Raw genomic sequence first — 72089 nt, 5'->3', positions numbered from 1 at the left:
GGTAATCCAATCCGCATGGTTATTAAATTAATTAACTCATTACGCGTGGTAAAGATGGACAAATTATGGGTGAAATTATGAAAAAAAATCCACGTGCTCGGCTGGGATTTGAACCCAGAACTCTTGTATGCTAGACGAGCGCTATACCAACTAAGCTACCGAGCACTTGGTGACCCAATAACTGAGTTGGTTACAAGTTTAGAATTCAAATCCCTACAGACCACGCGGACCCCTTTCATAACCCATATCTATCCATCTCATGTTCCTACACAAGCGGAAGGAGCGAGTTCGATTTATTTAGTGTTGTAGGTACGATAGGCAAACAGTTTCAGCGGCGCCAGACTGCCAGGGGGTTTCAGTTCTGACAATGGCAATATTCGATTGGAGGGCAATTTCAACGGGGATACCAACTATTGATTCATAAACAATGATCAAAATGTATGCAACAGTGAATACTGTTTTTATTGACATATTTTTACAAAAATATAGCATTGTTTTCAATTGTTGAAGTGCTCATTTCAAATCAATTAAATAAGTTGCAAACAACAATTTCCAAAAAATTGGCGTGTTTCGACGCTATAAGTGATATTCTATAAGCCAAGGAAAACTACGAGAAACGTCTTGTTACAATTGAAATACTGCAAAAGACATAATAATATAAAAAATACATAAATTTTTGTACAAAGGTCATAGTCAAATATATAGAGATTCATACAAGTAAAATTTGATGTTCATAACAAATATTCATAGATTTCATACGACACATTTATGGAATCTATACTGCCGTGAATCGCAAGTCAGTTACATCTCTAAAAAGTAGGCATTGGGAAAATGGCCTGTGAAGTTTACAAACTCGTTTTCCATACGAATATTCAAAACATTCCAAAAGATTCAAACATGCTTGAATCTAAATAAAACTTTCACAAATTGCTCTTCCCTCCAATACCTTTCCGAGAAAAATTTGAAGATGACCAAAATATGGTTCATTTTTGAGTTACACGATGCTGATATGCGGACTGATATGCAATTACTTTTCATTAAGGGACAATCAAACTGGGTGTTTTTTCCTTATTTTACGAAACAAAATGTGCTGTGTCGTTAGTGCAGCTGAAAGATCATAAGAAGATCTGTTGAGAACTGATATCAGCTTAATTTTGACCAAAATGCAGATGGGTCTGACTTGCGATTCACGGCAGTATACTACTTTACTGCAAAAATCATACTATCTTCTTCTTCTTTCTGGCGTTTACGTCCCCACTGGGACAGAGCCTGCTTCTCAGCTTAGTGTTCTTATGAGCACTTCCACAGTTATTAACTGAGAGCTTACAATGCCGATGACCATTTTTGCATGTGTATATCGTGTGGCAGGTACGAAGATACTCTATGCCCTGGGAGGTCGAGAAAATTTCCAACCCGAAAAGATCCTCGACCGATGGGATTCGAACCCACGACCCTCAGCTTGGTCATGCTGAATAGCTGCGCGTTTACCGCTATGGCTATCTGGGTCCCGAAAAAAAAAATCATACTATACCACAAGCTAATTCGTTCATAACGCCATCGTATGAACTTTATAATATTTTCTTCTGGTAAAAATTCATAACCATTTCGTATGGAAATCAATATATTTTTTTCCTCAGTGTATGTTTTTCCAAAACCATGTTATTGTGTAGGGATTGTTATAGAAATTTCTGAGTTATAGCATTTTGAGTGAGCCAATAATCGAGGGGTCAATTTTTGTCATATTTTTCTTACTGTCCTAAATAATGCAACGAAGCAAAAAAGTTCAAAGGTTTTGTCCGCCCAAAGCTAGAAACAGCGTCTGATTGTCGTATACTATGGTGAAAAACTTTCCACCTTCAAAAATCACACTTTATTGTTGAAAATTTTAGTTTGTTTGGTATCAGAGGATAGAGGAGTTCTTAGAGAACGTGTTTTTCATGATCACAATAAAATATCTTGCCAAGGTCATCGTTTTGAGGGCATTTGCGTCTTATAGGTTTGATATGCCTTTATTTTTTGTTAAAGTGGATTTAAAAAATAAATACGGAGGCCTATAACAGATTTTTGAGGATGATTTTTTTTCCTTCGGTTAGAGACAACTTATACCAATACTAGCTCATAGGTTTTGAGCAAAACTGGGCCGCTTATCACACTTATATGAAGGTTTAATCAAAGCTCTCCAAAATAAGCCGTTTTTTTCGAAAATATGTTTAAGTCTCTAATTACCCAGGTATGAACCAATTCTATTATTTAATTTGGGCGTATGCTGGAGACAAGGCCTGTGAAGGATCTCACGCCATCGTTGATGTTTCAGAAGCTTTCATCACAGGCCTCCGGTGCTGCATTTTCTGCACATCTTACTTCCGTCGGGACCATTGCAATTCCACAACTTATAGCCCTCCCCGAAACACTTGAAGCAAACTTCAGGAGGCTGTTGTATGCTCAGCCGGCAAACCGACCAGCCTACCTTAAGTATGCCCAAGTTCTTCCCTTTGTTGGCCTCTGCGACCGGCAGTCTGATCGTCGCCACTTGGGTGCCGCGGGTCCTTTCTAAGGTGAATGGCCTTACTGGCTACGTCGATGTTACACTGCTCTTTAAGGGCAGCCGAGACCTCCGCTGCATCGGTGACCTCATCTAGATTTTTACACTGGAGAGTCGCTTCAGCAGTAAGGGATCTTACATCAACCTCGTCGTCAAGTACTTCTTGTGCCAGTTGCTTATAGACTGCATCCTTTTCCTTGGCGTCCTTCTTTAAGATTAGGATCATTTCACCAATCCTAGTCCGCCTTATGCTACGCACATCTGCGCCCAATGGCGATAACTTCTCCCTGCTTCGCATCGCCTTCAGAACCTCGGCGTATTTCGCTTCCTCCGTTGTTATAACGAGGGCTTCGTCTAAATTCCTACGTTTCGCTGTTTTCGGTTTAGCGCTGTCTTTGGGCTCCGTTTTCAGTTTCCTCTGTATTTTTTTTTTCTTATTTTCAATTCGTATCCACGAATTGCTGTTGCCTTGCGCCCGTGGTTCCTGTGGATGCACTGCTTGGTTCGGGTTAACCCGTGGCTCCTTTTTCTTGGCTTTCTTGGCCTTAGGCTTCGTGTTGGCCTCTCATTTGTTGCCATGTCCTCTTGATCGCGGAGCTTGGCTCGTGCCAGCTTTTCCGCTCTGGAGGACGGCCGCCTAGGTCACTTTTACCTTAGCAGCCATGCGTTTTTTTTCGACGTATTCATCCTCGGAAGGTCCCCTCTCTTTCGCATAGCGTATCGAATAATATCATCAGATATATTCGCGTTGCCTGTGAAGGAAAACACTTCGGTCTGACACGACCTAGTGTATTTTTGGCCTTCTACCTTGCCAAGTTGTTCCTTAGCTTTCTCGTAGTCCTGCTTTGCAGCTAGGACTGATTGTCGCAATTTCAGTAGACTTGTTTTCAAGTCTTTGCTGATATTGCTTTTGCTCTTAACAAACCCGATGATGACATCAAGTTGCTCAGCAGCTACCTGCATTTTAGGGAGGTACTCCCTATTGCGATCCATGGTTACGATTAGTCCCGGGCCATCGGTCACCTCACATATTGCACTGGAGCGACCAGTGCCTGCCGTCGTCACAGTGTCTAGGCTTTTGCTCAAACTGTTCTCACTTAACCTTCGGTCTGACGCGCTGTTGTACAGTTGTGATTTAATAGTAATGTGATGTGTAAGGGATAATGGGGATGTCCCTTACACATCGAATCATTCGTTCCAGCATAAGATGGCAGGGTTTCATCACATGATCCACAGGATGCAGACTCTACCCCTCAGCGAAGACGGAAAGGCCAAGGATCTGGAATATATCTACGAGACGGCAAGGATCAACGGATACAAGGAAAGGACGATAAAAGCCATCATCGACAAAAAGGAAAGTCAGCAAATTCGGAGTGCTTTGACGACACTAACCCCTATCACCCAACCCATGAAGAGAGTCTCCATCCCATACGACGTACACATCAGCAAACAGCTCCACCCAAAGCTAAGGAATTTCGGAATCGATTTGGTGTTTTCCAGCAGATACAACCAACTTAGGACTTCGTTAGGCTTTACCAAGGATCCGGTAAACACACTAAACAAGGCTGGTGTTTACAAAATCAGCTGTTCCCACTGCAGCAAGGTCTACGTTGGTCAAACAAAGCGGTCTCTCGAGGTTAGATTCAAGGAACACTTAGCGGAAATAGGAAAAGCTCAGAAGACGATAGACAAGGGGATGACATACGATTTCAAATCTAAGGTGGCAGAACATATCTTTTCAAAAGGACATACAATTACGACGGCCGATATCAACATTTTGAGAAATGTTTCTTCTCTTCGGAAACTGGATGTAGCGGAGAGTCTAGAAATCAACTTGGTACCTACAAATCGTTCCCGTAATGTACCTTTCAGCATTTAAAGTTTCAACAAAAGAGGGATGGAATGTACCTAAAAGCTCATAAATTTTATAAAAAATGGGTAGGGAATTACGTTCATACCTAGTTATAATATATAATGTGTGTATATGATGGTTTTCTTCAAGTCGAGTCTAGTACACGACACTGAAGACGGAATATGCGTATCTGTCAAAGGACTCTAGTGGAATTAAATGGTATAGTATTCGTTTTTTATTTACTTATAGGTAAACGCGCAGTCGCATTGCATGCCATTTCATCATTTAAATGGGTTTATTCTACGAGCGGTAAACGCGCAGCTATTCAGCAAGACCAAGCTGAGGGTCGTGGGTTCGAATCCCACCAGTCGAGGATCTTTTCGGGTTGGAAATTTTCTCGACTTTGTTATCATAAATTAAGTCGCATGATTTTTAATATTTTTTTCTGGAAATATTTTTATTTTCCGTGTAATTTACGGAAAACCAGGTTTGAAATTATTTTAATAAGGTACCGCGGGGCTTGTGGGTAAATGGGGTAAGTGAAAACAATTGATATCTTCTTCTTCTTTTTGGCATTACGTCCCCACTGGGACAGAGCTTGCTTCTCAGCTTAGTGTTCTTATGAGCACTTCCACAGTTATTAACTGAGAGCTTACTATGCCAATGACCATGTTTGCATGTGTATATCGTGTGGCAGGTACGATGCCCTGGGAAGTCGAGAAAATTTCCAACCCGAAAAGATCTTCGACTGGTGGGATTCGAACCCACGACCCTCAGCTTGGTCTTGCTGAATAGCGGCGCGTTTACCGCTATGGCTATCTGGGCAATTGATATATTTTACTGAATACGTGAATAAACGTTTTAAACTCATGCGTAAATCTTTGAGGCTATTGAGAACATTACGATATGTAAGAGATTTCTGAAATTTTTCAGCCATTATTGCTCAATAGAGCGAAATATTGTTAACCTGTCAACTATAACTCCGTAACAAGTTGGCGGCGTGCAATCTTATTTTAATATTTTTAGTGGAAGAAAGTTGCGGAAAATTCTGTACCACTTCTAAGTTGTCCGCTCTGACAGTTTTAAACTGCAAAAAAAAAAATTAGAATTAATTCGACATATACCTAAAAATAACTAAATTGAAACACCGCCAATTTTTCAATCACGTGGGGCAAGTGTGAAAAGTTTCTCATTAGAGATTGAATTTGTGTTTTCTCTTTAGGTAGCTATAAGTATTCAAGGTTCGCAATTATCATAGAACAACAGGACGTGCTGACAATTCAAGAAACAATATATTCTAAGCGATAAATCTAATTGTCATGGTCAAATCATGGAACTTCTCTAAAAATAAGGTTGCCAAATATTACGATATCAATATGTTTACTTCGGAAGGAAGACGTTGTTTGAAAAGTTCCAATATAAGAGAACGCACGGAAATCTCGTGGAATGTCTATGTAAAGCTAGTACAAAAAATAAAAAATGGAGTATAGGTGTATCCACATATAAAATTTTCTAAATACTTTATTGAAGGATTCCGTTTGATTTCTCTTCAAGAGTTATCCTACGTCATATCTGATTTTCTTAAAAACAAATAACGAGCGGTGGAAATTCTACAGTGCAGAAATGCAATTGCTGTCCCATGATGTAAGAACTAACATTGGAAATGTTGCAGTTATAATCGTGCCTATTCTGCGCGGCGTGTGAGGTGACACGAGTCGAATGAGGTGACAATTGTCGACTCGCTCCCATTTGATTAACATTAGTCGTCTCACGTCACTCGCGGTGAGAGCGAGTCGTCTCGACTCACACGCCGCGCAGAATAAGCACGAATGTGGTCGAATCATTTCAACAAACATAACTGAACAGAAGAAAATTCAAGTAACAAGAAAAAAGTTTTCTTTGTTTATATGTTACTTATGTTATTGTTCATTGGGACGCCTTAGCAAATGTTAAAGGTAGTAGAAATCGTGAATGTAACTGTTAGTTTTTGGATTTATTGTTAGAAACGATAAACTTTTCACTTGCCCCACCTGTGGGGCAAGTGAAAAGTAAAGAGACGTTTTTCAAAAACTTTTTCTGTACTTTTTTGTTCAATTTTACATAAAAATGAATTTCAGTATACTGCTTATATTTGGTGGGAGTCAAGCTAATAAATATACACGACCTCATTTGTTTTAGTTTAAGGTCTCTAGAATTTGAAGAATCACAACTATGCGAAATCCATTACCCACTTGTCCCACGGTACCTTACCATCAAAAGCCTTTCTTCTGTAAATGATTGATAGCTTAGCTTAGCTTAGCTTAGACTGACTACACATATCAATGGTTGCTATTCCGTGATTGACCGAAGTCAGTGAAAATGCACAAAGAATCAACTAGAAGTTCGGCTGGGATTGGCCATAATCTTCTTCAGTGTGCATAATTCAGTGCCTCTATTTATACAGGGTCAATAACGGCGCCGGCCACGTCCTTGCAGTCAGGTGGGATTGGGGGAAGGACTGTTAGTGTGTAACCTTTGCTTTTTGGAGACCGTGTTTGCCTCTGCATCTCCACAAAGGTTACTGGGAGGGATGTTTGTTAATGAAGAGGATCGTTGGGTCATAGGATTCACTTTGATAAGCGATTAGACCATGATAAACAATTATTTGTGAGATATATACATGCTTATACGTAAATATAATATTTTCATTTGATATGAACAATTTCTATGTAGAGGAAAATTATGCCGACACTTGAGGTGACGAACCATTCAAAGTTTGTTGAACAAATACCTAAATGTAACATTCCTACAGCTGTCAGGACGAAAGCATGTGTTATTATATTTTACTCATTTGAAAAGAAACAAAAAACTCGATTGGTTGGGACATCATAGAACACTCTTATTCTTATGCCGATACTTACAGTGGCGAACCATCCAAAGTTTGTTGAATAAAGTGAACCTTTCGCAAGTCTACACTTGTAGTGTCGAACCATTCAAAGTTTTTTTAATTACAAAAATAAAGGTATATAAGAGGTGTTCTGAAAAAAAAAAAAATTAAACATAAATAAATCATGAATCAGAGTTTGTGTCGACACTCACAGTGACGAACCATCCATAGTTTGTTGAAAATATTTACATCCCACCATTGTAACGATTGAATGTGCAGTCATACATATTTTATAGATTAGAAATAGTAGCATGAAACGAGCTCACCAATTGATCCGTTATCCTTGACTGAGCAGCCACAATCCACTTTCGGCTTCACTCGTTTGCTCGGCTATAAAAAAAAAAAAAAATAGCGCGTGACCCAAAAAGAATAAAAAAAAAAACTGTTCGGGCTTTCTTGACGCACTGCCCAGGAGCAAGCGTCAAGGTCGAAGGATCAAACAGAACTCCCTTTCTTCTGTAAATGATTGATAGTAGAAAAATATAAAAGGTATGATTTTTTATATTACACCTTAAGTGAACCCTAGGCATTTGTAGGTTATATAAGAATACGATTTTTCAAACAATTTTCAAAAATACAAAAAAGTTTCAAAAGTCATAAAAAACTTTTCTTATATGCTTGTTATGAGTCAAGGTTTAAGCCAAAAATAAAATCATTTTGATTTCCGAGCTACGAAAAAATACACAAAATTCCAAACTGTACCCCGTCTAAAGGCGGGATTGGGTATTAGAGGGTTAAACAGTTAGGACTAGATGCTATTTTTGGCCTTGCAAAAATAAGTCGAAGACGTCAATTCGGATTTTCCCGATGCTATTTTGATACAGATGTTTCATCAAACAGATAAGTTCCAATATTACAGCAAATAATGCCAATATTCTGTTATTCCGAACTCATGTGTTCCTGAAATCATAAAAAAACACTTGGTTCAGTCTGTCTAAACACCGACCATATAAGGTTGAGATTGAGAAGCCTTACATAATGCATAATTTTACTATCAAACCTTCATGCCAAATATGTTGAATGCTTTCCCCATGCCTTAAAAGCAAAACCAGTTGAATAGCCATCATTTTATCGTTACACGTCAAAATCGTTGCAAGTAAAAGAGGATTAATGTTTGAATGCCCATGTCGGAATTACAAAAAAAAAAAAAAATACTGATTGAGCTAACTGGACAAATGTTTGAAGGATTTTTGTCCGGTTTCAAAAATGATATAACTTTGGCATTTACCAGGAAAATATGCAACTTTAAAAAAAAAAAAATCATGAAAATCAGGATATTTTTGATATTTTACTACTAAAACATACAAAATAGTTAAAAAATATGAGAACAATCGAATTTTCACCATGGCCATAACTAGTTACTAGTTCTCACTTCATTCAAATCATTCCCCAAGAATAAAAAAAATCTCTTTATTGAGGATGCTTTCGACACCTTGCGACACCTTGTTTTCAATGGGACTAGTGAGTGCACACAGTTTAGCGCTTTCAAACTGCAAATACAGTGAAACCTCCATGAGTCGATATTGAAGGGACCATCGACTCATGGAAATATCGAGTCATGGAACAGACATCATTTGGGAAGCCGTTTTGAGGGACCATCATAGTAATCATGAATTTTCGTTTTTAGTATGGTTCCATGAGTCGATATCGAGTCATGGAACATCGACTCATGGAGGTTTAACTGTACACAATTTTCATGGTAGGATCGTTTTTAAGACAGATCAGGAAATTAGGATCATCGTTCATAATAACAGATTCGAATTTCAATTCACATTTTGGTATTGTCATGCTCCTCGCTTTAACCATCAATAATTTCAAGCTAGATTTATGTACGGAACTTTAACTGAAAAAGGCTGCCCAGAAACATTTTCAAAATTTATTAAAGATTTTTGAATTGTGTAATTATGAAAAATGCAGCGTCCATTCATTATGTAACGCTAAAAATGACACCCTTCTCTTCGTCCGTAACTTTTTGTATGAGGAATTTCAATTTTTGTATGATCCGTAAAGCTTGAGCACACTCCTTCCCTCCCCCTAGAGTGTTACGTAATTTGTGGACGATGCAAAATGTATAGTGGATGGAAGTATTTCATCATTAATAAGTGATCTGTACGGTTATGGCTATTGATGAGATAAATTAATGTATTGAAAACGTCGAAATATTTGTAAAGGAAAAGGGTCTACTTTTTAATTTTTAATGATTTAATCCAAAATGTATTGATTGTACGGAAAATTACACATCATTATTATGTTTATCGTGTATATAATGAAATCATGCTTTGCTAAACCCATGAGCTAGCAAGAAGCATCTATGCGATCCATTGTTTATTTTACTTGAAAACAAACCGATCAAAACACATTAATCACAATAGTACCATTCCGTAGCAGTGATAACAACCATCACGTATTTGATCAGACTACCTATTAATTGAAACATTAAAAACTTTCCATAAGCTCAACTGCGTATTACTAGTATACGACTGCTATATGGTATTTATCGGCCATCAGATTCAACTGTCTCGCTCACACTACAGCGCAAAAGGACTCCAGCGCAGTTCAAAATACGTCGTTGGCTGCAGTTTCCCCCCAAGCAGACTCACATTTCGTCTCTATTCAGTTACGAGCGATCGAGCAAAACAGACTCGTCCCAAAAGTATTATCCCACGGATCAAGTGATAGGTGTATTAGCAAAAATAACCATACAATCACCAATACCATCCACTTTCGTTAAGCCACGCGTATCAGGTTCAAGTGGTGCAGTCTTTTGTGGGTGTGTTCCTCTGTGTTTTTTGCACATTTCGACCATTCACCATACAAATAAATCAGGTAGGTAAGCCGCTAACAGGTATCCAAGGCGTGTTGCCACAAATTAAGCCTTATTAGCAGACCGTTATCAGCACTGCCAAAAATGTGACCAAGCAAATAGCACCCCGGGGTGATAAGCGTGCACTGCTACTAACGACAATCCATCCTTTCTTGTTTCTAGCTCGAGCCCCTTCAGGTACCCAACCCAAGTACCCTAGTAGCAGATCCCAGACCAAAAGGAGTAGGTGATAAGCCGATTCATCAATCCGCCGCACCGCCCGTCGACCCTTTGGCTTCCATACGCTCCTTGTAATCGTTCAGAAGTGCGTCTTTGTGTCCCATCACACCAGTGCACAGTGTTTCAATTAATCGATTTCAGGATCAAAATAGAATTACTTATTGCTATTGCTTTTAGATATTTTATGACTTCGAAGAAGTTTCTTGATATAAAAAGGTGCTTCTTATGATATTATGAGTTTGATGATCTAAGGGTGATTATCAAACCCATGATGTAGCATAAAAAATATCATGCGGTTTCTCATCGTAATAGGCTGTTTTTCATCACGCCAATCTGTCATGAAACGGCCTACTTTCCTGCACTGAAGTATGCAGTGCGGGAATAGTCATTACGCAACTGAAACCAGTGCTGTAATGATTCATTACTATTTTGTGTTCCGTAATGAGTCATTACACAACAATTTTTACAACTTTGTTAAAGCTACATAACCTCTATCTTTTTTTTTGGAAAAATATTTCGGTGGATCGCTCATCAACCACATGATATCAAAAGAATAAAATATTTATATCAAACTAGTGGTCCCGACAAACTTTGTCTTGCCATAAAGTAGGCTGTTGAAAAATTACATACAATCTCCCAAACAATATGACGCATTATTTTTCTCCCGTTTTCACGACTATTCCGAAGACTTTCTTGAACTTTTTCTAAGCACGAGCACGTTGGAACCTTGGACAAATGCAACAGTGAAAGAATTGTTAAAATCCGTCGAACCATTCTCAAGCCATTTAGTGACATACAAACACCATTCCATTTTTATTTTTATAGCAGATAACTTCTTCGAAGACACCTACAATCCAAAAATCATAATTCAGTTTATCTATTTTAATCGCTAAATCGATGATTTAAAACACTGTGCCAATATTGCGAACTGGGCTCTATGGGAATACTCCAATATGACGTCCATATTTTTTCGAGATTTCTAGACCCCTTCCCCCCTTTGTCACGTTTTTTTCCAATACCAAATACATGCACCGTCACAAACCACCCCCACCCCACCAATTAAGAACGTCATTTTTGAATGTTCCCTATTGAGAGATTACCGAAATACAGTCAAGCTGCTATTGAAGGCGGCCCACCACTACAAGGAATCTTTTTGCGCACATTCTCGCCTTCTTGTAGACGTTGATGAGCCGGTGCCGGGGCGTCGTCAGGAGAACAATCCTTCCAGAAATAATAAAAAGTGACCCGTCCATCGGAGGACTATCAGTTACCGTTCAGCTCCCGGTGCGGTAAGGTTTGCGGTATTGTTGCTTACGTGCGTCGATCAGCGTGCTCTCGTTGTCGTGAGAAGAAGATCAGTGAACTTGAACTTGTTGTGTATTCAACGCCTGCGAACGCGCGTCCAATTTAATTTAGGTTTGTTTGATTTCGTGCCATCAGTGCTGAAAGATGATCAAGAGCGTGGAAAGGGCACAGATGCTGAAGCAGTTGAGCCGGCTTCTGCTGTCGGCCAAAGTTTCTGGTGGAGCCCCGCAGATGCACATGCCGGCAAGATGCAGAGTTGCGACCGTGCAAAAACGACTGTCGTCGTCGTTTGCCAATCCCACGGGTGAGTGTTGTTTTGCTTGATTTATTTTTAGAATGGACTTTGCGTTCCCTAATATGAGGAGAAAGTAGTTATTCAGGGAGCGAAAATGGACGAAAATTGGTCCATAACGGGAATTGATGTCACCTTCTTTGAATATGATCGTTAATTTAATGCGTTTTATCATTAGTTTGCTGATTGACCTTAATAAGCGAAAACAAACTCATTCTAAATATGTATTATGATGTATTGCTTGTTGTCTTATAAAACATAAGATGTAAGTTAAAACTTCTACTTCGAATTAATGCTTCCCGAGTTTACATCACTGAAACTACTACAGTCAACTCTCCCTTACTCGATATTGAAGGGACCATCGAGTTAGGGAGGTATCGAGTTATAGAACACAAAATCAGTGCAAATGCGATCCAAGGGACCATCGAGGTAGCCATGAAAATCAACTTTCACTATGGTTCTCTAACTCGATATCGAGATACGGAATATCGAGTAAGGGAGAGTTAACTGTAGAACCATAAAACGTGATAGTACGGGACCCTTAACATACTGAACGAAAAAAACATATTTTCTGTTGATCAGTTAAGCAGAACGAATGCAAAAGTAAAGAGCATTTGTATGACATTTAATTTTAGAGTTAGTTTCGTTGAAATCGAGAAAATTTGAGGCCTTACATTTATATATTAAAAACTTATGAGATTTTACCATTTTTAAAACGTTTTCAAACAATCTGTTCCACGATCAATATTTGATGAAGTTTTAAAGAGTTCGTCTCCTATCGTTGACAGCCTAGTTATAGCAAAACTTGAATTCGGGCTCAAAGCTCTTAGCGAAAAGCAAAATTGTTTTATTTCACCGATCGATCCGTGAAACTGAAAAATGTGATATTTTACGAATTTCCGGTGATTTCTTCTTCTGAATAGCGAGAACAAAATTAGACATGTGATGATTGAAATGAAAGCACTCAACAACGAAAGCTTTTTGGAATTTTAACTTTTTTTGACACTGATCGTTTATTGAACGGAATTCCACAAATCATTTATAAGTACAAAAATACCTAGTGTTTCATCTTGTTTTTGAAGTCTAGTATATCTAAATAAATATAGAAAAATATGAACCTAAGCGCGGTCACTTTTTTTTAAGCCAGTCACTTTTAAGTCTCTTTTTTTAAGCCATTTCAACTAAAGTCACTTTTTTCGTCAAAAAGTCACTTTTCTCAACTATTTTGAGCTAAATTTTCGAGAGAAAATTACGAATCGGCTTTCTTTCTATTTAGGCTAAGTTTTAATTTATTTTCCTGTCAGTTCAAAACTTTAGTTCATGGTTTGTGAAAAAAGTTTATTTTTCATAGAATTCCACGTAATTTTTAAGAGTATCTAAGTTATCATTAGTATGGAGTAAGTTCATTGTTGTAAAACTAAAGTTTGAAATGTTAAGTATTCTTTTTAAAATCTCTAAAAAACTCTTGTGGTGTATTATTAGATATTTGTCTTCTATTATCGAACACTACACATTAAAATATGTATCCAAATTATTCTCTTTGTCTTTGAAATTCGTCTTTTTTTAACCAAACCATATTATCTTTTTAAAATTTTACAAAATCAATTATATAGGTATTTAACACTAAAACACAAAACAAAGAATAATTATTTAATGTTCTATTTGGGATTAGAAACTTATCCATACTTCTTAGGATAGTCTTTATTTACAAACCAAACCTTTGAAAATGGCCGGATAGACCTTCGGTAGAGTATAAGCATTTTTCTTCCTCTGTTTTTCTTATGCATGTATGGAAAGTATATTATCAATTCTTTCTAGGAATAAATTTTGAAAGAACTTCTTTCGAAGCTGTTTGAGAATGGATTGATACATAATACAAAAATGCTTCTGAGAATTTATCGTTTTCATTGAATCGCTCATGAAATCATGCATGTTTTTTTCAAAGACATTTGGGGAGTCGGATCTTATTCTTGGTACTTTTGATTCACTTCGGCGGGAGGTTTTTAGAAAGCCACGCAGTTTATGTTTGACATGCGCGGTATTAAATTATTTTTAATTATATAGTTTATGACAATTCGACCAACTATAACCACCAATACCAAGTGAATCATGAACGTGTCTTAGTAATTTTTATTAAAATATCAGAAGCTTTGTGCTAATAACTTTTTTAAAAGCATAACCCAGATGAACGCCCTATCAAACCTATCGTCTTTATGCTAAATGTCATTTCGGCCAAACGTACCTCCCATCAAACTTGCTGATGGAAAATTTTAATTTCGCTCGGCGTTCGTAGGACGCATCTATGATACATTGGTCTTAAGAATCATATTCGGTCTTTTATCATCGTTTTTATTGAAATATTGATTGATGGCCAAATATTATATTTTCCGTAGTCTTGATCTAGTTACACAAAATAAAGCTAATAGAAAATATCCTCACGCGCATTTTATATTTGATCCAACTTCATCTATGCGCTTATATTTTTTCTAAACAAAATCTTAAATTATTATAGAATTATAGAATTATTAAGAAACAAGGCTGGGGAAAACCCTTGGTCCAATCATGAACAATATTACCAAAAGCATGGATATTGATATTCCTCGCCACGCCTATCTTTACCGTAACTTGGGATAGGGGATGGAAATGTTGATGTAGCACTTATTTAATGAAAGACCACCGACTCAGCGACACCCTAATAAGTACAACGGAGGTGGAGGTTGGGAGGGGTAAAAGGTCATAGGATTCGCCTGAAAAACTAGCGATGGACCCAGAGAATTTGTGGTTAAGTTTTAATTATTTAATCATTTGAATGCCGGCAATTAATGGAGGAAAATATATTTTAGTTTAGTTTGTTACATCAAAACCGTTCAATGTGATTTTCTGCTCAATAAATAGTAAAAAGCAGAACCGATCCCTTCGGGGTCCAAAAAAAAAAAAAGAAAAGAGTTTTACATTTAATGCAAAAAACGAAACCCGAACCGAAAACAAAAACAACCGATCGTAATGTATTAATCAAAGAAAAAAATAAGACATTAGCCAGAAAAAAACGACATAGGGAGTTCCACGACGTACAGACGAGCGAAACGCGTAAATTAAACAAATCGAAGGAAACGATGTGAATTATCGAGAAAAAAATGTCGAATGCAAAGTCAGCTATGTAACTACCGACAGACACTAAATTATAAACGAAATTATAAACGAAACATACCGCACTCCGGAATCGTAACAATGATTAATACCGAAAAACTTTCCATAACCGAAATGCAACGTTATTTCCTTTATAAAGGCACAAACTCACCAGATGCACCTGCAAGCCCCTAGAAAGTACGCCGTGTAGATCGAAACACCGGCCAAAAACTAGCACTCTAGAATTCACCTCGTAAAGCACTCTTTTCAAGGGCTCATCTAACTTCAATTAATTTTGCACAGAATATGAAAAACACACTTCAATTTTTTTTCCCTTTATTCTATTTCAATAATTTCACTTCAACTACAAAATCTAAAAAAAAAACTATCCGGGTGGCACTGCCGATCGAAACCCCGGCATAATCGTGGAAAAAAAATCTATCACGAAGAACGCTAAAAAACGTGACATGAGGTCAAAATACGTCCGTTCGCGGCGAAGCCTACTGCGCTCTTCTCTAAAAACAGAGAGAACATAGGAGCTTTATTTGCTTCGAATTTGTTCGCCATATTTGATTTTATCAAAAAACTGAATTTTCAAGGTGTTCGTAACCATCGATTTTAAAAACTTATTCATTATTGAAAAGCTGAACTAGTTTACACAAAAAATGTCGTTATATGTAGTTGCATTATTTCTAGGAGTATCGATCCTATTTTCACGCAGAATTCATCACCTGAGTTGAATTCGGATCGTCCAACGGATGTAGAATCAGAATCTAGTTGACTAAGGCATTGATAAATCCAGAGCATGTTGTTCTAGACTGATGTGCAACGGACTTGCAAAGACATATTGTTTTGTATATTGCGAATAGTTGATTTGTTTTTATTTGTTTGCTTTTAATTTGCTTATTTTTAGATTAGATTTGTCAAATTCTTTAGGATTTGCTCCAGTTCAAGCATCTTATAACACTTAAATGTAATTTACAATTCTACCTAAATATTCTGCTCTCTGTATTCCCCATCATTGAAGCTCTCAAGAATATTAATTGCTTCATTCTACTATTCGTTTTACGAAATTTGAATTATACATGCAAGCGCAGTGGTCACCTACAACTTCAGTGTGCTCTTCAGACCTTAAAACTACCAAATTTAATAAAAGTACACTTTTTGACTCATTATGAAGCTCTATGGATTAGCACAAAAGTGTATTGTAAGACTTGCATAAGTGTAGACTACAGTAGAATCAGTAAATTATTGTAGGTCCTGAATTCCATAATGATTTGGATGACATCCAATATCCGATCTCAAATAGTTGACATGTCTCTTAAGGCTTTGCAAATGCTGTAGGTAATTATGAAGAATAAGGCAAAAATTTCAGAATGCTTAGGAGACCTTAAAAGTAATCAAGGTTTATTTCATGGTTCTTGCTAAGTCATAACTTAACATTAATAATATTACCTTCACTCATTGAACTACAATAGAAGGATTCCATGTCAAATCGATCAGTCACAGAACTCGACCATCTTCGATTGGGATTAAATTTTGCACATGTTTTTGATATGGTAGAATAAGTGTTTTCTATAGAAAAATTGATCATTTTGACTCAAGTATAACTTTTGAAAATGACCTATAAATTTTTGCGTGCAACTTATTTGAAACATTCTAACTCCGAAACTGTTGATTTTAGAGAAAAATGTTCTATGAAGAAGTTGTAGTGAACCGTTTGGACTATAATAAAAAAATATACACTGAAAAAATATTTTATCTATTTTCATATAAAAATCAAAAATCAAACCTGAATTCCAAATTTCACAAAAACCCCATTTTAAATATTTTTTAAATTTTCACCATAGAATCTTGATAGTAAACGGATTTTTGGGACAAAGTTTCATGATAAAGAAATTTTTAATAAAAAAGTTTTTCTAAGAACAACTTTCGGTCGATTTTCAAAATTTTGATTTTATGTCAAAATAAATACATTCTGATGATACAATAAGAATCTTGAAATTATTCTGAACCATAATTTCTCTATAAGTAGCCATTTTCGAATTATATCGAGTTCAATGCAAAAAATACTATTTAAATATTAAAATAGGCCACTTTCATTAGTTATTTGCGATTCTCCATCAAGGAAAATGAGTAAGTGGAAAGCAATATTGTCTTTACTTTTGAAAACGTATTATTACACTCAAAATAATCCAAACGTCATTGTTACGTGAAAACATACGTGATTTTTTTCCATCGCACTTTTCACGTAGCTCCTACGCAAATCATAGGTAGCCCAGAATGAACGCATGAACTTTGGAAGTTCGTCCATTCCATCGTCGCTAAACGTAACAGCTACGTGGATTTTCCGGTAGCCTTTACGAAGCGTTTCAATAGGACCTGGATGGTTTTGCATTAAATTTAACTGGAATAAAGACCAACCTTATCTCTAATAGGCTTTGGAAGAAAACTAATTCCCAATTGGAAAATGAAAACAGACCTAAAAGATTGTGATATTTTTATATTCAATCTGAGCATTATGAATCCTGTTTCCCAAATGTTGTGAGTTTGTTCTGTCTTGTTGTAGCCTTCGCCTTCGCGTGCTATAATTGATAGAAGTTATAAATCAGGTATGAAATATGAAGTAATGCAGGGATTCTTCGATATTTAAAGCATATTTACCTTGAAATCAATCTATCACAGGGTTTAAAGTTCAGCAGCTTCTGAAGTTCCTCAAAAATCAAGCGGGCGCCATCTTAGGATTTGCGCTCAACACCGAATGTACGTACAACATGCAGATGTCAAAATGAACTTAGGCACCTACGTGATTTTCACGTAAGCGCGTTAGGTAACCTCAGTAACAATTACCGATTCACTATTTGATAGTTATGAATGGCTTAGTGATCTTTATCTTAGTCAGGTAAAGTGGAGGCAAAATGAATTTGGAATGATCTACGTGATTTTTCACGTAGCAATGACGTTTGGATTTTTTTGAGTGTATTGATGGAGAATCGCGAATAACTAATGAAAATGGCCTATTTTAATATTTGAATAATATTTTTTGCATTGAACTCGATATAATTCGAAAATGGCTACTTCTAGAGAAATTATTCGTATAACCATTATGGTTCAGAATAATTTAAAGATTCTTATTGTATCATCAAAACGTATTTATTTTGACAAAAAATAAAATTTTGAAAATCGGCCCAAATTTGTTTTTAGAAAAACTTTTTTATTAAAAATTATTTTATCATGAAACTATGGTGAAAATTTAAAAATGGGGTTTTTGTGTAATTTAAAATTTAAGCTTTATTTTTGAATTTTTGAAAGAAACATGAAGTATTTTTTTCTTGTATGCCAAACGGTTCACCACAACTTCTTCATATAACATTTCTCTCTAAAACCAACAGTTAAAATGATCGATTTTTCTATGGAAAACACTTATTGTATCATACCAAAAACATGTGCAAAATTTACTGCAAATCGAAGATGGTCGAGTTCTGTGACTGACCGATTTGACATGCAATTCGTCATTTTTGGGTTTCTTCACGATCAACGCCTTGAAGATTTTCTGGAAGTTTCACTACCGAGGTCCCTGGAGGAACATTTTGAGGAATTTATGGTTAAATATTTGGATGAATTTGTTATGATTCTTCTGTAAGAATTCTTGAAGGAATGTTGGTATTAAAAAAACTAGACTAGGAACCCTTCAAGCCCATTTTCGGTACTTTGCGAAGTCTCCATAGATTATGTGGATTGCTCGAGAACACGACCCTAGCTAAATAGAACAAATCTGGAAACCCGTAGCAAAGTGCCACAATTAAATACTCCGACCTAGTAACACTTTTTTTTCTTTTTTCTTTTTTCTGGCGTTATGTCCCCACTGGGACAGAGCCTGCTTCTCAGCTTAGTGTTCTTATGAGCACTTCCACAGTTATTAACTGAGAGCTTACTATGCCAATGACCATTTTTGCATGCGTATATCGTGTGGCAGGTACGAAGATACTCTATGCCCTGGGAAGTCGAGAAAATTTCCAACCCGAAAAGATCCTCGACCGGTGGGATTCGAACCCACGACCCTCAGCTTGGTCTTGCTGAATAGCTGCGCGTTTACCGCTACGGCTATCTGGGCCCCACCTAGTAACACTTGTTACTTGCTAATCTGGGTCGGAAGATTAATTGCTCCGCAATCGCTATCGCGCATTAACCCAATATTGCCGAATGACGTTGATTTGTGTACGTACAGAGAACATATGTAGATACCCCGTTGACATCTAGCATCAGTCAGCAGTACCTATCAGTTCATTGACGCTCTTCGTAGTCGCGTTTACGCTGTTGATAAGGTCCATTCAGTCGCTTTTTTTGGCTCACCAGCTGATTGATTGTGCGCTACCATGCTAGAGTGGATTCACGTGCGAATCTGTTTTGGAAGCACCAGTTCAATCTTCTTTTGCGCGGGACATGATGGGAAAAATGTTGTGCCATCGTTATCACCAACCAGTAGTACGCACGACGAGGAAGCATGACGACAACTTCTGTCATTTCACGGATAGTGAAATCATCTGCTGGCAAATCTGATTGTGGTTAATTGTTCTATTGCTCCTTTTTTGATGTACGGTTGTACAGTTTGTGAAACATGATGAATCTTAGGCTTCATTTATATCTTCATTCTTCATAACAATTATTTTTAAAGAGAGTTTTGCAGTTCAAAATAACTTTTTAGAATTTCCTTGATATGTATAAGAAGAATGCAAGAAAATGCTTTTTTATACACTCGTGATAACTTTGTGTTGCTGTTACGACGGTATATTTAAAGTAAACATGATTCCAAGTCTATGGCTATACATTTGACAATGTCGTTCCGTCGCAGTCAAATCAAGAAAACGTATTGCAGATCAGTTGTTCAGTATGCTATAGGCATGTGCATAACTATTAGACCTTTGTCCTACGTCCTAAATTTACTATGCGTTCTCAGTCATTCGCCAACTAGCAGCCGATTTGCTCGGATTTCTATTCCTGCTCGACGCCTGCTTCTCATCGCGGAAGAGTGCGAAAAAAAAAAGTGAAGCTAATCGATACAAGGACGCAATACCACGTGCCAGAGTATCTCGATTGCACCCGTATCAATAGCAATCCTTCGCTTTATTGGTAAGCACAAATCCATGCAGCTGGCTAGGCGCTGATAACGGGTCCTGATAACCCCCAAAGGTGCAAACGAGGAGACGGCCTTATCAGTTAGCGAGATTGCAAACTCTGAAGGATTAGATTTCATAATTCACGTCTGCCCATTATCTCCGAGAGTAGGTACGCCGACAAGTGGGGAAATGTGCGACTTTAAAAATAGATGCGCTGTTTTCTTCGCAAGGTGTTGTTTTGTTGTTTGGATTTACGCAAAAACACTTCTTATTGACGAGGAGCAAACATAACAAAAAATACGAAATGTTTACAAAGTCTGTTGAAATCACTTTCAACTGACCGCAGTGAATACGCATCAAATGCCTGAGATAAGAAATGAATGGCGTCAGTGTCCACTATTTACGATCTCACTTTCATCTGATAAGTGCATTCATAGTCTATCAGAATAATTTATGCAGGGCATAGCACCGTTTGGAATTTCTTTAAGGTGAAACATCCCTAAATCCAAAAATGACCGTCACAATGTCTTTAATCACGTTTTCAAAGGCTTTGAACCGAAAAAAAGTAAGCCAATGAACTCTATCTTCTTATTTTAAGTATTCTAAGTGCACAAGCCCAAAAGATAATCTTCATTGCTGTGTGATTGCTGAACATTATATTGAAATTGGATTTCAATTTGTTTTACCTTAAATGAATTGAAAAATTTTCCAAATTTATAGCAATAATTTTTTTTTAAATGTAATGACCACTATTTGCTCGATTTTTGCGAACACAATGTGTCAGGCCTTATTCATGAATATACGCTACTCGCCAAAGGTATGGAATCGCATCACCGAATATTGTAACACTCATTTTGTATATAGCAACATCCTCCGGAAAGATTGAAATCACTACAACAGCAGTTTATGCTTGCCGGAGATTCGAAACTTTTTGGGATGTTGCAATACTTGAAAAGAGTGTTGAAGCGATTCCATCATTTGGCGATAAACGATATAAAGATTATCACGATACTCATAGCTCAAGTGTAGACATTATGTGAGTCTGTGTTGACCCTGTAGGACTTTAAGTACTGAGTTTTAGGATAGTTTGGATGGCATACAATACCCAAGTTATGGTTAAAACTCTTGCTCATCATATAGGGAATTCACAAAGGCTTCCTAAATTTATCTTTTTGATTTCCAATACACAAATGGACCTGTAGATTTGATACCCAAATTCTAAAATTGTAAGGCCTCAAATATGAAAAACCCACAGGACTGAAACGGATGCCATCCACGAACAACTGGCGTGAAGCTAAAAATTTGGTGCTGTTTTGACAGCCTGCCAAAAAATATCGATTTAAGCACGAAACACACTCCTTTTCGAATGCGACATTTATATTTCACATATCATTCTGGTGTTTAGTGCGTATAATCTTAACAAGTTTTCTGTAATCGCAAGATAATTTAGCCACATATTACTTGGCACAATGATAAACGATTATCAATAGTATTTTTTATCTCTCTGTAGCTACCGCGCGTGATTTGATGGGGGCAAAGCCTAAATTTGTTTACTCAGCACTAGCGCCACGCATAAGTGGCTTGCTTGGAGAACTAGCGCTCATTTCAGGGGGTTGGAAAAACTCAAACCACATAATGATCGATGTAGTGTGTTGAACTGCCCATATTCGCAAGATCTACGTTAGCGCCATTGACAATTTCAGCATTCTAACAACATGCGCTTTTTGAATAGCGCCCAAACCGTTCATTTTAGCGATATAGTTTGTTCAGAGAAGTTTCTTGGTATATTAAAGCGCATCTTTTGACGCAAAAAGTTTTTTGACCAATCCATTTAGCAGTGAGATAGAAAAACTATTTTTTCATAACATTTAGGTAGACATATGGCATCTTCGGCAAAGTTGTAGAATTGGCCATTTAAAACAACATTGTCGAACACACGATTTTTCTATCTCTTATACTTTTTGAGATATATGCCGTTGTATGTATGATGGCCCCTAAAAATCATATTTTTTATCATAACATTTTTCCAAGATTTTTAACATTTTTTGTGTTTTTATACAAAGTTGTTTGTCGTGAAAAACCTATCTTTTGAAGTAACAAAGAAATTCACGAATTACTCTTTTCTCAAGGGGTAGTTTACGCCCCTTTAACTGGCTTCGGCGCAAAATGACGCAGACAATTCTTACTAATCATGAAAGTACCATATCTCCCCTTTTGGCAGTTGATGAAACTTTCCTCTATAAGCGTCTTTGCATTTGAGGGAGGATTCATATTCTACTATAACTGGGCTATCAGGAATAATAGACGATTGTTTGTAAGGGTGTAAACAATGTTAAAATCTCATCGAATATTAGTATTCAAATATAAAGCTGCATACGTTAGCGATTCTCTTTACTTTTGCATTCGTTTTGCTTAACTGATTAACAGAAATTATGTTATGTCGTTTAGAATGTTGTAGGTCCCTCACTATCAAAGTTACCCGCATTATCAAAGATACCTCGTTTTACGGTAATATAGGGCACTACACTATTTCGATTTTGTGTGGAATTTTCACTCTTACTGACCTTGTTTATTACATTTTTTTGAAAGATTGAAAGATAGAGGAAGACTTTTTCTTAGAGGCCTATACGATATTTCTACATCCAAAACAAGGGCTAATACAAATATTGTATAATATCGTCACATATACAGAAAATGTAAGGATTTTATAAAGAAAATGTAAGATTTCAAAATAAATATTTCATGATAGCCTTACATTACTTGTGTGTGTAACACTATTATGCAATATTTACAAAGTTTATATGCAAAATTTGATTAATGCATTTTCTAGAACCTAAAACTAAATACTGAAATTTATGTTTTATGTTAGTTATTGAAATTGTTGTGTCTATTTTGCTAAATCTCCCTCCATAAGTGTGAAGTCGTAAATAATAGTGCGGGATAACTTTTGACCGATTTGCTATCTTCGTCGAAATTTTTCAATTGGGTCCTAAAATTTTTAATGAAATCTTGTTTTTATTCAATAACACGAAAGAGCATCTTACTGCAACTACTTTAGCAATATTTCCCGCTCAAATAACGGCTATATCATGTTTGAACTTTAATTTAAAAATTGGGTCCATAAATGAACCTTGACACTTAAGATCATGTTTGACGTTCGCTTAGTCGACAAAAACACCACAGGGGTTTTAGTTTTACCACTGGGGTTGTTCCTATCTGACATTTCGGAAGAGACACGGAAAACAAAATACACCCAAAATTTGAGTTTAGGCCAAAGAGTGTGACAAAATCTAAAAAAAAATGTTTTTTGTACTCAAACCAACGGAAAACATTAGAAAATTGAGTAAACATGTGTTTTTGGCTTAAACTTGAGCATTTGGCACCAAAATTGGGACAGGGCTTTAGGACCCTATTTTAAGTTTTTTTTACAAGGAATCATCTGGAATCTGACCAGATGTTTGTCTAAGGGCATTTCTGAGTTTACTGTTAGTATTTTTCATGATTGTCTCCAGGAATTCTATCAGAAACGTGTTCAGGCATTTGCCAAAAGTTTCTTCCACCGAAGACTTTTCAAAGAATTCACCCAGTGATTCTTTCGCGGATTTCCTTATGAGTTCCACCAAAAAGCCAATAGGTATACCTTCAAGAACTCAACCAAGGACATGTTTAAAAAAAATATCTGCAGACATTACTTCAGAGAATCTTTAAAGTTTTTTTCTGCAGGAATCTACTCAGTGATTCTTGCATGTATTTGCCTATGATTTATTCCAATACTTTCGTGCAAAAATTCCTAACCTTTCTCAGTCTCTAAGAAAGTTACAAACTGTGACTGTGGTCACCGAGAACCTGCTAAATCTGACAAAAGTCCCTTTAAAGACCCTTAATTTGACAACCTGTAGTTTCGTAACCAAACAAGCAATCTGAACTGTACACATATGGTTAAATAGGTATTCACGTGGATTGTGAAAAGAGATTTTCATGTCCGCATACATAACCGGTTCCGGAAACCCGGAACACCCGAAAAGTAAATTGCCATCATAGTTTTGTATATGTCATTCACATCGGTACTGTTTGGATATTCTGGCATAAAAATTATCTGCATTAAGGAACAAGCTAACGGAGCACATCCTCTGAAAATTTTGGTCCAGTATAGTTCAAGCGAAACCGGTTTCTCTAGTCGCGGAAGGTGGTCAACCTGGATAATTCGATTGAATCACTCGGACTTATGCCCCAAAACCAAACGAATGGCGTTCAAATCTTTTTGATTTTTATGTTTGGGTGTCTTTTGCAAAAAGAATGAGTTGTTCTGGTACTTTTGGAGCAACGGAATGGCCACCGGACAAACCGTATTTTGGGACCACTAAATTTCAGCACCAAAACTAGGCATGCGACGGCTCAATCTTCATGATTTTGAATACCTATGACTTTTATAGTTCAATTATAGAAGGGTGATCAATTTTGTGCTTCTTAATTACCGAAATAACCCAGAAATGACCACCTTATTGTGGGACATTTCAGTTTTTGTAGCAAGACAATGTTCATGATTTTAAATACCTGTAATTCTTCTATTTAAATTATAGAGGGATGACCACCGTATTTACAAATGTGGGGGCTCAGGGGCTATTGTCTGGTACATTAGAATAGACTAGATTTATTTTAGTGTTCTTTGTAAGGTTTTTGAAATCATTAGTCGAACTATTTGATAACGTTCAAAAAATGCTTTAGATCTCTTATGAACGTCTATTTTTAAATTTAAATTGATGTAACAAATGCTTTTCTTAATATTTTATAAATCTTTGCAGATTCTATAAGCTTATAGGATAAATTCAATGATTTTGGGGCTTATTCAACAATCCACTTGTTGATTCCTTCCTTATTGGTACTATAATTCAAGTTATGCTTATTTTATTATTTTTAAATATTCAAGTTGTTGAACAAACAGATTTACTTATCAGTTTTGAGTTGAAGAAATTGTTGTAGGGCTGGTAGCAGGTCTCTCTAGAGACATGCTCTCTGTTTTAATGCAAGTCTCTAAAAAGCGTATTTTTAATGGAACGTCTCTAAAGTCTCCATTTTAACCAAAAATGGTCTCTAAAGTCCGCTTCTGATGCAGTTAATCATAAAGCAAAGTTGTTCATGCTCCAGAGAAAAATAAAAAAACATACGCGGCTGTTCAAGAATTATGTCTTACATTCGTCATGGAAAACTTTCAAGAAATCTTGTCCAGGGATTGTCTAGAAATTTATCTATCAATTCTCCCTGATTTTTTTCCAGATTCCAGATGCTTAGAAAATTTTCTCGAGGAAATCCTTGAGAACTCCAACGATTGAACCTTCATTAATTTCTTCAGGAATCACCTTGATTTTTTCCAAAGATTGTATAGGAGTTCCCCTAGACATTTTTTCATTAATCCTTCAACCGAATTATACAGAAGATTTACTTAAGATGTTCTTAACGAAAATCTTGGAGGATAAACTAAGAAAACCGATGGAAGAGTTACTGTATGCAATCCTGAAGAACTTAGGACATCCTTGTAGAATATGTAAAATAAATGAATCTATGGAGAAATTCCTGATGGAATCTTGATTATCTTTGAAAAAAATCAGATTATATTCTGGAGATATCCAAGACCAATGGAGCAATTCCAATGGGAATAATTTCTTAATGAACTCATGGAAAAATCTTCAGAATAATCTCTGGATTGCAAAAATACCTAAATTCTCACGAAACTCCTAAAGAAAATCATAAAAAAATACATACACAAATACGAGAAGTAACACTGTCATAAGGTATAACGAAAAAAGGGAAATCATTCCTATCAGATTATGTTTTGAGGTCTCTAAAGTTCCTATTTTCAAGGCACTTAAAGTAATTACTTGATCTGCAGATGTACAAATTGCATTTGAGACTAGTCTAAAAGCATTCTGCTTTTGTTGCAATTGGAAAAGTCACGTTTAAATTGTTAGGAATTTAAGCAGAATCACCCTAAATCTTTAAAATCATATAATGCAATTCCAAAAAGTATGTATTATTGCATTAATTCTAATTGTTCCTAAAAGTTTAACTATAAATATGTTTTTCGAGATTTGTGGTGGCCCGGAGGCCATGGCCCCCTCGACCCCCCCCCCCTCCCCCCTCGAGTTTTACGTAATTAATAGACACACGGACTTATCCAAACGAATACAGGTCGGACTCGATTATCCGGAGACTCGATTATCCGGAGACTCGATTATCCGGGATTCTATCATCCAGAATTTGTTTTTTGATGTTCTTGTTTTTCAATTTTTATGCATCTGAGATAATTTGGTATTGCAATATACAGTTTTTCAGTTTTGAACGTATTTAGGAAAAGGGGGTTTGAAAAAGTGTTATGGGGGGTTTGAAGAAGTGTATGCTGGTCGAACTTTTTTTTTCTTGTAAAGACCCCTACTGTTTCAAGAAATAATTTCGCCACCGCGTCATATAAATAAAACATCAAAAAAGATAATATTTAAGTTCTTTTATCGAAGATTTCAGTTTTTTTCTTAGTGATTCGATTATCCGGAGTGAAAAATAAATCGATACTCCGGATAATCGAGTCCGACCTGTACAAACATAACGGTTGGCGTAATGAAAACACGATTTGAGAAAAAAAAAAACACCATCAGTAATAGCGTTCCATTATTCCTCTTTCATTTTCAGTCAAAATGTCCTCGACCGCTGCGGCCACCAAGATCACCGAGCAGCAGAACGGCACGGCATCGCAGGAGGTGTTCGACCGCGAGGACAAGTTTGGCGCACACAACTACCACCCACTTCCGGTGGCGCTGGCCCGTGGCGAAGGCGTCTACGTGTGGGACGTCGAAGGCAAACGCTACTATGACTTCCTCAGTGCTTACTCCGCGGTCAACCAGGGTCACTGCCACCCGAAGATCGTGCAGGCCTTGACCGAGCAGGCCAAGGTTTTGGCACTTACCTCCAGGTATTTCCGAGTAATCCTTGTACAAAACCCTCATAACTAATGGCAAAATTCTCTTCTCCGCAGAGCCTTCTACTCCAACGTTCTGGGCGAATACGAAGAGTTCGTCACCGACCTGTTCGGGTATGACAAAGTTCTTCCGATGAACACCGGCGTCGAAGGTGGAGAAACCGCTTGCAAGCTGGCACGTAAGTGGGCCTACAAAGTGAAGAAGGTGCCGGAGAACAAAGCCAAGATTATCTTCGCCGAGGGAAACTTCTGGGGACGCACGTTGGCTGCCGTGTCCTCGTCGAACGATCCCTCCAGCTATGAAGGCTTTGGACCATTCATGCCGGGATTCGAGCTTGTCCCGTACAACGACACCGTTGCATTGGAAAAGGCTCTTCAGGATCCCAATGTGTGTGCGTTCATGGTCGAACCAATTCAGGGCGAAGCCGGAGTGGTCGTTCCCGACGAAGGTTATCTCCGAAGGGTTCGTGAACTGTGTACAAAGTACAACGTACTTTTCATTGCCGATGAAGTCCAAACGGGTCTTGCCCGCACAGGTCGCATGCTGGCAATCGATCACGAGGACGTCAAACCTGATATTCTGATCTTGGGCAAGGCCCTCTCCGGTGGATTGTACCCCGTGTCGGCTGTGTTGGCGAACAACGAAGTCATGCTGTGCATCAAGCCCGGTGAGCACGGATCTACGTACGGTGGAAACCCTCTGGGTTGCAAGGTAGCAATGGCTGCCCTCAATGTGCTGATTGATGAAAAGCTAGCCGAGAACGCAGATCGTATGGGTCGCAAGCTGCGCCAATCTCTGTCGGAGCTGCCACAAGACGTGGTTTCTATTGTACGGGGAAAAGGTCTGCTGAACGCTATTGTCATCAACTCCAAGTACGACGCCTGGGAAGTTTGTCTACGACTGAAGGAAAATGGCTTGATTGCCAAGCCAACTCACGGGGACATCATCCGTTTTGCGCCTCCGTTGACTATCAACGAGCAGCAGATGGACGAGTGTTTGAGGATCATCAAGACGACTATTATGTCGTTTGCAAACGCACAGTAATTAGAAGGGGAGGAGAGTTTTTTTCTGCTTAGATTTTAATCAATATATGCATTTGACTATAAGTTTACGAATTTCAGTTGTGTAGAAAGCACTATTAAAGTATTTTTTTGTATTTAACCGATTAAATAATAATGTAACTTAAATTTTCGATGACACAATTCCATCCTAGTTTTACTTCTATAAACCACAAATCGCATAGAACAAACTTCAGTCAACTCCTCGAAAACTCCATACCGTGTTTCCCATGGTAGCTTCAGAACTCCATTGGAACGAATTTTTATTATGCGAAAAATAATGCTAAACTTTAAAGAACAGGTTTTTAGAAGTTTTTAGAAAAACTATTTAATTCTTCAACCAGAAGTATTCTGTTAGACCTTATATTTTCATAACACCGTAGAATAGTAGTTGAACGATGCACAGAAAACTGCTTGCGATTTCATTAATAAATAAAAAAGATATAGCATAAACAAGGTGTCCACTTTATAAAATGAACAGTCCTTTTGCACTTTTTCACGCCAGCAAAATCAAGTGGACAATGGTTTCGAACGAATAGGATTCGATCGAAAGTTGAATCCGCCGTAAACGAGAATAGGTGTGTATACCATGTTTTGAGATAAAAGACTGTTTGTGGGAGTTCCAGAACTGATTTGAGTAAAGATATCTGAGGGCTGGTAGTATATCTCTTTTTAGAGTTGTTGTGTTTACTATTTTAACGCAAGTCTCTTAAAGTCTCTATTATCAATGGAAAATCTCTAAAGTCTATTTTTTAAAAAAGAATGCTCTCTAAATACACTATTGTCCTTTTCTTTGCAGTGAATTCTGATTCGAAATACCGTCAACGTACCAGTACCCGCTCATATTCCAGTACCCCGGTCACGAGTTCAAAAAGTAAGGTAATTTGAGTAAATACACAAAAAAATGTCCACAGTATGATTCTATCGTCGATTTGAATTGTATAGCGGCTAATGTTTTCAAACTTACTTTGTATAAACTTGTCTTTTTTCAGTGTGAGCGAGCTACTGGAACATGAGCGGAAACTGGTGGTACCTAACCAGGATTTTTCACAGGGATTACTCTGAATCAGGGATTGAATCCTGAGAAAATTGAGAGAATCGCTCACGTATCGCTCTCTGTAACTATCATAACATGCTGCACATTATGAGAGACTGTTTATCGTATACTGCTACAAGTTTGATCAGATTGGGGGGATAGTAGTGCATGATAAAACCCCTCTAAACATGCTCCAAGCCTGGGGGACACTGTTGTTATTGGAAGTTCGTGGATTGTTTATCGTGCCAGTAAAGAAAAACACCTATCCCCAACGGTAAACAAGCGAGAAAAATGGATTTTATCATCGCTCTCTCGTTGGGGCTCTCGCTCGCTGCTTCCATTTATCAGACTTGTTACACCCTGAGAGAGAGGAGACAGCTCACTGACAACTGGCTTGTTTTCTTGGCTTCTTTGATTTCTTCTTCTCATGTTTGGGTTGCGTACAATGGTTCGGAGAGCACAAACTGGGCCAAAACCATTTTCATATCCTATTTGTTATCAAAAAGATCATAAAATTAAACAATTTCAATAGCAATTTGAGTCCAATCGACAATATTTAAATAATCAACGATTTTATATGCAAGAGCACAGAAAAACAACCTGAATATTCAATCACATCCAGTTTAAGTTTGACCAAATTTTGACGGTTTTTCACGCTCTGCCCTTCGAATGTGCGGTTTTCCAGTGACAGTTGATGACAGGTTCCCTTGACTTTTCGGAGCTCGCAATCTAAGCCAGCTGTCTCCTCTCTCTCAGGTTACACCCTGAGAGAGAGGAGACAGCTCACTGACAACTGGCTTGTTTTCTTGGCTTCTTTGATTTCTTTTCCTCATGTTTGGGTTGTGCACAATGGTTCAGAGAGCACAAACTGGATCAAAACCATTTTCACATCCAATTTGTTATCAAAACGATCATAAAAATGAAAAAAATCAATAGCAATTTGAGTCCAATCGACAATATTTGAATATTCAACGGTTTTATATGCGAGCGCACAGGAAAACAACCTGAATATTCAATCGCATCCAGTCTTAGTTTGGCCAAATTTTGACGGTTTTTCGCGCTCTGCCCTTCGAATGTGCGGTTTTCCAGTGACAGTTGATGACAGGTTTCCTTGACTTTTGGGAGCTCGCAATCTAAGCCAGCTGTCTCCTCTCTCTCAGGTTACACCTTGCGATACAATGACGATCGTGGACCGCAACAGATGGGATGTTTTTCTTTGCTTGCTTTGATCGTGCTTCATTCTCAAATGAGAGCGAATTCTGCAACGCCTGCTCTGAATGTATCCCAAAATGCCATTGCAGGATTTTTCTCATTTTTTTTTTGCAATAAATCCAGTTTTCTACCAATTTTTCAATAGTACTCTAGCAGATCTCTCAGGGATTCTTACAGGAGTCTTTCTAACAAAGTTCCCTAAGGTTATTCCAGAATTCGTTAAATGTTTTTCCAGGAACCCCTACAAAAATTCTTCATGGATTTCATGGATCATGGACGCCGGTTTTTTCAATTATTTCCTAAAGTTGTCTACGGGTTATCTCAGAAATGGATCCATAATTCTACCAAGGATTATTCCTGAATGTCTACGAAGAACTTTTCAGGAATACCTCAACAAATTCGACCAATGACTCATTTCCTCAAAGATTTATCAAGAAATATCTCCAACATTTCATCTACGAATTACTCGTGAAGTTGTTTCAAACGAATCTTGAGTAATTTTTGAACTAAAATCTCCATGGATTCTTCAAAACTTCATTTGGGGTTCCCCACCAGCAAATACCGCTACAATTATTATAGCTATTTCTACACAAGTTTTGTTGAATGTTTTTCAAGAAATGTCACCAGATAATCCTGCAGGATTTTTTTTTCTAGGAACTCAATTGATAATAGTTAGTTATCTTAGCAATTCGTTTAGAAAAAAAAAACACACCGCAGATGTAAGGCAGTTTTTCAGATATCCCCGCAAGATTTAATTAAGAATTTATACAAAAGATTACTTTAGGATTTGTTTCAGCGATATTTTTCGGATTTTTGTTCAGGGGTTCATCCAATAATGTCTGTAAACATGTACTAGACAACTACCTACCTTGAGAAACTTCACCTACCTTGAAGAAATTTCACAAAAAAATCTGCTGAATTTTTGGAAATCCTAAGATATCAGTAGAGGCTTCTCTGAAAAAAATTAATGAACTTCAGGATTTTCTTTTAAAAAATGAAAACAAACTTCGGAGGAATTCGTGAAGAAGCCATGATGAAGTCTCTGGAGTAATTTTTGAGGTTATCCCTAAACAATCCAGTGAATTCTTGAAGGTAGCTTGAACTAGTTTCATGTAGGAATTTCTTTAGGGCCTTCCTTAGCCAAGTGGTTAGAGTCCGCGGCTACAAAGCAAAGCCATGCTGAAGGGGTCTGGGTTCGATTCCCGGTCGGTCCAAGATCTTTCCGTAATGGAAATTTCCTTGACTTCCCTGGGCATAGAGTATAATCGTACCTGCCACACGATATACGAATGCAAAAATGGCAACTTAGGCAAAGAAAGCTCTCAGTAAATAACTGTGGAAGTGCTCATAAGAACACTAAGCTGAGAAGCCGGCTCTGTCCCAGTGGGGACGCTAATGCCAAGAAGAAGAAGAAGAACTTTAGAAGGTCAGGAAAGAATGAATAAATTCCTAATGAAATTCCTGGAAAAAATCTTGAAAAAAAAATCATTCCAGCGTGAAGCGTAACCACGAGGAACCGACTTTCTTTATCAAATGAAGTTTGTTCTCGGAAATATGCCTTGTGACCATTTGATTGAACAGTTGTTATATTTTGCGTATTAAATGTACTTGATGTTGAGACATTAATTTTGAAACTTAACACTGTAGCTTTTGGCTCAAATAATGTTATCCCTTGTGCTACTAAACAACTTTGCCGAAGACGCCATCTTTCTAAGTGGGCAGGCTACTGAGCTATCTGTAAAACAAAAGTTTCGTGCTCACTAGCATTGTCTTCGACTGCCCAAGGTTCAACATAGAACGAAGCACGGTGGCGACTGCTTTTGATGAGTACTTCAGCATAGAAGGTGTGGTCCACGGAATTATAAGCGATCCCGATCTTTGGAATACGATGACCAACATGGTGGTGCAAATAATTGGGCTAATTCTACGTGTGGCGTTGTCAGTGTCGTATAGCGAGGTGACAATTCTCCACTCGAGTGAAGTGACTCGTCGTGCAAATCAAATGGAGATTCACTTTACTCGAGTTGAGAATTGTCACCTCGCTATACGATACCGACAATTCTCAAATCACGCCAGCCGTAGAATAAACCCAAATGTCTGGCCTACAGCGCAACTTTCGAGAAGAGCAACGAAACGAGACGCAGAGAGCAGCGCTTGACGTGGGGACGTCGGGACGCTGACGAACCGGAAGCCAAACTCCCACGGGAATTGTCGGACTAACCTCGGCACTCGATAAGTCAGTCTGTTGATGAGAGGAGACCATCGGGCTTATCTCAGTAGGTGATTGCACCATAGAGTCCAAGCGATCCCTTAGGCATCTTGAGGTAATGATCGATGACAAGCTCAGTTTCGCTAGCCACGTTGAATATGCCTGTTGAAGGGGGCATCTACGGCTATAGCGGCGCTTTCGAGGATGATGTAATTGCCAGCAAACGCAAGCTACTGGCAATCGTGGCACTATCCAGTGGCTAAGGTATGGAGGCCCAAGTAACAATTTCAATGCTATCTAGTCTTAGATGTTATTTATTGAGGTTTTATTATAGATGCATTCAATCCTAACAGATTTCAGTAAAAACCTCTTTAGAATGCTTTGTAGATACCTACAAGTGTTTATGTTAAAACTTATTTGCCGGTCAAAATTGTTGATAACAATTGCATTTTGAAGGAGCTGTGTAGTGTCTATTAAAACCTATACTTAAAACCTCATCTGGTTTGTCTTACACAAGCCAACGACAAAACCCGTAGGACTGCACTAAGTCATGTTAAAGATTTCTTAAAACTCAACTTTTCGATGCTGTGGAATGCGGTGTGATTACCAATTTCATTATGTCGATAATGATAATGAGTGAATCAGGACACGAAAATATAAATTACATATATCCTTCTCGTAGAATTATCTGACTACCGTGTGTAGCATTTTTTCCATGATTGCTCAAACTTCCCGTTCTAGTGGGATAAGTATGCTGCATACAACAGCTGAGTTACATGTAAAAAACTTCCGTTTTTCCGGCACTTCAATCACTTACCGTTTTCTGCATTTGTTCAACCGATCAACCACGGGCTTCAGCCTAACGATGAAATATTCTAGAAGAAACATAATTGGACACACAACGGAACGCATTGAGTTAATTAAATTGCATCACCGGCTTGCCTTCCGATCTGTTTAACTTTTTTAACTGAAAGCCAGTGCTTTCCTGAGTCTATTAAGTTTAAGTCGATGCTCCCAAAGAACCAATAAGTTTTAGTGCAGAACAAATAATCTGATCTAAGAATATTTTAGCCAGTGAAGGACTTTGCGTAAGGTTTTTTAAGATCAAAAGTACTTGTTGATGATTATATTGAACGGAATTAACACCAATTGATCTTAAACCGTCGCAAACAAGACCAGTAAGATTTAAATAGATGGAATCCATTTTAATTGTCGCCGTTTCGGGTTCATAATTACATTATGTTTGGGAAATTTCCATTTTCCGATTGATACGAGCATGAAATCATTCTGAAAATGGAATGGAATGGAATATTAGATAGGCAATTATGATGTCAAAATTGTGGCGCGTTGTTATAAATCGAAAAAATGTATGCCATTTCACCAGTTAATTTTCTTTGGCATTAAATTCACGTGATTGTAAGGAAATTAACTGCCAAGCAAAAAAAATGATTATTTTAATTTATTATTATTAGTTGGCAGACATCTTAGTGGTTTCAATATTATAAAAAAGGTTAAGATTTATAAACAACTTATTATCTGATATGTGATGGATCTTAAGCTCTTAGCAATGGTTTTATTCCGTGTTTTAGGATATCGCAAGAGATTCATTAGCGCTATTTGAGCTTAATACAACTTTATAATAGCTCTCATGGGTGTTTTATAGTATACTACAAGGGCAGATGTATTCATACGATACAAAACTAAGAAGTTCAGAAACGGTTTTAAGATATAGTCTTAACAACCTCCTGTAGTGTGGGCCTATTCGGGTTTAACGGAGTTTTATCAAAGGTTTATTAAAGCTGTTAAGACTAATAAGTTCTAAAATGAGTTTTTACGATATGGTGGTAACAACAGCTTGTAGTAAGTGCAAAAACTAAAAATGTTACTTGGGGGACCAATCTGGTCAGAAAACTAAAGCGGTTGGAAGCATGTAGAGGATCATGTGGATACCGAACGGTATCTAAAGAGACCGTGTGCATCATAGCCAGTGCCGTAGCATGCGGTTGGCCAGGTTGGCACCCGCCAAGGGCGCCAGCCTTTGGGGGGGGGCGCCAAAATGCGTCTCGCATTTGGTAAATTTTGAAAGAGATTTGTTTAAGGGGAAGTAGGCCATAACTTAAATTTTTAAGCGTCGTTGATGATAGTTGCTAACTCGTCTCGCGATTCCTATTTAGTGAAAATCTGATGGGTTTGCACTGGGATAGCTGAAAAAGTATCAACATACATTATGAATATGCACTTACATACTGATACTTTCCCAAATCTGGATTAATTATGTCTACTGGTCTTGGTCGACAGTGACTCCAGTCGAGTCGTTTTTGGTCGACTCGACTCATAAAATAGGGCCCATAATTTCAAAAGAAATTCTATACACTGCCGTTCTACGCATTCTTATCCCTAGGTCCATAAGGTTTACATATAACATGGGACAAGTAGCCGTAGAAGGACAGTACATTTATTTAAAAATTTAACATTGGAGTTTGATTAGTTATTTGCTAGATCTCTTGGTAGTGCTCATCCTTTTATTTATAATAGCCGTTGAAACTGGTTTAAGCATAAATCAAGTTTGTGATGTTCAATTGGAGGTCCCTTTTGAGAAGAAATGAGGAAATATTCAAATAAACTTGAACACACACTTTTAAAACACACTACAATTTTTTTTACTATTGAGCGTGAACAAAACTATTGCGTAACAGATTTTTTTTTCAAAAAACAATCTCAATAAATAGTATATCAAATTCCCACAAAATTCTGAAAGATGGTCACTGAATTCTTCACAAGGTTCTCAGAGTACGGTATATAAGTATCACAGAAAATCTTGAACATACCTTTTACATAATGCAAGTTGAGTTTCGGACAGATTTCTTTTGTAAACTTCTTTCCAGCTGGGCAGAATACTCAAAAACTCTAAACATAGGAAAAATTCTCACAGAATCCTGAACAACTTTTTCAGAGAATTTCATGTCAATGGAAAGCATACATGAGTTAAAAAGAATGAAATTATTGTTTTCGCTAGCATGAATATATTCTACAGTGATTCACAATAGTTTATTTATTTTTAGAAAATGTATGATTTGATGGAGATGATTTAACCAATTTAAGGTCACCTCACAATATAATTTCTGAAATCCAACCTCAAGAAGGGGAAATGTTGTGGTTTATAAAATCGTTGCAATCTTCGTTTTCTCACACGAGAATCACCGGAAAAAATTATTGAGTAAGCAGTGCTTGAAAATTCGTAGCGAATTCTTCGCTTGGCTCCGATCCAGCTAAAAAAAGCTTTTTAATAGTATTTATTGGACTTTATTCGAAAAAAATGATGAATTTGCTACCATCGATTTCAAGATGAAATTCTTTAATTTCATACTCAGTTGTTTCTGTAGGCTTTTTCTTATGAAAAAGAAGCAGTATTTTTATGAAGCAATATTTTTTTATGAATCTCTGCAAAACATTAAACATTATCTTCAACAGCTCTCAAGAAGAACTTTATTTTTCGCCTTCTATTAATATTTACCAAATACCTTAATGTACTCTAAATAAATGAATACCTAAGTCTCATATATAGATATTTTTTATAAATTTTGATAATAATTTACTAGTATGTCTAGAAACCATGCTGGTGAAGCTGCAATTTATGCGTTTATACTGCATAACTACAATTGAAGTTGATTTAAAGTTTGAAAAGGCCCCTCCAGAGCAATATTCATGTTAAAATTCATAACTTTACCTTGGCATTTGTGGGGTCTTTTCCCACTCTATATCCATTATAACTGTAGTTATACAGCTTGATGTACACCGTTTATATGGATAAATTAAAGTTTGATCAGCATTATTACATGGGATGTTTTACAAACAACTAAAATCGGATACAAACTTGCATCATAAAACAAAATTGACTAGGGGTGCCCAAAGGGTGGTTTGCCAAGGGCGCCGTGAAGTCACGCTACGGCTCTGATCATAGCTGGGATGACGGCCTTCGGGCTCATCATCAAGGAAGATGTTCAATGCTTCATGGGCTTGAGCTTAAGCTTAGCTTGAGCTTAATTGGCCGCCCGTGGATGCACTCCAGTATCGCCAGATCAGCTGCACTTACACAAGGAACCAACCGAATGACTGCTTGGGACTAACAGGCATCCTCAGTGTATAAGTGCTGGTGATCTTCTATTTTTAGGCAACAATGGCACCTGCCACGTCAGAATGCAGACCAATGAGGGGAAGGGGGAGGAATTGATGATGCATTGAACTGGCTCCCAACAAGGAAGATGTTCAATGCTTCAACCGTAGAAGTACCAGAGGAGTTCGCGTGTAAAGAGGCAACGCTCAGAGGTAGGCAGCAGGAATGAGATAACTCCACTAAAGGTAGATGGACCCTTCGGTAACGGGGAAGTGAATATAATATAATAGAGAGAATGTGTGCGGATGCCGAGTGCTGAAATGCAGTAACTACGGCCGTCACTCACATTATGTTAGAATTGCATCGCCTATGGCGCGCCGACCAAGAGTTGGCTGCAGAGGATTAGCCCTGTCGAGGCTGGTCCCTTGTAACATTATTTAAGTCGGCTAAGAGAAGCAATTTCCCTAGGGTACTTCTGCTACATGTGTTGTGCTATATATGCACTGGCCCCTCCCCGAAGAAATACCGTAAGTTGGTTTCGGGGAGATAAGGGTCTGAGGCCAAGGGTAATGTTGATGCACTGTACACCACTTGAGCAATTCAAAAATAAATTGCTTAAGTACAGTGCATAGGCTGGTTTCAGCGAGTCGTCGTTGGTGCGTCATCCCCGCATTCCCTGAGTTACCTTCTCAGAGGATCTGTTTGCAGATTTCCCCCTTGTAAAACAAAAAAGAAACAGCAAACACGAAAACGAAGAAAAACAAAAAATCATTCCGGCGGCGCACACAACGAACTCGCTTGCTTTGACTTTGGGAAGCGCAATATCCAACTAATACGAAAACCGAGCTAAATACTTTTGTATAACTTATGTGTATAAAATGGATCAACTTCCTCCAAAATATTATAGTGGATCATTTGGCGCAAATTTTTGAGTCCCTCCCTTGTCCCTTCCCCCGGGTATCTTATGTTGAGGGACGAACGTGATCGAAAGGTGGAAGCAGCACACCTTTCAACACAAAGCGTGGGCTGTCGTGAGTGAGTGTCGAAACAGGAAATGTCTGCACCAAAGCAACGAACGATGAAAACCATCCAGACTGGAGGATGTCATTCAACAGCTGAAGAACAATAAATTAGCTGCTGAGGATTGCATCAAAGCGGAACTCATCAAGATGGGCCCGAAGAAACTGGTCATTAGGCTTGCCAGGCTTTCAATAACAGGATAACTATTGGAGGAGTAGAAGGTGTCCCATCTACATACAAGAAAGCCGACAAGTTTCGAGTATGAGAACATTCTCGCGATCACCATTTTGGTTGCAGCCTGCAAAGTGTTCAGATCATCATCCGTCCTATGCCACCTATAATAAACGAGTTCGTGGGAAGTTTTCAGGCAACCGATCGACAACGGACTTCTTCTTTTCTGTATAAAACAAAAACATTCAAAAATGCCTTGAAAACCAGGGCCCAACGGAAATTTCATTGATTTCAGATCGTGTTGAGCTATGGACAGTCATGGACGAGATCACCTTTCTCAGGAAGCATATCAGATTCACCAGAACGACAAGATGACTGACGTGCAAATCTTTTTGAAGATTCTAGGCGAACACTCCAATTCAAACTTATTATTCAGCATTTAGCTGGAATGCATTGCGTGGAGAACATAAAGAACGACTTTCAACTGATCCAGTCAATTTGTTTGCTTCGCCGATGACATGAAAATTGTCTCATTGACACAAGACACAAACCATGGACACAATTTCGAATAGTTTTAGTAGATTTAATACACAGTTGGTTCATCGGTCCTATAACACTTCCCCGAATACCATTACCCCGAAAACCATCTCCCCGAAAACCAGTACCCCGAAAACCATTACCCCGAATGCAACGTTACCCCGAATGACACATTACCCCGAAAACCATTACCCCGAAAACCAGTTCCCCGAACACGACACTTCCCCGAAAATCAGTGATGCCTTCAAGAAATTCTTCAAGGAAGCTCGCGAATTTGAGCCTGAAAGTTTTCGACTTAATAGTAGTATTCCTAGGGTCGGTGTTCCCTTGATGGAAAGTCCCCTATAGTCGCACTAGTGGCTTTTTATGGCCGTTTTGGTATAAATCTTTTCAAAATATTTTTTGACATGAAGGTCAAGAGCTATTAATCTAAGTACCATTTATACACAGCTTGATTTTTTTCAAAAAATGATCGAAATAATTAGTTTTGCTTAAAATTTGAGCTCCCTTGCGCCTATAGTTAACCTATTGTTCCTATAGTAGCATTACTGAGAGAAACTATTTTTTATTTTACAAAATAATTGATGAATTAAGAACTTTTTTACATCAAACGGAAGCTTTTGATCCACACTGTGTAGGAAAAATATAAAAGTTTTGTAAAAATACGATTTTGATAAGTATTTTGCCAATGCCGTGATGCTAGTGCTACTATAGGAACAGGAATTAGAAATAGTGCTACTATAGGCACATGTATTCCTATAGTGGCACACGCGATAATAAATACAAACATTTGAGTTTTTGTAGTTTTCATATTTTTCCCACAAAACCAAGATAAAAAGCTTTTAGATGATGTAAAAACAATGACGCTAGCGTTATTTTTCGATTTTCTACGATTTTTTATTCTTAGCTATGCGGCTATTGGTACATCGACCCTATTAGTGATTTTTTATTCTTTCAATCATCGGCTGTTCTTTCGAGGTTGTATAATGGCAGTGTAAATATTTTAATCAATGATTTTCTCTTCATTGAGTTATAGGCTGTTGTTTCGAGTTGAACCGTTTGAGTTGAAGTTTGAGCGAAAGCGGTAAAAAAAATCGACTGACAAAATTGTCTTGAGCGAAATTCAAAGTTGGCAGTGACTTCAAAAAATAAATGAAAATAAGCCCCTGCATTACTTGTCCGTATTACATCTTGTCAGTATTACAATTTCTAACAAGAGATTTGTCCCTCTTTTCGGCTATTCTTTCGGAAGTTGCACTAGCAAAGTGATTGTTGGCATCATAATTATTGACGCTTTCAACAGTGTTTTTTTTTCTTTTATAATAGGCTGTTCTTTAGCGATGTACTTTTGAAAAAGTGGTCAGTTTAATATTAGTTAACATTTTCATCTGACATTTTTCAAACCATAGTCTAATGACATTTTAGAATATGTTGAACTCGCATTGCCTCCAGCAATATAAAAATATAATTAGGCATTACCAAATAATATAACGCTTTTGAAAGAGGGCGGGAAAGGTCTTTAATATTAACATGTCAGCATTAACATCAGTTCGAAAAATGATTTATTGCTGTGAACACAATCATTCTCACAAAATCAAGTACACGCCTGTGAGTAAAATTTGGGTTCTCACTTGGCTCATGAAGAATAGCTGTTGATTGAAAGAATAATAAATCTTTGATAACATGAAGTACATGAATTCAAATGAAAATCAAAATTCTATGAAATAGGTATATTGGATTCATTTGTCGGATCTTCATTTTGAATTTTTCGTGCCAAGAAAATTCGGGGTTATGGTCCATTCGGGGAAATGGTATTCGGGGTAACGTACTATTCGGGGTAATGGTTTTCGGGGTATTGGTTTTCGGGGTAATTGACCATTCGGGGTATTGACTTTCGGGGTGATGGTTTTCGGGGTAATGGTATTCGGGGAAATGTTATAGGATCGGTTCATCAACTAGTAAAGATATAGCGTATGCAAAGAAACAGGTCAATGTATTGTAGCACTTTCAGAGAAATATGATGATTAATATTTTGTCGACAAATTTTACTATGTCAACCTATCTATAAGTAATAGTTTATCGCAATTGTGCTACTTTTTCTCGAGGAAACAAGTGATAATTAGTATTTTTTATATCGTCCTATTCTTTTGAAGAATATTGATTGAACAGCTTTCTTAATGATCCTTCTTACAGAACAATATACTTACTCACAGAACCGGATCATTTTGGCATTGAATCAATTCAATTATATTATTTTTTTGGACCACCCGAGAAAAGGTAGCACTAACATCATAGATAGTAGTCTTTTGGACTTTTTGGAGCGGATCCAGTTTTCTTTTCTCAACTATTTTATTTGTGATCAAACTTTTTGTAAACAAAACAAAAGTATAGAAATATGTATTTACAGAAATAAAGACAATAAAAAAAACTTTGGACTGCATAATTTCTTATAAACGAGTAATATTGCATTGTTAGGTGTTTCATTCTTTCTGCTCCAAATGTTTTGAACTTCGCCGCTTCATTCCTAATCACATTTTTTTGGTACACACGATCTACAATCGATTAGCGCTTAGCTGCTTGCTGCTTTAAGTTAGGAAATCATTTTCCATAAAAGTTAACATGCTTTCTTCTAATATGATAGCTATTAGTTTGAATTCTACGATATTTTTTCTTCTCGTCCGAATAACCCCTGAAGTGGTCTAAAGCTATAAGTAGGTACCTTACGTTATGTCAAGAGCGATCGTTGCCAAACTTCGAAACAAATAAAATTGTGTGAAACTTTTGGTTAATGACACTATTCGGTCAACATTTTGTGAGTTGATGCAACTGCATTGTTGTATGTAGGTAGGTATATCAGATAGGATTACTATAACCGATGATGGCGTACGAGAAAGGCCTTCACTGAAACGCATCTTATCAACTGCAGCAGCTTTCGCGTTCTGCTGCTCAGTACAGTTCGGTTTCGTTTCAGTTCCTCATATGAAGTATAAATACGAATAGAGATAACTCCACCAGGAAGTTTTCTGCGTCGATCCACAGTCATCTTGCGATTGCAATTGTTGGGAAGATTGCGGTACTACCGAGGACGAAGATGCAGTCGAGGCTATTGCAGTTGATGATGGTGTTGTTGGACTTTGCTCACGGTTCAGGGCTTGCGGTTTCACTGGGTGGTGAATTAGTGAGTTTGGCTCGTTCACTTGCGGCATGGGTTTCGGATTGGCTTGAGGTTTTATTGGGAGGAAAAGATTCGGTGGATATATTTTAACATCTGAGTAGTTTGTTTCGATGATGATGGAAGAGGCATGCTTGGTAGTTATTAACAGAAAGCGAGTTTATAGTTGGGGCCTATGATTGAAATGACTTTTAATTATTTTGCACCGTTGAGAGCCTGAATGTTGTACTATTATAATCAATTAATTGTAAAGCATTGATTACAGTTGTTTCGACTTGTTTATTTTAACAACACTTTCAAGTTGAGATAACGAACAAAGTTAAAAGACCCGTATTTGCATAACCATGTTCTATGAGATTTCCTATATAAATGGGAAAGTTATCAGTAAGCGTATGTTCAAACTGGATAAATTCAATCAATCGTTCAATTTTCAAAACACACTAATCTGTCCAAAATAAGGTGAAACAGCTTAGATTCAAACTTCAATAATGTACCGGCACTTTGCACAAATCTCACGATAGAAGCATCAAACGACAATGCAATTTCTATTTAAGCTTTGTGGAAGCAGAAAGTTTAAAATAAGAAGATCGACTTCGTACGTTCGTTATTTCTGCTGATTAGTGCCATTAAAATCGTGAGTAGGGACACAAGTCAGTCATGTTTGGATTCCGACATTTTAACCCACCGTCAGTCGCCCTAGTGTACTGAGTACACGCACTTTGCGAAAAGCCGAAAAACACGTTGAAAATCTCTTCAAATTGATCCGGGTGTTGGTCCTATTCCAAGATCTACTCTTCTTTTGGCTTGTACAGAAGAAATTTTTCGAAAAAATCAACGAAAAGTATTCGAAACCATTGTGTTTTGAACCTAAGTTATTACACCAGTGCGACCGCTCGTGTAACATTTTTTTACCGGGCCCGTCACATGAGCGGTCGCATCGTGTACTGAGTACACGCGGAGCATTTTGATTATAAATAAAAAAAAACTGGGCAAGATAGAATATTGATATCTTCGGCAAATATCTTCAGTTCAACGGTACCGATTGGTCAGTGGACAAATGAAACTTTGAAAAATTCCTAACCTTCCAGTGGCCATCGGATTGCTCCCCGGGGGAACCGATGAAGTGGACATTTCACAATGCAACATCTCAAACGCAAATACCGTGAAGGCCCCATACTCTGCGCACTTAAGGATTTTTAAATTTCAAACAGCTGTAATTAATTGAAAACAAAACACAATCCTCTGAAATTTTGGGAGCAAATACTTATTGATTTCATGTATAAGGAAAAAATATAAAAGCTTCACTAAGTAATGATTTTTATTGCAAATTTTTAATTTTTCTCAAGGGTGTCCGTGTTCCTAACTCTGCGCACTCATTTTTGCAATGCTCCTTATTCTGCGCATTCAGGTTCCTAACTCTGCGCACTCGATACATTATTTATAACAGTTGAAGTATTTTTCTAAAAGCATTACTAGCATTCAAACTCTGAATTAATCTTAATTTTCTTGCTTTATACGGCTTTACGCCCCCAGTGGAGCGTGGAATGTCTCTAACATAGAAGTTTATTAAGTGCAGTGAATTTTATCTTTAATTCAATCCATGATAATTACTGTTACTGAATGCCATTAAGTGGAACTCTCAAAATAATCGAAATCATCATATGATTTCCAAAACATGTAATTAACTTAGTTTTCTAAAATCCAAAGCAACATACAAAAAGGGTACAAACTACATCTTTTTTTGCATTCTTTCTTGGCGTGTAAAGGAAAATTAGCTTTGACTGTTTATGAATTTTCACTAGAAAATATAAAAACCAAATTTTCTTTTATTCGGTTCGGGTCCGAGTTTGAATAAAATTAATAAGAACCTGGTTCTGATTTGTTATATGTGAAACCCGAACATTCCTACTAAATACGAAGAATAGTTTAAGCGAAAGGGTATATCCATGCTTAATGTATTGTTCATCACTCAATCGACAAGTATCGCCGCCCTGTATAAGCATGACGTTATTAATGAACGATTCATATTTCAGATCAATAACAGTACTTTATTGGCGTTTCTATATAGCAAATACGATTAAACCTCGATGTTCCATTACTCGATATTGACTCATGAAACTATACAAAACATCAAAATTATTCTATTGCATGGTTAGGGAGCATTCAAAAATTACGTCCATCGTTCAGGGAAGGAGGAGTCTACGAAAATGTGACAATGCATAGGTACTGTTAAAATCGCGACAGGGGATTGAGGGGACGGAGTGTAGAAATCCTTAAAATATGTTGGACGTCATTTTTTAATCTTCCCTTACTATGATGATCCCCTTAAACAATTTACCAAAACATTTCCATTCCATATTTCGATGGTGTCGACAAGTCGATGGTTCCCTTCAATATCGACCTCTGGAGGGTTGATTGTATGTTGAAAATAACGTTTTATAACTGCTGCGCATAGTAAGGGACATAGTTGAAAAATGGTTTCTTACTATGCGCACTTAAGAAGAATAAGAAAATGAAGAGAGAATAAGGTGCATTTTACCAGTGATGATTGCTCGATAAATAAACTAGTGCCTACATATTAAAAATCTGAAATATATTCTCTTTAACTTGATTCAAATGACTTAAGTGATGAGGTACTCCCTTAGTTTTTCAATATTTTTAAAGCTATTTTATTTTTTATTAAAGTAATAAACGAAAATTTGTCAAGAAAATTCTTCACGTACTTTTTTTATTACTATTGTATCAATATATGGATAACAAATTTTAAACAAAAATTTAAATGATTTACCAGATTTTGGTGGATTTTGGTAAAAGTGCGCAGAGTTAGGAGCTGCGCAGAGTTAGGGGCCCTCACGGTATCTCAGGATCTAGATATTTTAGCAAGATGGTGTCTTCGGCAAAGTTGTTCAGTAGGTCAAGGACTAGCATGTGATAGGCCGCTTGTTTCGGAATTCTGCCACCACTTGGCGCTAGTGAGCATGTAATTTTTTAAACACAGATATCTCAGGATCCTGACTACCTAGAAAGATGCGGTCTTCGACAAAGTTGTATAGTAGGTCATGGACTGATATTAGTGTAAATTTTCATTTCTTCACAAAGCCTAACAGCTAGCTGTTGGGTGCACCAATAATAATGTTGATTTAATTAGTTTTAATATTGTTTTTACGCAAAAGTATGCAACAACATTTTGATTCAAATGCCGAACACTGTGTTTATTCTGTCTCATATTCCGAACACCTTGATTCAAATTCCGAACAGCACGAATAAATCGTATCCAAATGGATAATTTCGCAAATAAATTCATCTGAGCTTATTCTGCTGGTCTCAAACTGACTACTGTCATCACTACTGCCGCGGTATTGGAGGCGTTAAAATTGAATTGCAATTGACTGCCATTTCCTTGTTATTTGGTGACATATTTCAGAGAAACATTTCAACCAAACTGCCATACAAAAACTGAGTGTTCGGAATATGAGTCTGTTCGGAATTTGAGACAAAACGGTACTTAATAAGTTTGTGCTTAAGCCCCGAAATTGTTATCAATAGTTACATTCCCATAAAATAAGCAGAATTTCAGCAAAAAAATTAACCTTCATCCAGCACACACTGAAAACACACTAAATTGTGCATAGCTGTTTTGTGCCTCGGTGGATCTCGCTGTTGAAGTTTATAGTTCGGAAAACTTGTGAATATGGTCCAAGTGGTTCCGAAGTTATTCCATTATAGTCTTGGGTTACCAAAATTGCACAAATCATCCATTCAACGGATATCTCCCCTGATGAGCTAGAAGGTTGGTGTCTTCGGCAAACTTGTTAAGCAGATCAAGGACAATCTAGCAATAAAAGAACTAATTTTATATTTCAAGATCCTGATGAGCTAGAAGGTTGGGGCCTTCGGCAAAGTTGTTCAGCAGATCAAGGACTATCTGGCAAAAACAAAACAAATTAGGATTTTTTCCGCTAAGTGGTGCTAGTAACACATTTTCTACTTTTTTCTTTATCACGAGATCCGTATAAGCTTTAATTTCATTATACTTTCCGTTGGATCATATTATTGGAAGGAGATTCTCTATTTCCCGCGGGTTTCGCGTAAGTGTCTCTGCTTACGGGTCCGCCACACCCGATTTTGGCCCTTCATACAATGGTATGTTGAATTCAGATTGATAATGAAAATTGACTGTACTGTTAAGTGGAATCGCATGCAGAGCAAGGCTCAAGCTAGGATGGTTGCTACCTACATACATATACATACATACATCAAGAGATCCATATAAGATAGAAGGTTGGTGTCTTCGGCAAAGTGGTTCAGCAAATGAAAGACTATCTGATTGGACATTTATCCGCTAGGTGGTACTAGTAGCAAATATTCTTCGATGTTTAGTATTTTAAGACCCTGATTAGCTGAATGTTGGGGGTTTTGACAAGTTGTTCAGCAGATCAAGGGTTCGGTAGTGAAAAATCGAATTGAAAATGTATCCCCAAAGTGGCCCTAATAACATTTTTTCCTCAAGTTTCTATATCTCAATTTTCTTTATATTGAAAAAGTTGATATCTTCGACAAAGTTTTTCAGTATGACAAGGTATATCTGGCGTTGAAAAATCTGTTTGAGAATTCATCCGTTGGGAGGGTTTTGTCTACAGTAAATATGTCTAGAGTACGATGGTAAGATTTTTGCTGATGAAATTCTAGTATTTTTTTAGAATAGACTACCAGCTACGCTAATGTTCACAGTAATGCAAACAAAAATGTTTTTTTTTTTTTAATTTTATTTACATAAAAAAAATTGTGAGGATTGATGTTTTTCTCCATTACGCACAACCGGTTTAAAAAATTCTTTCTTTTTCGTGAAATAGCTCATTAGACGAATTTTGCCGTACAAAATTATTCCATATTTTTTTTACCGTTTTTTGTGCATATATAGGAACACTATACGCTGAGTATCAAATCTTTCGATACGGGAAACCCTTTGCGTTTCGGTTATGACGAAACTTACTATTAATGCAGTTCCAGTATCTAAATAAATGTTATCAATATTGAGTAAAGGAACATCGACTTATGTAAGTTTTTAACTCAAACACATTTTCACCAAGTTTGTTATCACTGACATTATGTGTTATTATTATATTATTATGGCATTTACTCCTACTCAGGTCGCTCTAACTTTAAACATAAGCATTCAAGTTGAGCATCTGAACCGACGTCTATAACACATTTAAATTATACACAACAGTTTCGATTTTCGGAACATTAGAAATTATGATTATTGGTCTGTGTTTAAATTGTTTGAAGATTGCCAGATCACCCGACATACAAATGTGCTTATTCTGCGCGGCGTGTGAGTCCAGACGAGCCGCTCTCACCTCGGGTGACGTGATACGACTAATGTTAATCCACGGTAGACACAACAAGGTAGGCTATTCCCACGTGTAAACAACGATTTTCCATCAAAACATGTGTCGTCATTCCTATCGCCAAGCATGAGGCCTTGAGGATAGTAAAGGAGAGCAGGCCTTGCTTTCTTTTGCACTCGTTCGAGTTTGCGATAGGAATGACGTCACTGCCAAATGTCATTTTTCGGAGTATAATACCTTGCTTCTTTTTACCGTGATGTTAATCAAATGGGAGCGAGCAGGGGACCGACACGGCTGTCATCCTGCATACATTTCGGCTCTTCCTAACATCGTTTTGGTACTTCGCGTTTTGGTACCCACTTTCTGGTCGGTTTGCCCTAACATTGCTCCTGATTTTCAAGTATACGGCTCATACGCTGCTAGTGCTAGATTCTGGCAATTAAACATATTGCATTGAATCGTCGTATTTGACGACGCTTGTTATTAGTTCATCATTTTGATTTATGTTTTACGCTGAGACGAGACTCGCGAAGACGGTCTTCTTTTTCTGCGATTGCTGAGATTTTTCTTATTTCACTCAGTGTGTACATCAACTTTGCGCCGTTCAAGCTTTCACATGGCCATCTCTTCAAAAAAAAAAAAACTATTGCGTTTGCATCACACCGAAGCATAAACGGCATTTTGAGTGAAATTTCATGTCAGCAAACGAAGCAGACTTTATAAATAACTAGTCTTGTGTTTTGATTTATCAGCATCGTTGGAAAAACTGCGCCGCTGACTGAGGTTTTTAATAATAGTTTATTTTAAATACAACACTTTTCACTTTTTCAGCCATAGAAACGAAGGGCTGCATTTGACGTTTTGTGACAGCGGAATCTGGGCTGCATATGACGTTGATATTTTTCCTCTTCGCGAGTCTCTCTCAGGTTTTACGCATCAGCGAGGCATCATTGATGTGTCCCACGCATAAAAACATATATTTTGTCCCTCCCAAAATAATCAAAACAAGAACACGGAGAACAAAATATAGTGTTCGTAATCATTTGTCCGGTCGAATTAACTATATTTTTAGGTTGTTCTAGAGATAATCATAAATATTGTTGATTTAACAATATATTGTTCAAAATAACTATACCGTATAGTTGTTAACAACTATATTTTGTATTGAATTTACAAACGTCAAACGTCAAAATTTAACTATATTTTAGTTGACTCAAAGCAAATATAGTTGAGTATACAATATTTTGCAATGTTTACGCAGCAGTTTGCTCTGCTTTATCAACATATCCAAAAAGACTCATAGCTGCTCTATCGAGCACAAGTGGAATGCTGAATCAATGAAGTGTGTCAATTTAGTTTGACGGTAAACGTGGTGTTGGAGTAAATAGTTTTTCTTTCGAAACAACTATTTGTGCGTAAGTAAAAGTAATCAATGGGATATTAATCTCAACATACATAAATTCTTCTCCGTGAACACTGGACGCCATGTTGAATTTATGTTGGGTTGGTAAATATTAGCTCATGCCACCCCTCTGGGAGCGAGTCGACAATTGTAACTTCATTCGACTCGGCTCACCTCACACGTCGCGCAGAATGAGCACAAAAATTTGAATCAATGGATTGCTATAAGGTAAAATTTTGTAGAGTCCTTTACGCAACATTCTAGCTGAGGATCATGAGATAGAAATTTTCTTCTAAAATACGGCAGCGCCACTAAACAAACAAAATTTAAACCAACTTCAACCCTATCATGTGGATTTCGGTAATCTAAAATTATTTGCTGAAAACTACGCTTGAAGGTTATCACTTTCTTTAACGAAAGAAGTTTTCTGTAGAAGTCGCTAGTTACAGCTAAGGAACCAAATTTTTAGCTATTATGGATCTTCAGATACAGAAGATTGGAGGCAACTTGTAATAACACCATATAGCAGATGAATATTTGTTCAGTTTTCCACCTTAAATGACACTTGATCTATTCTGACACATTCTCTTGCTACACACTTAAAAACGATATCGCTGTTCGGTAAATTATGTTACGGTTTTTGATCAGTAAATCACAAAAAAATACTGAGATTCCAGTATTTCTGGATAAAAATACTGATTTTTCGGTAATATATTTCTTTATTTACTGAACACGGTAAACGTTTGTGCTGATAGCACCGTAAAATCACAAATTACCGAGAAAATGTAAAAAGTCAGTAAATGTTAGTACTGACTTACCAGTACCGCATATTTTTTACCGAGTTTTCGGTAAAACGCAACGAAAACAAGTACCTAACCAAATTTACAATCTGTCAAGAGAAAATTTTTTGTTAGTAAGAAGCTTCTGCAACAGAATGCCTCTTGATGATAATTTTAACGGAATGGACAGACGGAAATTCCAATTTATCAATATTTCTGCCCCATCGCTGCTCACGGTAAGTATTCAAAAAATCTTTCGACGGATCAGACATGTTTGCGCAGCTAAACTCGCACAACATTGAACTGGCCGGAAAGATAGCACATTTGTTATTGTACATATTTTTTATCTTCTGTGAGATATGCAACACCAACAGGTTAGTCCAGCATTATAAGTCTTCAATCCCATACTTCCGAGAGGCTATTCCAGTTCCGGTGCAATGAATTTTCGATCGACTACGCATCCCAAACTTTTCGCGGTGATCCAACTCGTCGGAGGCTAGTTTGGTCTGCATAATTAAGCGCACTTCCGACAAGCCCAGACATCGTGAAAATTGAGTTTTTGGGTGCGTTACAATAGGACACCAAATTCCAACCACGAGCAGTCGACAGAAGCGAAATATGGGAATTATAAAAATATAGTGGAAATTTTTAAAATTATGGTGAAATTTGGGACAATGGGAATGGGATTGGGACTGTTGAAAAAACTGGAAAAATCAGCTATCAAAAGTAAACAAAAATAACATTACCGAAAAAGACAGTAACGTTTTGGAAAGATCTTTACTGACTTTATCGGTAGTTTTTTTGACAGCTCAATATTTTAGAGTTTGCGGAGTTTTCGGTACTCACAAAGTATTACCGACTTAACTCTGCTGTTCAAAAACCTAGTAAAATTTTACCGACTTCGGTAATAAAATCTTAGTGTGTATGAAAAAGTTTACATAAAAATGGAACCACTTACCATTATATTTTTCACCGCCCTTGATCTGCTAACTTTGCCGATGACTAACTTATCAGGATCTCGAGATACAAAAGATTGAAGAAAATTTGTTACTAGCGCCACCCAACAAATTAATTCCCAATCAGATTTGTTACTGCCAGGTGCCCCTTGATCTGCTGAACAATTTTGTCGAAGACACTAACCTTCTAGCTTATCCGAATCCTCAATATATTGAAAATGAAAGAAAAAAATGATTACTCTAGCTTTACCTAGAGGATAAATTCCTCTTCAAGTTTGTCACTACCAGATAGCCCTTGATCTGCTCAACAACTTTGCCGAATACACCAAGCATCATGCTCATCAGTAATTTGAGATAATGAAATTTGAAGAAAATTTGTTACTAGCACTATCCGTGGATAAAAATGCACTATTTGTATGCGTGTGTAAACATTGATGAAAGTCTGGGTATAACTAAATTGGAGTATCTTGTTTGCGTAAATTTGCAAAATTTCATAACAATCGGTTCAGTGATTATTGAGATGGCATCGAAACAAGAAGAAAATCGCCAGAGAATTTTGCGCGCCGTCATGGAAAATCTGACTGCGAGCATGAGATGGATCGGAAGACAACTGGGAATCACCCATACAACTGTCTCTCGGTGGTAACATTTTTTAAGGAGTCCCAGACGAGCTCAAGTCCCGCAGCTTGCAAATGGAAACAAAATTCGCCCTGTATAAAACATTGATTCTTCCGGTGGCTCGCTACGGGCACGAAGCGTGGACGTTGAAAGAGTCAGACCGGAAAGCTCTCGGTGTTTTCGAGCATAAAGTGCTGCGGACAATACTCGGTGGGAAACTCGAAAATGTTGTGTGGCGCAGACGCATTATTCACGAATTGTATCAAGTGTACAATGATGCGAATATTATCAAGCGTGTAAAATACGGCACACTTCAGTGGGCTGGTCGGTTGTCCGACATTTCGCGGTAAACCATTGCGCGGTCAACCATTTCGCGGTGTACCATTTCGCGGCTTGTATCATTTGGCGGTTTACCGTTTTGCGGTTAGTACCATTTCGCGGTATGCCATTTCGTGGTCTATACCATTTCGCGGTGTGGGTTTTCCTATGAGTTCCACTGAAAATTGTTGGCATTATCACTAATAACATTTTCATCGGTGATTTACCCTTCTTTTGAACACAGGCAGTCCTTCAAATTGCACTGTTAAGACATATGAAACTTCTCGGTACAAACCGCGAAACGGTACACCGCGAAATAATACTGACCGCGAAATAATACTGACCGCGAAATAACATGCCGCCAAATGGTACCAACCGCGAAATGTCGTACCGCGAAATGGCACGCCGCGAAATCGTATACCGCAAAAGGGATTACCGCTAAATGTTATACAATCGGGCTGGTCACTAAGAGCGAATGTCGGAAGAAAGAATTGCGAAAATAATATTCAGCAGGGAACCAGGTAGAGGAAGCCACTGGAAGACCACGAAGTTTCGCTCAAGACCAACGAAGATGGAGCTAGCCGATTGAAGAATATTTGTTACTAGCACCACCTAGCGGATAAATTCCTGGTTAAGTTTTTCACCGCCATATAGTCCTTGATCTGCTGAGCAACTTTGCCGAACACACCAACCTTCCAGCTCATCAGTGGCTTGAGACATCCAATGAATTGATGATTTGGCTAATTTTGGTACCCCAAAACAATCAGCAATAACTGAGGGACCATTTGGACCATACTCCCAAGTTTTCCGGACCAAAAACTAGGAAAGTTCTGAAAACTTCAACAAAATCCATCGAGACACAAAACAGTTATGCACAATTTAGTGTGTTTTTAAGCGTGTGAAAAATGTGTTGGCTGTAGTAAGGTAAATTGAAAAACTACGGATATTTTCCTTTAATTATGAAGAATAATAGAATAGTTTTGGTGGACTTCGATCTCACCACTCCCCAGTATGCTAGACAGGGCGTGTTAACCAACTACGCCGCAGAACGGTTTGTTCGTTTTGGCTTTCGACATTTTGTCACCCAATCCGATTTTGCAGCACCGTCGGTTAACCTGAAATCATAGTCCTTTATGACCCCACTTCGACGGCGCTGCAGAATAGTTATCCGTTCTGTGGCGTAGTCTGTTAACACGCCCTGATAGCGTACTGGAGATTCGTGGATCGAAGCCCAGTAGAACGATTCCATTATTTTTCATAATTTTGCATCTCCATTTGTCCATCTACAGTTTAAAACAAACATAATTTTAAGCAGTTTTTAGATACAAGAAATTTTGAATGTTTTCCAAAATTTCTATTTCTACAAACATATTTCCTAGGCTGCTAGAACGAAATTTATGAATGTAATAGCTTCACGATTACATTTTTACAATTCCGTTGCAAATCAGCCTACTTTTTATCAAAAGAATGGACAACACAACGGCCTACTTTTCCGACCAAAAGAAACAGTGCTGAAAAGTGCTACTTGTCAGCACTAATATCAGTATCGAAAAGTAGCACTTTTCAGTACTGTTTTGGGAGTTATCAAAATGACATCCGATTGCATCCATACGTCATTTATTCAATTGTTATGGATTTCTCAATGACTTAGTCAGCTAGGTGCTGATTCTACATCCATTCAAGGAACCAAATTGAGACGTAGATTGTAGAATGAGGAGCCAGTTGACTGCGAGGGATTCTGAGTTGAAATATGACTTAGAGGAGGCAATAGAATACGTATGTTAACTAAAAAAAAGACAGGAGCTTTATGCTTCGATTGCAGACAATTCAGCACACGAATGACTAATAATATGGCTGAAAACTGTATACGGCGTCTTACCTGATCTTCCTTTGAAAATTGAATGATCATTGGAAGTGTGAAAATTTATGACAGTCATCCCACAGCCTACCTGATTGAGAAATTACGCATGTTACTACGCATGAATGTTCATGTGGGTTTTCTCCAAGAAATAATCCAACTGCAACGGCATTTTCGTAATTGCAAAAAATGTTGCATGCAACTCGTTGCAAAACTCGATTTTTTTCAGTACCGTAATCCGGGGTATCATTGATCAACGGGGTAACATTGATCGGAATGACTCATCTCGTAAAAAGTTGGTATCATCATTTATTGATGAAACATTTCCAAAGCATGAATGTTGCTTCTCTTTCTTATATTAAAGAGCTATTAAAAATTGAGATTTTTGCAAAAATTGCGTTAACTTTATGCGTAAATTTGTCAAGTTTGCGAAATAATGATTTCAATGGTTAAGGATGACACTACCGAAGATTCATGTCTCACATAGGTTCTGCAAGCGATATGAGCAAGGAAAATGCGGTTCTCACTAAAAATGGCATCGCCCAAAACGATTCCGCTGTCAAAACTTTTATAAGTATGTTCAATTAGACAACATTAACGAATTATTGTTAAGAATGTAAAATTCCCTTAGGAAATTGCCTACCTTTAGGCGTATTTCGCAGTTTGAGGTGTTTTTAATTTTAAATTAACTAAAAAAGTAAATGAGATGTAAGCGTTTGGACATCATATTCGGCTTCAGGGGCCATGATTTAAGTAAGTAACGACATTTTCAATATTACCGAACGTTGTTTACATGGATGATCAATGTTACCCCATATCAGCTAATTGAAAAAATCACATAAAACATTTTTGTAAACATGCTTAAATCTTTCAAAAAACAAAATACAGTATGTAGTCACGAGCTATGGGTGGCAGTACTTGTTTTAAAAATATAAAACTCAGAACATTGCATACCAAAAACTGATCAATGTTACCCCGGATTACGGTACTCGTCGTATTTATCCAACATAGCAAACCTCATTTGATAAATGTGCGACTCGTGCTGAAAAAATCATCATTTTGCAACTTGTAACGGTAACAACTTACAACTAACATTCTACAGAAAGGGTGGGTTTCCAGCACAGTTTCGTAGTGATAATAAAAACTGTGTGCTTCTATTACGGCAGGATCAAAACGTGTGGAGATTAACAAGGACTGATCTACCAGGTGCTGCAGGATTTAACTTGTGAGAGGCATAGGAAAGTGAGGAATGAGGAAGGCATCTGCGGATCGAGTTTTTTTTGCTTAAAATTGTTAATGTCTTGAAAAAATATCCTCAATGGAAAGAAAGGTACAACTGCAATCGACCTTCTGAAATTTGCCGATTTTATCAAAAACACGTATTTTCTACTTTCAAGCATTCTTATGCCCTACGGCGATGCTCAAAATGTTATTCAGTTTTAAATCCATAGCTTAAACTGCTTGACCAGATTTGCCTCGAGAGGACAAATTATCGTACAAGTGGCTTATCCTTTCAAATAAGCTTAATCCAGGCTTTCAACGGTGCGGGTACATGTTCTGGTCGATTGTAAATTTATGATTGAAAGGAATTATTACAAGTAGATGATAATCACCTTTTAGCATAATCTAGGTGCAGTGTGCCGTTTTTCACTAACACAAACTACTCAACGCGTTTTTCCTTAAAGCATCACTTTATTCTAAACAAGACATAGCGCCAAAATTTCAGCTTTTTCTCTACTTCTACGTTGGTTAGGCACAATGGATTATCCCGCAACGTTTCGTTAAATCCACCGACGGGAAAGAGAATGGAATCCGTTTAGGTGAGTGAGTAAGCATGGGGAATATGAACATAAAAATGAAAAAAAGGAGAACATAAAACTCCAATGTAGAATGGTATACATCGAAGGTAAAGCGGCATCGTAAGAGTGATATCCCAAACCGCAATGGAGACAATACAAAAACCGAAACACTTACCTTCTTGAAGAGTGGTACCGCCCTCACTGTCGCTGCGAGCCTGAAGATAGTCCTCACTGCTGAATCCGGGTAGCGAATCTGGCGGGTACTCGTAACCCGGATCCCGATGCTTATCCCAGAATTCCACCTGCACGAAAAGCAAACAAAAAATTAATCCCCTCATTCAATGCCCACCTATCCAAAGCTAATCTTACGATTCTCGTTTCGTTTTGCTTCTTGGCCGAAGCGTAGTTGACCGTCGCCTGGTGCAGTTGGCCCAAAAAGTCCGGCATCTGCTTCTTGGCCACCCAGTTGGTGATGTACTTGGGAATTGACAGGCCCGGATTATCGAAATAGGTCAATATGAACGAAAGGCCCGGTTTGCTAAAAGTGCCACTGGTTGGCTTGATGACCATAAAACTCCAGTACTCGTTGACTCTTTGGTTGGTCGGTTTCACCGGACATTTGGGATGCTGGACGCTTTTATTCACGATGACGATCACCTTGCGTGAACGATCCACAAAGTAACGTCGGTTGTACACGTAGTCGCGGTTGGCAAACAGTTTCTGCAAGAAGAAAAAGTTAGTTACACAATCAATGTTACAGGGTAAGTTTATTAGAGCCCATACCGGCCACAGCATCTCCCAGTAGATTATACTGCTGTTGGATCCTTTGGTGGTGTCTTCGTCGACTACCTCCAAGCTGACGGCGGTGTTGTCCCACTTTTTCCTATACTCAACGTCGGTTTGTACGTGCAAGAAGTCCTCCGCCGTAATGTCCGGATACTCGACGAACACTGGAATGGAAAAAAGCAATGTGTTATTTTAACTAGGTACATATTACCGATGTATATTTATCATGTGCTTTCCTTAGCCTAATGGTAAAGTTCTCGGCTACAAAGCAAAGCCATGCTGAATGTGTCTGCATTCGATTCTCGTTCCAGTAAATTTTCGTAATGAAAATTTCCATGTATTCGCTGGGCATAGCATATTATCGTACCACATGATATACACATCCAAAAATAATCAATAGGTTAATGAAAAGCTCTCAGTGAAAAACTGTGGAAGTTTCCATAAGAATATTAAGCTTAGAAGCAGGTTTTGTCTTAATGAGGGCGTAATTCCGAAAAGAAGAAAAAGATGCCAGGCAAATAATCACCAAACAAGCTACTAAACTGTCAAATATAACATCACTAAATTACATGTTGAATTCTCACTAAATCTAAACGATTTGAACAACAATGACAAATACAAAGTTCTGACTAGGATGCCAACAGAATATCGGTCAAGATTCTCTCAAAAGACTGGATAAGGTCCTCAAAGAACTCTGAGTAGTATTCTTGGGCATGGTACTCAAATGATCTGCAACAAAATTCTAAAATATTAAGCAGATCTTTTAAGGGGCCTTCCTTAGCCGAGTGGTTAAAGTCATTTCGTAATGGAAATTTCCTTGACTTCCCTGGGCATAGAGTATCATCGTACCTGCCACACGATATACGAATGCGAAAATGCCAACTTTGACAAAGAAAGCTCTCAGTTAATAACTGTGGAAATGCACACAAGAAAAGCAAGCTCTGTCACAATAAGGACGTAACGCCAAGAAGAAGAAGACAAAGAATAATAAGAAGAAGAGTCCAAATCACTTGGATTTTCAATGGACGGAGAGTATTGATGAAATGTGCTTGCAATCGAATCAGTGTAGAGTTCCCAGTTGGTTGACCGGAGGTCCCTAGACCGAACGCAAAGTGTTCGAAGTACATATAGCGATGCTCATATAACGATTCCTCATCTGTCACCTGCTAGTCCAACTCCCAAATCAATCACAATGTAGCATTATCTTACCTTTATAAGCATACAGCCCTGGTTTGAACTCTTTCCTCCACGTGATCATAGTCTTCTGCTCAATGTACGGTTCCCACGCGGTGAATTCATTATCCTCCCGGGACAACATATCGGTCACATTCTTCGGACAGCAGCAGTACCGGATCCCTTCAACTCGGCAATCGATTTCTTTTCGCTTCTGACACCGCGGGCAGAAGATGGTTTCCTTCTTCAGCCGATCCAGAAAGCTGAAATCGTCAAAGTATTCCTTCACGTCTTCATACTCGATGCGTTCCCGATCCCAGTCGAAGGCGCCAAGCAGGGCGGTCGACGACAGCAGGAGCCCTTTGGCATGGCGCTGAACCTGTTTGGATAAAGAGAAGATAATAATTAAGGGTTTTATTTTTAAGTTGCTTGTTTACGAATTGCTTGAACCTAACGTAAGTTTGAATGACGAACAATTCACCAGCTAAAAATATCGTCCTCGTCCAATGAATCACTATGGGCGTAGCCAGAGGAAGATAAGGGGATGTGTACCCAACAATAATCTTCTTCTTCTTCTTGGCATTACGTCTGGGACTGGGACAGAGCCTGTTTCTCGCACAGAAAGCTGTCCAAAGCCCCGGCGAGATCTTCAACCGCCAATTGGGCAAAACGAGTAGTCGTAGAGACATCTTAGAAATGTCGTAGTGAGCAGCGCTTTTAACGACATTAAGCTCCAACAGCGAACTAACAGAACAGCTAGAGGCTGAGATTGACGAAGTGCATGAGCACCAGCCCTTTCCCGATGAAGTTGCCTGATGTAGTTCCGGGGGGGATCGAGGCACAGGAGCAGTAGGGAAAGTTTTTTAGTGGTTAAGCACGCCTAACGTGAGTCCCACACCGTGCCAACACACAACAGGCTAGGCTTTTGAAGCTTTTTTGTACCCTACTATAAATAAAAAAAACAACTTAACTTGCCACTACTGTGCCGGAATCAGTATCTTCCTTACCGATACAGTTCTATTTTTAGCTAATTACATCTGCTTTCACTCTCTTCTGCTCTTTATGCTCTCACACCGAGCAGGTAGGAGAGTGCTCTGCTGTTGGTCCAATCGATTTCCATAAGCCATAGTCAATTGCTCTTGCGGTGGTTCGTTTTGCCGTGTTCCTGAGTCGTTTGAGGCTAGCTGCCTGCGAAGTGGGTCAGTTTGTCTCAGTCACCATCTGATACTGACGGAGGATGGATGTGTTCCCCTAAGCACGGTCCTCCGTGCGGCGTCTTCTGGTGGCTGGACGGGTTATTTTTTGGAGGGGCTGGGAATTGAATCCATGACCTTCCGCTTATGAAGCGAAAGCGTTACCTCAAGGCTACGGACCCCCCTAAAAACAGTTATTAACTGAGAGCTTTTTTTTGCTAAAGTTGCCATTTTCGCATTAGTATACCTACAGTGGCCCAATTTCATATTCGTACAGGATACTGATTCCACATCAAGTTAGTAAAAAACTATTAAATGAAGTATTACAAATACTTTATCCACATTGAAGATAATAGGTGTCATCTATTGTTTGCCAATCACAAAATGTTTCCATTTACATTCATCTTTGGATTAATAGAAAAGTATTGAATTGATGTCTAAAATTCACCCAATTCCATATTCGTACACCTACCAAAATTCAAACGCACAACATTCAAAAAAAAATTTAGAAGCTCTATTTGATTACTGAAGTGCTTTATTATGATGTTCAGATGTAGTGAAATACATTTGGACAATTTATTAGTGGACATATATAAAATGTAGGTAAAATTATGAGAAATGGTTCGGTGCGTGATGGTATCTAAATGGTTACACGCCCCGAACTAGACTATCGAAATTCATAAATTTTGCCTTATGAAAGGTGAAACGATTATTGCAATGCGAGCGCTTTATGTATCGTTCTAGCATCACTCCACATCAAGGCGTCGATATGCGCGTGGTATACGCACGGGCCTATCGATCTTAAGGTTCTTGGTTCGAATTCAGGTTACCGCGTAAACATTTTTTGTTTTCAAATTTTGGTTTCATAAGGCAAATTTATGAATTTCAACCCGATTCCTTGTGGCGAATTTTCATAAGGGGTTCTTATGTATTTCGATAGTCCATTTGCCTGAGTGTAGAAGATTGGCTTGGTTTTTTGGCTTCCATACAATTAGTATGGAATGAAAAACTGCTGAAAAAACTTAAAAGTCGATTTTCTAAAAAACTAGGGTTTTGTTACTTACACCCTTTTGTTCTAAACCCCTCATTGTGCTATTCTATACTTGGCACTCAAAAAATATTCTTTTCTATTTTGGCACTTTTAGTTCATTTTGACAAAGGTTTGTTTCAAAAGCTACCAAGCCCATTTTATTAATAACTAGTGGTCCCGGCAAACTTCGTCTTGCCATCAAGTAGGCTGTTGAAAAATGCTATGGATCGTCCCATACAAAATGACAGTTCCGTTCACGCTTATTTTTCCGACTTTCCCGGTGAATATCCTGGGATTTTTATACACACAAACACGTCGGAACACTTGACGAACAAAACGAAAAAATAATCATTCAAATCGGTTGACCCGTTCGGAAGCCATTTCGTGACATACAAACACCACTCCATTTTTATTTATATAGATAGATAGATAGATAGATAGATAGACTAGCTGTCCCGGCAAACGTTGTGTTGCCCAGTAGGCCGTACAGCAGGCTTTGAAAAACTCCGAAGTTTATGTCAAATTTGCATTTTCCGTTTTCTCAACTCTCTCGGAGGATTTTAAGAAATATTTTTTCCAAACAAACCCGTCGGAACCCTTGAGGAAAACAAAAGCGAAAGAATTGTTCAAAACGGTCGTCCCGTTCTCAAGCCAACTCATGACAAACACCATTCCATTTGCATTTATATAGCAGGGTGTCGACTCAATTTTGAAAATAAAATTCCCTGACTTTCCCTGACCTTTCAGTCATTTTCCAGAAAAGTTCCAGACCACTGAGTTGGTTAATTTTTAAAAGACGATTTACACCGTCTTCATCACATAGGGTGCACAGACTGAACGATCACTAACATTGGGCAACGGACAACACGAAACACCCAGTAGCCCAGTGATGAATTTTTCGTTCGACGAAAAGTTTGCACCGACTGGAGCGGGAATCGAACCCACACATCGTGGCACAATACGTCTATACGACTGACGCCGCTATCTGCAAGGCCACAAAGTTGAACGTTTATTCAAGTTGATATGATAAAACTAAACAATTGAGAATATATTTACATTTCAGGCTTGAATATTTGTATGAACAAAGATGTTCTCGGCTAGTGAACTACCTCATACCCAGTGGCGACTTGTAACCTCACTCTCTACCTGTTCTACGACTCCAAAAATGACTATTTCGACAAATTTAGATTATAAATCAAAAAGTTTATGATCAAAATCGTACTTTCTAACAAATCTCTACCCATTAGATGCAAATTTGTTGCTGAAGTTCAAGAATTTCTAATCGTGGAACAGGTAGATTTGAGGTTAGGGAATCGCCACTGCTCAGACCTAATTTAAAATTTTAGGCATGAACGACAATTTTGGACTCCTTCCTGATTATAACTCTTTTATACAAGACGCAACACTATTACGATCATCCACCATACGTTTTTTAGTGGAAGAAAGCTATCCTAAAATTTGGCTATTTCTTTTTCCAGGCAAAGTTCTAGCCATTGCCATAGAACTTTTTTGGAGAATTGCTTCAAGGAATTCCACATGGATTGCTTAAAAATTCTTCTTGAAATCCTTAAGGTGTTTTTCCAGATATTCCTTCAATACTTTTCAATGAACTCTTGATTTCCCCCAGAAGCTCCTCATCTACAAGATTCTCTAAAAATTGTTAGAGAATTTCGTTTAGTCTTAAATATTTCCAAAAATAGCATTTGGAATTCCTAGAATTATTTCAGGCATGCTTATAAAAATATTTTTCAGGATAACATAGATATTTTCCAAATAGTTTTCATTTTTTTCTTACACCTTTTTTTCTTATTCACCTTTGATAATTCTTCACGATGATTCGTTATTCGGTAATTTTGTTAGTTAATAGTTTAGGATTCCGATAGGAATAACCCCTAGCTTTTCTCCCCGAAAAATTTAACTTAATATTTTAACGGAATGCATTCAGGGCTTGAATAACGCCCTAATTAGAAGGTTTCTAATGTTTCTCTTGAATTTGTCATACCTTCAGCAATGCTCCGAGGAACTCTTCAAAGAATTCATCTACGAGCATCTCTAAGTTATATCACAAATTGTCAATAGATTATCAAGATTATTTCAAATGATATTCCTGAAAATTTTCTGCTTTTCAATGATTTTCTGGATTACTAAATATAATCGAGGAGCTTTGAGAATTATCCTCAGAATTTCTGGAGAATTTTCTGGGTCCTGATTCCTTAGTCGAGTGGTAAGAGTCCGCGGCTACAAAGCAAAGCCATACTGAAGGTGTATTGATTTAGCATGATAATTACTTTGCAGACAATAAACTCGTTTGATGTTGTGGTATTGATATTTTTTCCCTGACCTCAAGTGAAATTCCCTGATTTTCCCTGACTTTCCAGGTCAAAAATAAATTCCCTGACATTCCCTGACTTTCCAGGTTTTTCCAGGTAGTCGACACCCTGTATAGATATGTCCCTTTTTTGCATCTTACTACCAAATTTAAAAGTATTTCAATTCCCAATCTTTAATTTTTTTATCTTAATAAAAATGAAGAGTTTACTAGAGCAATAAGTTTAAGGTAAGGATGAAACAAAGCAAACAAAGCCACACATGGTGAAGCATGTATCTTACCTTACTCATTCAACTTTTAGTCGATTAGATGACGAATGACACATTAGAAGCTCTTATGAATGAAGCATGGATTTCAAGTACATTCGGATTTATTGATTTATTTTAAGCAACTAAAGAAAATTCTGAGTGCTTAACCTTCTGCAAGAAACTCTGATTCAAAGATTCAAGTCAGATGAGTTAGAGAAAAAAATCATGTAAATGATAAAAGGAAAAAATAATAAAATACAGTTAACTCTCCCTTACTCGATATTCCGTATCTCGATATCGAGTTAGAGAACCATAGTAAAAGTGTGTTTTCATGGCTAACTCGATGGTCCCTTGGATCGCAATTGCATTGGTTTTGTGTTCTGTAACTCGATATACCTCCCTAACTTGATGGTCTCTTCAATATCAAGTGAGGGAGAGTTGACTGTATTTTGAAACATTGCTAACCAATGAGTAAAATGAAACATTTCTAGGAAGTAGACATGCTTAATAGCAATATCATCAACCGTAAAAACATTCTACAACTAATTTTGGTAGTTTTGTAGATTTATAGCTTAAAGATGTTCGTTCAGAATTATTTTCCCGGTGATCATCTAAAATTCCCGGTTTTCCCGTCTTTTTCCCGATGGTTTTAAATTCCCGTCTTTTTCCCGCTTTTCCCGTTTTTCCCGGTTCGGTGGCCACCCTGCGATTAGCTAGTTCGGCTATCATCCTGTCGACCATGTGGGAAAATTCCTCAATCGATTACCTTTTGGCGCGTAACCGCTGCAATAGAACACGCCATTGATTTTCGCTATCGCAAAACCGTCATTTGAGATAGAGATTGCTTCTTGGATTGGGTGTCGTCCTGTCGTTCCTACATAGATAAAAATATTTAAATTCCAATGTAGTGTAAACTGAGGAATACAGTAAAAATAAAACAAATTCATCTATTTTTACGACATTTCATTTAGTTTTGAATGAAATTTTCATTTAGTGCTTGAATGTTTCATGATCGTGTAAATTTAAAGTGCATTTGATTGAAAAATAAGCAATTTATTGTTGACATTTCAGTTTATTTTGATGCTCCAAATATGTGCATGAAAAAAAAAATTAAATTTACAACATATTTTTAGCTGTGTATAGCTGCTAGCTGTTGAGACCTACACTGAACCAAGGAATCATGTCCGATTTATCTGAAAACACATATAGTTTTTTTCCATGTAGTTTTTCACATGACGTTCATCAATATATCACATAAACAGTGTCGAGATGGTTTTGATTGGATTTATCTGATGAAACACATACCTTTTATGTGATAAATATATATGAATTATGGGACTCTGTTAATGAACTTCATGTGAATTTCAGATGATAATGAATAATTTTTTTTATTGATTTCCATGTGATATTATAATAAATTTTAAATAAACGTGTTTTCGAGTTTGTTTCACTAAATTTAACATACACAATATTTGAACTTGAAAATGATTTATTTACAATTTATCTGATTTTGCTTCTAAACTCTAATTACATTGTTTTCATTGAAATTATGGTTGAACCAGAAAATAATGTTCTACCTTAGCAACGTATTTGGCGGACTACCAAATATATCACCGCTGTTCCCTAATTGTTGATTTGCTGCACCAGAAACTCAAACGATGAAGTACTCAGAACTGCTACTTTCTGTAAATTTAAATACAAAATAATAATAATTTAACGCCAATTAGTTGTGTGTCTGAGCATTCAACTTACATTTCGTTATCAAATATTCGAATCCACGTCGCTCTGGCTTAAAAGTATCAATGGAACTCTGAAACGCATTCTGAAAGATAAATGTGCTTAGTTATTTGGTATTTACGAATTATACGCTAAAAAGCTTACCATGAATTGTACGAGCATCCTAAATCTGCAAAGAGTGGATCAAACAGCTGCGCCATCTTCAAACTGTACTATAAATTTTCACATGTGCACATCACATAGACTTTATCGGGTAGCATCCATAACACTTGCTCATGTATAGTTTACCGGTATAACCGATAAATATTATTAGGTATCATATTGATTTTCACGTATTTTGTACATGAAATTTAATGGATACACATAAGATAAATGTGAATTCGATAATCGTTGAAGTATGTGACGTTTTTAATACTATCTATGATATTTCTTCGTTCAGTGTATCCGCCACCCAGTTCCCGTTGTTGTATGCGGTGTGGGTCCGAGCGTAACACCACGTCAGTTTTCGTTTCCGAAACTGACTGCCAAAGCAGCTGCTGGGCTGCATCACAGTGTTTTAAATTTAAATGTGTTACTTCCGTTTTGGCTGCTTTGATACTCCGCTTGTACCCGGACATTTCGGTCCGCCTCCGCCCGTTAAGTGTCCGTTGTTTGCTCTGTCGACACATATTAGGCACTTAGCGATTTGCTTACGATCGCTTGCCCTATGGCCTTCGTTGCCGCATTTTCTGCACATCTTAATTCTGTCGGGACCATAGCAATTCCACGACTTATGGCCCTTCCCGAAACACTTGAAGCAAATTTCAGGAGGCTGCTGTATGCTCAGCCGGCAAACCGACCAGCCTACCTTGAGTATGCCCAAGTTCTTCGCTTTGTTGGCCTCTGCGATCGGCAGTCTGATCGTCGCCACCAGGATGCCCTGCGAGCCCTTTCTAAGGTGGATGGCCTTACTGGCTACATCGATGTCACACTGCTCTTTGAGGGCAGCCGAGACCTCCGCTGTGTCGGTGACCTCATCCAGATTTTTACACTGGAGAGTCGCTTAAGCAGTAAGGGATCTTACATCAACCTCATCGCTAAGTACTTCTTGTGCCAGTTGCTTATAGACTGCACCCTTTTCCTTGGCGTCCTGCTATAAGACTAGGATCATTTCGCCAATCCTAGTTCGCCTTATGCTCCGCACGTCTGCGCCCAATGACGATAGCTTCTCCGTGCTTCGCATCGCCTTCAGAACCTCGGCGTAGTTTATAAAGCGGGAGCAACATACCATTCGGTCTTTGCAGCAGCGATCGAAGTGATCTTACGCAGAAATCCTGAAAAAGTTTGCTCAATCTATTGCTAGCCATAACTTCTTTTCTTCCTTGTCCTTGTCATGGCTCTGGCTCTGAAGATGGAGAAGAGTACACTGTTATTAACACAGGAACTAAGAGGCAGCGAGCTGTTGCAACGGCTCAAGCAACCCCAGCAAGGTCTCAAAATGTTTCCGATCAACAGGTTATTTGGCCATCTCTGGAAAACTCAAGAAGAGATAGAAACTGTGCCAAGGTTCCACCTCCAGGTTTTAAATTCTCAGTTGGAGACTCTCCGTCTCTTCCAGGAGCATCTAAAACTCCAATGTTTCAGTTTTCTACTCAAAAAAGCTCTTCTTGTTGGATCGTCGATTTCGCCAAGAAGGTCTGCCCAGATTCCGTACCAACGCAAAGAACCATTCACGACGTTCAAACAATGGAATGATATGGATATACCTTTTACGATAGTAGAATTTTCACTTGCTCTTCTTTTATGTAACAACTCTGCCCCAGGAATGGATAGAATTAAATTCAACATGCCTAAAAACCTCCCAGACGTCGTGAAGAGGCGCTTTTTGTTGAAACTGTTCAATCGATTCTTCGAGAGAAATATTGTTACGGATGACTGGAGACAAGTGAGGATGAATGCCATCCAAATACCCGGTAAAACCCGCGTCGGATTATAATTCGTATCGTCCTATCGCGAAGTTATCATGCATTCAATAGTAGTTAGAGAAAATGATTCTCTTTCGGTTTGATAAATGGGTTGAAACGAATGGCCTTCTATCAGATACATAATTTGGTTTCCGCAGAGGCAAGGGAACGAGCGACTGTCTTGCGTTACTTTCTACAGAAATCCAACTAGCCTTTGCTCAAAAAAAAAAAAACAAAACAAATGGTTTCTTTCCGCAATTTTAAATAACAACTTGCATAACTTGCAGTCTGAGCTTTTCTCACGGAACCTCAACAACTTCACGAATAAGTTACATATGGGTCACCCCCAGGGCTCATGCTTAAGCCCCCTTCTTTACAATTTCTATGTCAGAGACATTGATGACTGTCTCGTGGAAAATTGCTCGCTAAGACAGCTTGCAGATGATGCCGTTGTTTCTGTAACAGACAAAGACCACTGCAAGCTACCTTATACAATTTGTCTACTTGGGCTGTAAAGCTGGATATCGAATTCTCTCCGGAGAAAACTGAGTTGGTTGTCTTTTCTAGGAAGCGAGACACAGCAGATATCGAGCTTCATTCATGGGTAAGGGACTCACTCAAAGCATTTCACATATGTATCTAGGGATCTGGTTCGACTCCAAATGCACTTAGGGAAAGCACATCAAGTATCTGCATCAGAAGTTCCAGCAACGAATCAATTTTATAGTTTCAATACGGTAGTTTTTGTTTCCTATCCGCCGCTAAGACATCTTGATCTGAGAGAGAGGAGACAGCTGGCTTAGATTGCGAGCTCCGAAAAGTCAAGGGAACCTGTCATCAACTGTCACTGGAAAACCGCACATTCGAAGGGCAGAGCGTGAAAAACCGTCAAAATTTGGTCAAACTTAAACTGGATGTGATTGAATATTCAGGTTGTTTTTCTGTGCTCTTGCATATAAAATCGTTGATTATTTAAATATTGTCGATTGGACTCAAATTGCTATTGAAATTGTTTAATTTTATGATCTTTTTGATAACAAATAGGATATGAAAATGGTTTTGGCCCAGTTTGTGCTCTCCGAACCATTGTACGCAACCCAAACATGAGAAGAAGAAATCAAAGAAGCCAAGAAAACAAGCCAGTTGTCAGTGAGCTGTCTCCTCTCTCTCAGATCTTGATGCATGGGAAATTCCTGCAAGGAATCGATCAAGAAAGCGCTTTTTTCTGATCGCAGTTCACAGTTGAAAAGAAATGTCAATTCAAACGGGAGTCGCTGTAGAAAATTTCAGCAAGGAGTCTGCGAGAAATTTCTTTTGCAATTCCTGTTCAGCAGCAAATCAGGCTTAAAGCTAAGTATGCTGTTTCGCTCAAGAAAAGTAAAGAAATTCCTTGACTGAAAGGTTCAAGAAATTTCCTACAGAGAGCCCCCTTTGAAGTGACATTTCTTCTCAACTGCGTACTGCGATCAGAAAAAAGTGAATTTCTTGATCAGAGAAATTTTCCACGCATCGAAATAGGCGATTCCTTTTCTTGTCAGTAGCAAACCGGCCTTAAGCCTGATTTGCTGCTAAAAAAAATCGCTAAAGAAATTTCTCGTCGATTCCTTGCAGAAATTTTCTACAGCGGCTCCCATTTGAACTGACATTTCTTTTCAACTGTGTACTGCGATCAGAAAAATGCGCTTTCTTGATCGTTTCCTTTCAGGAATTTCCCATGCATCAAGATAGACCGAGAAATTACTTGTCAGCAGCGAATCAGGCTTTAAGCGAAGTATGCACTTCAACAGAAAAGTAATCGCCTATCTCGATGCGTGGGAAATTTCTTGCAAGAAATGCTCAAGAAAACCATTTTTCTTTGATCGCAGTACTCAGTTGAAAAGAAATGTCAATTCAAATGGAGCTCACTGTAGGAAATTTCTTGACCATTTCTTGGGCAGAAATTTTTACATTTCTTGAGCGGAACAGCATACTTAGCTTTAAGTAGAAAAAGTCCATACTTCAAAATCTTGCACAATGCTTAACAGCTCAACAGAAAATTAATCGACCCCCCCTTGCAGTAGCCTCTGGTGTTCAACAGTTCAACCATCCCAAAGAAGCGCAGTCGAATCACAAAAGAGTGATAACAAATCCACCGCCATAGAAGAACACCAGGCTGCAGCGCAATCGTTACATAAACGACTCCCCCGGATCCCCTGCTCACGCGTACCTACCTGTCCGCGGAATTTTTTCAGCAGTTCCCTCAGGGCCCGTTCCTCCCAGATCTTGGCATACAACGCCAAAATCTGCTGACTCCGGCGAAGCTGCTGCGCAAACACAAACTCACACTGGGTGGCCCACAGGCGCAGGATGTTCGGCGACTGGTCCCGGACGTTCTTCCGTAGGTATCGATTGACCTTCCGCAGGACCAGCGCGTTCGAAAAGAGTTTCATCTCCTCCTCCTCCTTCCCACTTTAACAACAAACACGGCGGAGATCGAACAAAGTATTGCGCATAATTCGCGAACCGGCCGGAACGAGGGGGCTTTCGCGGATTTAGCACTTGCACTGAGGCGTCGGCGGTTGTAGGATTAGAACGCACTAGGAAATAACACTGGCCCAAGGACGGGAAAACTGCTAAACTGCTTAATTTTCCAGAGCGATTCACCTGTGCGCGATGTGTGATGCAACCGTGCGACTCGCGACTTTTCACTCGCGATGCACTTTACCCATCGAAAAGGATGCACTCTAATGTCAAACTCTCTCATGACAGCCGATGTGGAGAGAATCAAGGCGCGTTGTGAAATTACGTACGCTACACTGAACCAAAAGATTCTTCTTCTTTCTGGCGTTATGTGCCCATAAGCGAAATTTTGTCTAAAAAGAATAGCTTATGTTTCAATAAATAAAACAAATATAAATTATAAAAAAACAGTATGATTCATCCTACATATCAGCGTTGTTGCTGTCGTGACCGGCTCTGGTAACAGCTAGAAACCTCCATTCCATCTGACATCTGACTAATTTAAAATTATTATTGTTCTGTGGCTATATCGGTCAAGCGACTCAAAGGTAAAGGGAGTCTATAGAAGCAAATGATGGAAACGAATAGGTGCATAGGCGTCGCAAGGGAGCGACAAGATTGAAATTTAATTAGGTGGTGAAAATTGAGCAAGCCATTTTAAAGTCAGTAAGCATCGAAGCGTCCTGTATTTTGCCTAACTTCTCTACTGGAAAAGGGTTGGCTCAAAGCTTTGAGCTTTGCTACCAGCACAGGCAAAATACAGGAGGCTTCAATGTGCTCTTATACTGACCGATATAGCCACAGAACAATAATAATTTAAAAGCAATCACGGTCGAAACCTTCTCCTATATAGATTAATTTAAAGTTCGTAATTCAGTCAAATGGTGTAAAGCTAAGTATGCTTTTCCGCTCAAGAAAAGTAAAAATTTCTGCCCAAGAAATGGTCAAGAAATTCTCTACAGTGAGCTCCATTTGAAATGACATTTCTTTTCAACTGCGTACTGCGATCAAAGAAAAATGCTTCTTTTGACCATTTCTTGCAAGAAATTTTCCACGCATCGAGATAGGCGATTACTTTTCTGTTGAAGTGCATACTTCGCTTAATTGCTGGTCACCATTCGAAATATAGTCAACTATCTCTTACTCGATAGCGAGTTAGATCCGAGATGAGCCAGCCTCGGGCTGCAAATCTCGTTAATAAAGATAATAATAATAATCGAGTTTGAAAACCATAGTAAATGCTAGTTTTCAAGACTAGTTGCGATGGATTGCAGTTATACTGGTTTTGTGTTCTTTGACTCGATAGTTCTTTAACTCAATGGTCTTTTCAGGTTGTGAACCGTTTAACTCGTTTAACTATTACAGCGGGGATTCGCTGGTTGGAACACGACTGCCTTCCAGTTAGCGAATCCGACTCGTTAGTGTGAACGACTGACAACTGGTGAAAATGCTGCAGACTCACGCATCGGGAGAGCAAACGTCACGATTCGCACATATACATACATATTTGTTCTATATATGGAGACTTCAATGCGACGGTGCTCAGACGTCAAAGTCAGTTTGACATCTACTTTTGACATTCGAGTGCTTTTTAGTTGGAATATTTACCAACCAGCGAACATCCATTTATCGAGTCATTCCATGTAGCGGACCCCCAACGAGCGAATCCCCACTGTAGTTATAATTTACATTTTGATAGTTATTTTCCCCTCAAATGGTTGAATTGAACTTCGCGGTCGACCCATTTGAGCTTTGACAGTCGAGTAGTTATTTCAGGACAAAGTTGATGATAAGTTATTCTCAAATTCACTGGAGCAGAAAATAACTTTCGAATTATCAAACTTAACCATGCTCCAACAGAGTTTTTTTTTTCTCTAACTGGAGGGGAAATAACTATCGAGCTGTCAAATTTTAACTTAAAGTTAAACGAATCGGTGAAACGGTTCACAGCCTCAGTATCGAGTTATGGAGAATTGAATGTTATATCCTATAATTTAAGTAAAGCGGAAACCGCGAAATGGTATGTGCCACAAAATGGCATACCGCGAAATGGTACAAACTGCGAAAAAGTAAACCGCAAAATGATACTAATCGCGAAATGGTACACCGCGAATAGGGTCCTAAAGCCCTGTCCCAATTTTAGTGCCAAACGCTTAAGTTTAGGCCAAAAACACATGTTTATTCAATTTTCTAATGTTTTCCGTTGGTTTAAGCCCAAAAAAACATTTTTTTAGATTTTGTCACATACTTTGGCTTAAACTCAAATTTTGGGTGTATTTTGTTTTCCGTGTCCCTTACGAAATGTCAGATAGGAACAACCCCCGTGATCGAACTAAACCCCTGTGGTGTTTTTGTCGACTAAGCGAACGTCAAACATGATCAAAAGTGTCAAAGTTCATTTATGGACCAAATTTTTAAATTTAAGTTTAAACATGATATAGCCATTATTTGAGCGGGAGAAATTGCTAAAGTAGTTACAGTAACATTTTTTTTTGTGTTATTAAATAAAAACAAGATTTCATTAAAAATTTTAGGACCCAATTGGTTGACCGCGGAATGGTTTACCGCAGCGTTGCCATAACCTTCCAGATTTGTCTGGAATATTCCAGATTTTTGAGGCCCCATTTTACAAAAATCTGGAAGAACCAGATAAAATATGTAATGAACTTGTAAGGTTTTGTAAGTAATTTGTAAGGTTCTCCATGTACGACATAAGCGATCCAGACTTTTCCAGACAAATTTTCAAAATCTTCCAGATTTTTGATAAATTGACTTGGCATTCCTGGTTTACCGCCAAATGTCGGACAACCCCCATTAGTATATCTACTCTACTCTTGTTATGAGTTAAGCCAATAGAAGTAATAAACCATAGAAGAAGAATGTCGCTGGCGTCGCGGTAGGAACATCTTTTGCTGGCGGAGATAGGCGAAGCTATAAATGTCAACACGAAAATGTATGCAGTTCGACACTTATGTACCCAACATGTTTCTGAGCGAGAACAAAGGGAACACCAGCAATATTATTCTTCTATGGTTTATTACCGTTTTGTCTCAAATTCCGAACAGACTCATATTCCGAACACTCGGTTTTTGTATGGCGATGTGGTTGAAATGTTTCGCTGAAATATGTCATCAAATTACATGGAAATAGCAGTCAATTGCAATTCAATTTTAACGTCTTCCATTCTATTTTATACCTTTGGAGTAGTGATGATTCTCTAGTTCAAGACCAGTTAGACTAGCTCAGATAAATTTATTTGCGAAATTATTTATTTGAATTCGATTTATTCGTGCTGTTCGGAATTTGAGTCAAGGTGTTCGGAATATGAGACAGAATGAACACAGTGTTCGGTATTTGAATCAAAATGTTGCTCCTTACTTTTGCGTTAAAACAATACTAAACAAGTTAAAATAAACTTTTTCAACGGTACACCCAACAGCTAACAGTTAGGCTTTTCGAAGAAATTAAAATTTTCACATATATCGACTAATTTATGCCCATCAGATGCATTTGAAGTCACTACTGGCCTTAAGTGTTCGGAATATGAGTCAAAACGGTATTTCTATTGTTAAGCCACTTTGATTGAAAATGAATACTGTTTTATCCATTTAGGGTACTTCCATGATAGCTTGCAGAAAAATACACAGATTTGGGTTGATTTTACGCAAAATTGAGTTCTTTCAATCCAAACACAAGAAGTTTAAGAAGCATTTTCCCAAATTTGGCTTATTGGGCCAAACTACCCCCATAAGGCAATCCATGAGACAGCTGCGATCAGCTGGTTTTTTGTTTATCACGAGATTTTGACGTTTCGCGGTCGGGGTGACCGTTCGATTACAAAGGAAGATGTTAAGCTCCGATAACACTCGCATGCTTCGTTTACCCCTCTATTTCGGTTGAATGTACACTTTCAGCTGTCAGTCCTATCGCGGAAAGTCCTCATGGATAGCCTTATTGTGTAGATGCAGCTCTCTATATTTTTGACCTGGGTGCTGCGAATTGAATCCCTTTTTATTTTCAAGCAAATCTTGAAACATGCTTCATGTGAAGAATTGAGTTTGTCGTATTAGTCCCTCGAACGTCACTTTGAGTTCTCTGTTTATCAAATTTCTCTCTCTGATCTCTCTCTGGAGAGCTTGAATGCGTCCTAGCTCGAATGACTTTCTCATTGTGAAATCGGCTAATAGTGGGTCTGCTAGAAGTCCGTGGATCTATTCCACTTATATATGACGGTGCCTTTGGATTACAACGCTGCGTTCGTTCAAAAGTTGCCGGAAAAGCAATTGAAAGGATCATGTCGATGGTTTTATTATTCCGGCCGTAGCATACCCCCTCAATCAATAAGGTGGGCTAATAAGATGTCCCAAGAA

At 38.0% G+C, this 72089-nt stretch overlaps 2 protein-coding genes and 1 non-coding gene across 6 annotated transcripts; 1 reads left to right on the top strand and 2 right to left on the bottom strand.

Annotated features, from left to right (window-relative positions):
- Nucleotides 1-93: 93 nt before the first annotated feature.
- On the bottom strand, nt 94-165 carry Trnaa-agc. Its single transcript has one exon. It is a non-coding gene; the product is annotated as a tRNA-Ala (tRNA).
- Nucleotides 166-9904: 9739 nt separating this feature from the next.
- LOC5566322 (ornithine aminotransferase, mitochondrial) lies at nt 9905-28344 on the top strand. Of its 3 annotated transcripts, XM_001650637.2 has the most exons (5): nt 9905-10146; nt 10307-10448; nt 11543-11972; nt 26885-27164; nt 27228-28344. In XM_001650637.2, the coding sequence occupies exons 3-5, from the start codon at nt 11813-11815 to the stop codon at nt 28213-28215; spliced, it is 1428 nt and encodes a 475-aa protein (XP_001650687.1). In that variant the 5' UTR covers nt 9905-10146; nt 10307-10448; nt 11543-11812; the 3' UTR covers nt 28216-28344. The 3 variants fall into 3 exon arrangements, with proteins under 3 accessions (XP_001650687.1, XP_021704181.1, XP_021704182.1); XM_021848489.1 differs by lacking the exons at nt 9905-10146; nt 10307-10448 and having other exon boundaries at nt 11533-11972; XM_021848490.1 differs by lacking the exons at nt 9905-10146; nt 10307-10448; nt 11543-11972 and adding an exon at nt 20103-20216.
- Nucleotides 28345-40475: 12131 nt separating this feature from the next.
- Nucleotides 40476-67942, bottom strand: LOC5566303 (stAR-related lipid transfer protein 7, mitochondrial). Of its 2 annotated transcripts, XM_021855225.1 has the most exons (7): nt 67431-67942; nt 56777-57119; nt 55565-55731; nt 55151-55501; nt 54957-55083; nt 54596-54722; nt 40476-41748 (listed from the first exon to the last, which is right to left on the bottom strand). In XM_021855225.1, exons 1-6 carry the CDS (start codon nt 67647-67649, stop codon nt 54670-54672), a joined length of 1260 nt encoding a protein of 419 aa, XP_021710917.1. In that variant the 5' UTR covers nt 67650-67942; the 3' UTR covers nt 40476-41748; nt 54596-54669. The 2 variants fall into 2 exon arrangements, with proteins under 2 accessions (XP_021710917.1, XP_021710916.1); XM_021855224.1 differs by lacking the exon at nt 54596-54722.
- Between the last annotated feature and the right edge of the window lie 4147 nt (nt 67943-72089).

Source organism: Aedes aegypti, chromosome 3 (assembly GCF_002204515.2).
Source record: "Aedes aegypti strain LVP_AGWG chromosome 3, AaegL5.0 Primary Assembly, whole genome shotgun sequence".
Classification (NCBI taxonomy): domain Eukaryota; kingdom Metazoa; phylum Arthropoda; class Insecta; order Diptera; family Culicidae; genus Aedes; species Aedes aegypti.
Note: the sequence above shows the minus strand (reverse complement) of the source record. Positions and strands in the feature narration are given on the sequence as shown.

What these genes read in the sequence shown, in the direction of transcription:
- LOC5566303 (XM_021855224.1), bottom strand. Translation starts at nt 67,649, where the DNA reads ATGAAACTCTTTTCGAACGCGCTGGTCCTGCGGAAGGTCAATCGATAC. An exon ending in TGAAAAAATTCCGCGGACAG is followed by an intron (nt 57,120 to 67,430) that starts GTAGGTACGCGT and finishes TTATCCAAACAG; the next exon opens with GTTCAGCGCCATGCCAAAGG. An exon ending in CGGTACCACTCTTCAAGAAG is followed by an intron (nt 41,749 to 54,956) that starts GTAAGTGTTTCG and finishes TAAAACCTCAAG; the next exon opens with CCAATCCGAAACCCATGCCG.
- LOC5566322 (XM_001650637.2), top strand. Translation starts at nt 11,813, where the DNA reads ATGATCAAGAGCGTGGAAAGGGCACAGATGCTGAAGCAGTTGAGCCGG. An exon ending in GTCGTTTGCCAATCCCACGG is followed by an intron (nt 11,973 to 26,884) that starts GTGAGTGTTGTT and finishes TTTCATTTTCAG; the next exon opens with TCAAAATGTCCTCGACCGCT. An exon ending in GTTTTGGCACTTACCTCCAG is followed by an intron (nt 27,165 to 27,227) that starts GTATTTCCGAGT and finishes TCTTCTCCGCAG; the next exon opens with AGCCTTCTACTCCAACGTTC.